The sequence below is a fragment of the Nerophis lumbriciformis genome, linkage group LG37, assembly GCF_033978685.3.
Source record: "Nerophis lumbriciformis linkage group LG37, RoL_Nlum_v2.1, whole genome shotgun sequence".
NCBI classification, from domain to species: domain Eukaryota; kingdom Metazoa; phylum Chordata; class Actinopteri; order Syngnathiformes; family Syngnathidae; genus Nerophis; species Nerophis lumbriciformis.
The window spans coordinates 10,903,965-10,976,053 of NC_084584.2; the positions used below are offsets into that span (position 1 = coordinate 10,903,965).

The following is a 72,089-nucleotide window of genomic DNA, read 5'->3' on the forward strand; positions in this document are numbered from 1 at the left end:
TTGAAAATATTTGCGAAATATTGAGGAAATTCCACGGAAATATTTGTGAAATATTGTAGATATTGCACATAAATATCACGTAAACATTTGGGAAATATTAAAGGAATTGCGCGTAATCATCAAAAAGACATTTGAAAAATATTGAAGAAATTGCATGTAAATATCAAGGAAACATTTGGGAAATATTGGAGAAAAATTTGGGAAATATTGAAGAAATTGCACCTAATTATCAAGGAAACATTTGGGAAATATTGTAGATATTACACATAAATATCAAGTAAACATTCGGGAAATATTTTTAAAAATTGCACGTGATTATCAAGGAAACATTTGTGAAATATTAGAGAAATATTTGGGAAATATTGAGAAAATTGCATGAAATAATCAAGTAAACATTTGGGAAATATTTTTAAAATTTGCACGTAATTATCAAGGAAACATTTGGGAAATATTGAGGAAATTGCATGAAATAATCAAGGAAACATTTGGGAAATATTGTAGATATTACACATAAATATCAAGTAAACATTTGGGAAATATTTTTAAAATTTGCACGTAATTATCAAGGAAACATTTGGGAAATATTGAGGAAATTGCATGAAATAATCAAGGAAACATTTGGGAAATATTGGAGAAACATTTGAGAAATATTATGGAAATTGCCACTAATTATCAAGGAAACATTTGGGAAATATTGTAGAAATACCGAGGAACATTTTGAAAATATTTGTGAAATATTGAGGGGTAAACAAAAATATAAAGAAAACATTTGTGAAATATTGGAGAAACATTTGTGAAATATTGAGGAAATTGCACAGAAAAATCAAGGACTCATTTGAGAAATATTAAACAAGTTATACAGGAATATATTGTGGAAATTGCACTAAATATTGAGAAAGTTGCATGGAAATATCAATTAAATATTTAAGAAATATTGAGGAAATTGCACAGAAAAATCAAGGGATCATTTGAGAAATATTAAACAAATTATACAGAAATATATTGTGGAAATTGCACTAAATGTTGAGAAAGTTGCATGGAAATATCAATTAAATATTTAAGAAATATTGAGGAAATTGCACAGAAATATCAAGGAAACATTTGGAAATATTAAGGAGATTGCATGAAAAAAATCAGGGAATCACTTAAAATTATTTAGGTAACTGCATGTAAATATCAAGTAAACATTTATAAAAAGATATTTTAAAAACTTGCACAGAAATATGAAGGAAACATTTGAGAAAAATTTAAGAATTTGAAACAGTTGGAAAATATTTGAGAAACACTTGGGAAACATCGAGGAAATTGCACATAAATATTAAGTAAACATTTGGGAAATATTAAGGAAATTGCACAGAAAAATAAAGGACTCATTTGAGAAATATTTAACAAGTTATACAGGAATATATTGTGGAAATTGGACTAAATATTGAGAAAGTTGCATGGAAATATCAATTAAATATTTAAGAAATATTGAGGAAATTGCACAGAAAAATCAAGGGATCATTTGAGAAATATTAAATAAATTATACAGAAATATATTGTGGAAATTGCACTAAATATTGAGAAAGTTGCATGGAAATATCAATTAAATATTTAAGAAATATTGAGGAAATTGCACAGAAATATCAAGGAAACATTTGGAAATATTAAGGAGATTGCATGAAAAAAATCAGGGAATCACTTAGAATTATTTAGGTAACTGCATGTAAATATCAAGTAAACATTTATAAAAAATATTTTTTAAAACTTGCACAGAAATATGAAGGAAACATTTGAGAAAAATTGAAGAATTTGAAACAGTTGGAAAAATATTTGAGAAACACTTGGGAAACATCGAGGAAATTGCACATAAATATTAAGTAAACATTTGGGAAATATTGAGGAAATTGCACAGAAAAACCAAGGACTCATTTGAGAAATATTAAACAAGTTATACAGGAATATATTGTGGAAATTGCACTAAATATTGAGAAAGTTGCATGGAAATATCAATTAAATATTTAAGAAATATTGAGGAAATTGCGCAGAAAAATCAAGGGATCATTTGAGAAATACTAAACAAATTATACAGAAATATATTGTGGAAATTGCACTAAATATTGAGAAAGTTGCATGGAAATATCAATTAAATATTTAAGAAATATTGAGGAAATTGCACAGAAATATCAAGGAAACATTTGGAAATATTAAGGAGATTGCATGAAAAAAATCAGGGAATCACTTAGAATTATTTAGGTAACTGCATGTAAATATCAAGTAAACATTTATAAAAAATATTTTAAAAACTTGCACAGAAATATGAAGGAAACATTTGAGAAAAATTGAAGAATTTGAAACAGTTGGAAAAATATTTGAGAAACACTTGGGAAACATCGAGGAAATTGCACATAAATATTAAGTAAACATTTGGGAAATATTGAGGAAATTGCACAGAAAAACCAAGGACTCATTTGAGAAATATTAAACAAGTTATACAGGAATATATTGTGGAAATCGCACTAAATATTGAGAAAGTTGCATGGAAATATCAATTAAATATTTAAGAAATATTGAGGAAATTGCGCAGAAAAATCAAGGGATCATTTGAGAAATATTAAACAAATTATACAGAAATATATTGTTGAAATTGCACTAAATATTGAGAAAGTTGCATGGAAATATCAATTAAATATTTAAGAAATATTGAGGAAATTGCACAGAAATATCAAGGAAACATTTGGAAATATTAAGGAGATTGCATGAAAAAAATCAGAGAATCACTTAGAATTATTTAGGTAACTGCATGTAAATATCAAGTAAACATTTATAAAAAATATTTTAAAAACTTGCACAGAAATATGAAGGAAACATTTGAGAAAAATTGAAGAATTTGAAACAGTTGGAAAATATTTGAGAAACACTTGGGAAACATCGAGGAAATTGCACATAAATATTAAGTAAACATTTGGGAAATATTGAGGAAATTGCACAGAAAAACCAGGGACTCATTTGAGAAATATTAAACAAGTTATACAGGAATATATTGTGGAAATTGCACTAAATATTGAGAAAGTTGCATGGAAATATCAATTAAATATTTAAGAAATATTGAGGAAATTGCACAGAAAAATCAAGGGATCATTTGAGAAATATTAAACAAATTATACCGAAATATATTGTGGAAATTGAACTAAATATTGAGAAAGTTGCATGGAAATATCAATTAAATATCTAAGAAATATTGAGGAAATTGCACAGAAATATCAAGGAAACATTTGGAAATATTAAGGAGATTGCATGAAAAAAATCAGAGAATCACTTAGAATTATTTAGGTAACTGCATGTAAATATCAAGTAAACATTTATAAAAAATATTTTAAAAACTTGCACAGAAATATGAAGGAAACATTTGAGAAAAATTGAAGAATTTGAAACAGTTGGAAAATATTTGAGAAACACTTGGGAAACATCGAGGAAATTGCACATAAATATTAAGTAAACATTTGGGAAATATTGAGGAAATTGCACAGAAAAACCAGGGACTCATTTGAGAAATATTAAACAAGTTATACAGGAATATATTGTGGAAATTGCACTAAATATTGAGAAAGTTGCATGGAAATATCAATTAAATATTTAAGAAATATTGAGGAAATTGCACAGAAAAATCAAGGGATCATTTGAGAAATATTAAACAAATTATACCGAAATATATTGTGGAAATTTAACTAAATATTGAGAAAGTTGCATGGAAATATCAATTAAATATCTAAGAAATATTGAAGACATTGTACAGAAATATCAAGGAAACATTTGGAAATATTAAGGAGATTGCATGAAAAAAAATCAGGGAATCACTTAAATATCAAGTAAACATTTATAAAAAAATATTTTAAAAACTTGCACAGAAATATGAAGGAAACATTTGAGAAAAATTGAAGAATTTGAAACAGTTGGGAAATATTTGAGAAACACTTGGGAAACATCGAGGAAATTGCACATAAATATTAAGTAAACATTTGGGAAATATTGAGGAAATTGCACAGAAAAATCAAGGACTCATTTGAGAAATATTAAACAAGTTATACAGGAATATATTGTGAAAATTGCACTAAGAATTGAGAAAGTTGCATGGAAATATCAATTAAATATTTAAGAAATATTGAGGAAATTGCACAGAAAAATCAAGGGATCATTTGACAAATATTAAACAAATCATACCGAAATATATTGTGGAAATTGCACTAAATATTGAGAAAGTTGCATGGAAATATCAATTAAATATTTAAGAAATATTGAGGAAATTGCACATAAATATCAAGGAAACATTTGGAAATATTAAGGAGATTGCATGAAAAAAATCAGGGAATCACTTAAATATCAAGTAAACATTTATAAAAAAATATTTTAAAAACTTGCACAGAAATATGAAGGAAACATTTGAGAAAAATTGAAGAATTTGAAACAGTTGGAAAATATTTGAGAAACACTTGGGAAACATCGAGGAAATTGCACATAAATATTAAGTAAACATTGGGGAAATATTGAAGAAACTTTTAGGTAAAAAGAAATTGAGGAAAACATTTAGGGAATATTGTGGAAATTGCAGGAAAATGTTGAGCAAGCAGTGCTACGCTCCTAGTTAACTTAGCTAAGTAACTAAGCTAGTTAGCTCACGTTTTTTGATGATTTATTCCTTTAGTTCGAGGAATATCAGCCACTTCTTCTCAGTACTGTCCTTCACACTCACTTTCTTCACAAACGTGCTTGGAAAAACAAAGTTATGTCCAAATTGCCCATCTTTAGCTATAGGCTAACGTTAGCCGATGATCATACAGTATACACTACTTTGTCACAGCGCCATCTAGTGGTGTGGATGACCGTAACCTATTTTAAAAACAATTGTCAAAGCGCCATCTAGTGGTGTGGAGGACTGCAACCTAAATAAAAACAATTAGCCGAAGATTGTTTCGCATTGAGGAAACACAAGTTATGAAATAAAAATACGTATTGTGGAAACATAATAGAAGTCATTGATTTACAAAAAAACAAACATTTAAATGATTTTGGAGTAACTATCATAATTACTCGTTTATTCATCAGCATTGACACATTCTTATTTTACAAAATATGCACAAATCAAAAATAGAGAAATAGCAATAAAGTTCACCAAGCCCAGATGATGTTTATTGCACCAAGCAGACACAAAAACACGTCACACTATTTGTATTGTGGTTGCAATATTATTGCTTCAACATGTCCGAAAAGGAGAAGGAAGAAGTACAATAGAGTTCATTTAAACCTATCCTTTTCACAGGAATTACTGACACATGTGTCCACTTCCTGTGTTCAAAATATAACATAAATGTTCATTTGCAAACAGTACAGAGGTATAAGGGTGTGACTCTTTGGGCACCTAACCATTCCATTCACAATCGATTCTGTATTCAAAACGATTCTCAATTCAATATTCAATATTTTTTTAAATAAGATTGGATGCCAGTTATATGATCAACAACAACAACAAAATTTAGTTATTAGGGTGATCAATATTCTGTGATTTTTGTCAATAAAATAATATTTAATAAACAAGAAAAAAAACTCAGTTATTAGGGTGATTAATATTCTATGTGATTTTTATAAATAAAGTAACATTTAATAAAAAAGAAAAAAAGAAAAACTTAGGGATTTGAGTGATTAATATTCTGTGTAATTTTAGTAAATAAAATAACATTTAATAAAAAAGAAAAAACTAAAACTTTGTTGTTAGAGTGATTAATATGCTGCGTGATTTTTGTAAATAAAATACAATTTAAGAAACAAAACAAAAACCAAAAAAATCAGTTATTAGAGTGAACCATAGTCTGTGTGATTTGTGTAAATAAAAAACTATTTCATAAAAAATAAAAAATTCAATTTAGTTATTAGGGTGATTTATATTATGTGTTGTTTTTCTAAATAAAGTAACATTTCATAAATTTAAAAAAAACTTAGGGATTTGAGTGATTAATATTCTGTGTGATTTTCGTAAATAAAATAACATTTAATAAAAAAAAACAGAAAAAAACTTATTTGTTAGAGTAATTAATATTAACATTACTCTTAACTAAAAGAAAACTTTTTTTTTTTTTTTAAATGATACCCAAACATTTAATGAAGTGGCTGGAAAGAACAGATTTAAAATAATAATACAAATAAAATTACTTTTTTTTATTATTAATCAATAATTGTTAAAAATAAGAACCGCGATTAATTCGGAAATCACTTTTTTTAACATCCCTACTTAAAAAGCTTTTTTTTTTTTACATTTTTATTAAAAAAATTTTTTTTTTTTTTTTTATAAATTGATTTTTGAAAATTATGAATCGGTTTTGATTCGGGGGAAAAGAATCGGGATTCGGATGTGAATTGATTTTTTTTGTGCACTCTTCATAGATGTATAAGTACATATGTTAGAGTGCAGCTAATGTAATCCTTGGCCTATGTGATGGCAATCTTCTTTTTTCTTTTCTTTTTTTTATAAATATACATTATAAAAATATATATGACATATTTTTATTATATTTAACAAGGCGACCGGCTTATCTGAGGCCACGTTTCCCTTTCAGACAATGCTTTTTTTTAATAAATAAATCGCCTATTTCCTAATTGATGTTCATGTGCTTCATCAGTGAACCGTGTGGTACGCGGGCTCCATCTAGTGGCACGCCAAAGAATCACCTGATTAAAGTACAGTGTTTTATGTTCCTATATTCAAACAGTGTTACTTTTTAAACCAGTGTTTTTCAACCAGTCTGGTGTGCCGTTGGAGATGATCTAATTTCACCTATTTGGGTTAAAATTATGTTTTGCAAACCAGTAATTAAATGATGTGTTGTTGAGTGTCGATGCTGTCTAGAGCTCGGCAGAGTAACCGTGTAATACTCTTCCATATCAGTAGGTGGCAGCCGGTAGCTAATTGCTTTGTAGATGTCGGGAACGACGACAATGATTTGCAGGTAAAAAGGTGTCAAATGCTTAAACCAAAAATAAACAAAAGGTGAGTGCCCCTAAGAAAAGGGAAGGCTATGCAGAACGAAACTAAAACAGAACTGGCTACAAAGTAAACAAAAACAGAATGCTGGACGACAGCAAAGACTTACTGTGGAGCAAAGACGGCGTCCACAAAGTACATCCGAACATGACATGACAATCAACAATGTCCCCACAAAGAAGGATAAAAACACTCTAAATCTTCTTGATTGCTAAAACAAAGTATCGCTCAAAGGAAGACATGAAACTGTTAAAGGAAAATACCAAAATAAGAGAAAAAGCCGCCAAAATAGGAGCGCAAGACAAGAAGTACAACACTACACACAGGAAAACAGCAAAAAAACTCCAAATAAGTCATGACAGTACACCTACTTTGAGACAAGAGCTGTATTGATGCATGCTTGGTTATGCTTTAAAGTCATATCCAACAATTGCGACAACAACTTTTTACTGTCAACTGAGTTTTTTTTTTTTTAATAATTTCTGCTGGTGGTGTGCCTCCGCATTTTTCAACGCAAAAAATGTGCCTTGGCTCAAAAAAGGTTGAAAAACACTGCTTTAAACTATCTGTAATGTTACAGTGGCCAAAAATATGAAATACACTTGGTTTTAATGCATACTTGGGCCTACTGTATTTCAATATTGGCCATTATGGTGGTACTTGAATAAAAAAAAACATGTGCTCTTGAATACACATTTTATTGTTGGTGAATCAAAAACATACCTGAGAAAGATGAAGCATATTAAGCAAGAAGCGTACGCAACAGAATGTTATGTCGTCTCCAACAGTGGAATATTCTGCTGGCACTTTGTCCCTCCCAGCTTAGGCAAAATGTATCATTTATTCATAAAACTTCTTTTTTGTAGACTTCACATTGTAAAAAAATAACACGTATTCAAGTGCTGAGGCTTGTGATTCCTTTGGTCCCCGCTATCTGCCACCTTGTTAAAAAAGATGATGATCCCCACCTTCCACCACACATTGTGTCATTAACATGAACCCTCCCTCTGATGGACATGTGCAACATTTTTAGGGGGCGAGCAACAACAACAACAACAACAACAACAAAAGAAAAGTCCATCCGTCAGCCATCTGCTATTGTGGACCTCCAGAGACCAGGCGGGCCTTCTTCCCCAGGACCTGCGGCGCAGCCTGGGGGCGAGAGTCCCACAAGTGACCGCAGCCAAGAACGTATCCTGGTACATGTGAAGCGTCCACCAATCAGGGAACTAAGCTCAATGTCTTCTCGTCAGCGCAGACGAAGCGTTAGCGAGATAAAAAGTCATTTAAAAAAAAGCATACAAACAGTTCTTTAAATAGTGAATGCCACCTTAACTACAGTAGTACCTTCTTTTTTTTGTTCTTACTACTGCAAAGTAATTTACAGTGGGGCCAAAGAAAGTTGTGAGTGCCAGCACAACACTAAAATTCAAGAAAGAACTGGCAGCAAGGTACAAAGGCTGCCCCTTCCTCGCCAGCAAGTGTTCATTTATACATTTCCTTCATGATATTTTATGTGTAAAACTCAAATTATTCTTTATAAAATGTGTTTCATTCATATCTTGCTTTGGTTTTCATGCAATTCTGTGGTCGGACCTTTTAAAAGGCACCGCTCGTGCTCTGCATTGTTTCATTCTGCTGGATTAATACGTCACTACAATCGACCGACAATTAAAATTGTGTTGTTTTTTTAAAGGAATATGTAAACTAATTTTTTTATGTATGATTTTTGTAAATGAAAATAAAATAAAAATGGAAAAACAAAAAAACTGAATTACTTGATTATATTTCTGTTTGATTTTGATTTTTTTTTAAATTATAAACAACAAAAACTTAGATATTAGAGTGATTTTGTAAGTAGAATTAAAAAAGGATAAAAACAAACAAAAACTTTAGTTATTTCAGTGATTAATATTGTGTGATTTTTCTGAGTAAAATAAGATGTAATAAAAAACAAAAACTTAATTATTAGGGTGATTAATATTATGTGGGATTTTTGTAAACAAAAGAAACTTTAACAAACAAGAAAAAACACAAACTTAGTGATTCAAGTGATTTTTCTAAATATAATCAAATTTATTTAAAAAAGAAAAAAAACAAACGGAAGCTTAATTATTAGTGATTAATATTATGTTATTTTGTAAAAAAAAAAAACTAATAAGAAAATAAAAACAAAACCTTATTTATTAACATCATGTTACGTGGGATTTGTTTCTAAATAAAATACAATTTAATAAAGAAACAAACAAAAAACTTAGTTATCAGAATGTTTATCTTCGGTGTGATTTTTGTAAATAAAAAAAAATGTAATAAAAAAGAAAAACACAAATGTAGTTGTTGGAGTAATTAATATTATGTGATTTTTGTGAATAAAATACAATTAAATAAACAAGAAAAAAAAACAAAATATGTAATAAAAAATAAAAACACAAATGTAGTTATTAGAGTAATTAATATTATGTAATTTTTGTAAATAAAATACAATTAAATCAACAACAAAAAAATGTAGTTATTAGAATGATCAATATTCTGTGATTTTTGTCAATAAAATAACATTTAATAAACAAGAAATAAACAAAAAAACCTCAGTTATTAAGGTGATTAATAGTATATGTGATTTTTCTAAATAAAGTAACATTTAATAAAAAATAAAAAACTTAAATGTAGTTATTAGGATGATTTATATTCTGTTATTTTCGTAAAGTAACATAAAAAGAAAAAACAAAAACTTAGGGATTTGAGTGATTAATATTCTGTGTAATTTTAGTAAATCAAATAACATTTAATAAAAAAGAAAAAACAAAAACTTAGTTGTTAGAGTGATTAATATGCTGCGTGATTTTTGTAAATAAAATACAATTTAAGCAACCAAACAAAGACAAAAAAACCTAATTTATTAAAAAAGAAAAAACAAAAACTTAGTTATTAGGGTGGTTTATAGTATGTGTTATTTTTCTAAATAAAGTAACATTTAATGAAAAAAATAAAAAAATATACTTAGGAATTTGAGTGATTAATATTCTGTGTGATTTCTGTAAATAAAATAATATTTAATAAAAAAATAAAAACTTAGTTGTTAGAGTGATTAATATTCGCGTGATTTTTGTAAATAAAATAAAATGTAATAAAAAAGAAAAACACAAATGTAGTTATTAGAGTAATTAATATTAAGTGATTTTGTAAATAAAATACAATTAAATAAACCAGAAAACATTTTTTAGTTATTAGGGTGATTCATATTCAATGTGATTTTTGTAAATAAAATGACATTTAATAAAAAAGGAAAAAACAAAAACTTAGGGATTTGAGTGATTAATATTCTGCGTGATTTTTGTAAATAAAATAACATTTGATAGACAAGAAAAAAACAAAAAAACTCAAGTTATTAGAGTGATTCATATTCATATTCATATGTGATTTGTGTAAATAAAAAACAATTTAATAAAACTTAATAAAAAAACTTAAATTTAGTTAATAGGGTGATTTATATTCTTTGTTATTTTCGTAAATAAAGTAAAATTTAATTTAAAAAAAAGAAAAACTTAGTGATTTGAGTGATTAATATTCTGTGTGATTTTTGTAAACAAAATAACATTTAATAAACAAGAACAAAAAAAACAACTAAGTTATTAGCGGGACTCATATTCATATGTGATTTGTGTAAATAAAAAGCAATTTAATAAAAAACTTAAAATTTAGTTAATAGGGTGATTTATATTCTTTGTTATTTTCGTAAATAAAGTGAAATATGATAAAAAAAAGAAAAAAGAAAAACTTTGGGATTTGAGTGATTAATATTCTGTGTGATTTTTGTAAATAAAATAACATTAAATAAACAAGAAAAAAACAAAAAAATCTGTTATCAAAGTGATTCTTATTCATATTCATATGTGATTTGTGTAAATAAAAAACAATGTAATAAAAAACTTAAATTTAGTTAATAGAGTGAATTATATTCTTTGTGATTTTTGTAAATAAAGTAAAATTTAATAAAAAAAAGAAAAAAGAAAAACATAGGGATTTGAGTGATTAATATTCTGTGTGATTTTTGTAAATAAAATAACATTTAATAAACAAGAAAAAAACAAAAAAACTCAGTTATTAGAGTGATTCATGTTCATATGTGATTTGTGTAAATAAAAAACAATTTAATAAAATTTAATTAAAAAAACTTGAATTTAGTTAACAGGGTGATTTATATTCTTTGTTATTTTTGTAAATAAAGAAAAATTTAATGAAAAAAAAAGAAAAAAGAAAAACTTAAGGATTTGAGTGATTAATATTCTGTGTGATTTTTGTAAATAAAATAACATTTAATAAACAAGAACAAAACAAAAAAACTAAATTATTAGCGGGACTCATATTCATATGTGATTTGTGTAAATAAAATACTATTTAATAAAACTTAGTAAAAAACGTTCATAAAAAACTTAAATTTAGTTAATATAGGGTGATTTATATTTTTTGTTATTTTCGTAAATAAAGTAATATTTAATTAAAAAAAAGAAAAAAGAAAAACTTAGGGATTTGAGTGATTATTATTCTGTGTGATTTTTGTAAATAAAATAACATTTCATAAAAAAATAAAAAACTTAGTTGTTAGAGTGATTAATATTCTGCGTGATTTTTGTAAATAAAATAAAATAATTAAAGAAAACAAGAAAAAAAAGTTTTGCGCCTCACAGTCAATATCACATGTTCTTTTTTCTTAAAGTGACGCACACATGGCGTCGTTTGACCCATCACTAGCCAAATGGGGGTAGTACCGCAGTAGACAGACTTGTAAAAGAAAAAGCGTTCCTAATGAGCAGAATCCCCACCTGAAGGAGCAATGCAGGCTCCATGGAGGAGCAGCAGCGCCCTCTGCAGGCCAAGCATGGAGTGTTTGTCCAGATGGAGGCACAATGAAAGAGGAGGCTGTTCTTCATCTGGCATCTTTTTTCAGGATCTATAAAATCCCTGAGGCTGCAAGGCAGTGAGCAACAATAAAAGTAGGCAAAGTTCTGTTACGCTCCCTCCTGGAAGAACCACTTCTGGTCATTGGTGTTGAAGCAGGGCCGCAGGGCCGGGAGCTTGTCCACCACTTGCACGCACATCTGGCTGACCTCGTGGAACAAGCTGCCATCCTGCAAGATAGGCGGCGTCAGAGTCTTGCCTCACGTGGGAGACGTGCGCTTACCTCTCTGAGCTGGAACTTGTGCTGGGCCATGCCGGGCTTCCTGCACTCTTGGACCGTCAGGTAGGTGCTGACCACATCGCACTCCACGCAGCCGGCGGGCACCTGGGCGTTGAATTGGAGCTCTCCTTGGCTGGTGAACTCGAAGAACTGGAAGTAGACAGGCAAAATCTAGGACCCCATGCACAAGACCCTTAAAGGGCCCCCCATCCCACCCTGAAGCCAAACATCAGACACACACATGCACTAAAAACTAATAATTTGCTTTAAACCAGCTTGTAAAAAAACTCGATTCGGTCTTTGACTTATTAAAGATGGGTTAACAAATAAATAAATATTTGGTTTTGTTCAAAGAATATTTTGGGTGCCAACTCATTGAAAATTCTCGCAGCCTGCCATGTGTGCTGTGAACATAGCATAAAAAAAACTGCTTGAAATGATCAAAAGGAGCTAAAATGTTAGGGTGCTAAATTTACCATGCTTATGTTAAAATAAGATAGGAAAAGTAAAACAATAAATAAAAAAAAGGCACCAAGTATCAAAAGCCCTGATATTTAGGTTTAAATGAAATGATAATAAAATAGATTAGAAAAATTATAACAAAAACAAACAAACAAAAATTAGTGTTAGCATAAAATGTTAGCATGCTCACGTTAGCTTGTTACAATGGCAACAGTTGGCATACTTGCAAGATGGAGACATCTCCCCAAAACCCAGCATTTTAGGTTGAAATGATCAAAAGGAGCTAAAGTGCTAGCCTTAAACGTTAGGGTGCTAAAGTTACCATGCTAATGTTAACATAAGATAGGGCAAAAAAATAAAAATAAAAAAGGCGCCAAGTTTTAAAAGCCCTGATATTTAGGTTTAAATGAAATGATAATAAAATAGATTCAAAAAATTATAACAAAAACAAACAAAAATTTGCGAAAATTTTAGCCTGAAACATTAGCATGCTTACATTAGCTTGTTACAATGGCAACAGTTGGCATACTTGCAAGATGGAGACATCTCCCCAAAACCCATCATTTTAGGTTGAAATGATCAAAAGGAGCTAAAGTGCTAGCCTTAAACGTTGGGGTGCTAAATTTACCATGCTAATGTTAAAATAAGGTAGGAAAAGTAAAAAAAAAAGAAAAAAGGCGGCAAGTATCAAAAGCCCTGATATTTATGTATAGATGTAATGATAATAAAATAAAATAAAAAATCATAACAAAAACAAACAAACAAAAAATTTGTGTTAGCATAAAATGTTAGCATGCTCACATTAGCTTGTTACAAAGGCAACAGTTGGCATACTTGCAAGATGGAGACATCTCCCAAAACCCATCATTTTAGGTTGAAATGATCAAAAGGAGCTAAAGTGCTAGCCCTTAAATGTTAGGGTGCTAAAGTTACCATGCTAATGTAAAAATAAGATAGGAAAAGTTAAAAAATGAAATGATGAAATGATAATAAAATAAATAAAAACATTATAACAAAAACAAACGAAAAAATTGTTAAAATTTTAGCATAACACGTTAGCATGCTCACGTTAGCTTGTTACAATGGCAACAGTTGGCATACTTGCAAGATGGAGACATCTCCCCAAAACCCAGCATTTTAGGTTGAAATGATCAAAAGAAGCTAAAATGCTAGCCTTAAACGTTAGGGTGCTAAAGCTACCATGCTAATGTTAACATCCATCCATCCATCCATTTTCTACCGCTTATTCCCTTTGGGGTCGCGGGGGGCGCTGGAGCCTATCTCAGCTACAATCGGGCGGAAGGCGGGGTACACCCTGGACAAGTCGCCACCTCATCACAGGGCCAACACAGATAGACAGACAACATTCACACTCACAAGATAGAAAAAGTAAAAAAAAAAAAAAAAGGGCGCCAAGTATCAAAAGCCCTGATATTTAGGTTTGGATGAAATTATAATAAAATTTAAAAAAGAATCTTAACAAAAACAAACAAAAAAATTTGTTAAAATGTTAGCATGAAACATTAGCATGCACATGTTAGCTTGTTACAATGGCAACAGCTGGCATACTTGCAAGATGGAGGCATCTCCCAAAACCCAGCATTTTAGGTTGAAATGATCAAAATGAGCTGAAGTGCTCGCATAAAATGTTAGGATGCTAAATTTACCATGCTAATGTTAACATAAGATAGGGCAAAAACAAAAACAAAAAAAACGGCGCCAAGTATCAAAAGCCCTGATATTTAGGTTTGAATGAAATGATGATAAAATAGATTTAAAAAAATATAACAAAAACAAACAAACAAACAAACAAAAAATTTGTGTTAGCATAAAATGTTAGCATGCTCACGTTAGCTTGTTACAAAGGCAACAGTTGGCATACTTGCAAGATGGAGACATCTCCCCAAAACCCAACATTTTAGGTTGAAATGATCAAAAGGAGCTAAAGTGCTAGCCTTAAATGTTAGGGTGCTAAATTTACCATGCTAATGTTAACATAAGATAGGAAAAGTTTTACATAAATTAAAAAAGGCGCCAAGTATCAAAAGCCCTGATATTTAGGTTTAAATGAAATGATAATAAAATAGATAAAATACAATTATAACAAAAACAAACAAAAATTTGTGAAAATATTAGCTTGAAACATTAGCATGCTCACGTTAGCTTGTTACAATGGCAACAGTTGGCATACTTGCAAGATGGAGACATCTCCCCAAAACCCAGCATTTTAAGTTGAAATGATCAAAAGAAGCTAAAGTGCTAGCCTTAAACGTTAAGGTGCTAAAGTTAGCATGCTAGTGTTAAAATAAGATAGGAAAAGTTTAAAAAATGTTTTAAAAAAGGCGCCATGTATCAAAAGCCCTAATATTTAGGTTTAAATGAAATGATAATAAAATAGATTTAAAAAATGATAACAAAAACAAACAAAACATTTGCAAAAATGTTAGCCTGAAACATTAGCATGCTCACATTAGCTTGTTACAATGGCAACAGTTGGCATACTTGCAAGATGGAGACATCTCCCAAAACCCAGCATTTTAGATTGAAATGATCAAAAGGAGCTAAAGCGCTAGCATAAAACGTTAGGATGCTAAATTTACCATGCTAATCTTAACATAAGATAAGGGAGAAAACAAAGAAAAGGCACCAAGTATCAAAAGCTCTGATATTTAGGTTCAGATGAAATGATAATAAAATAAATAAAAACATTATAACGAAAACAAACAAAAAATGTGCGAAAATGTTAGCATAAAATGTTAGCATGCTCACGTTAGCTTGTTACAAAGGCAACAGTTGGCATACTTGCAAGATGGAGACATCTCCCCAAAACCCATCATTTTAGGTTGAAATTATCAAAAGGAGCTAAAGAGCTAGCCTTAAACGTTAGGGTGCTAAAGTTAGCATGCTAATGTTAAAATAAGATAGGAAAAGTTTAAAAAATGTTTTAAAAAAGGCGCCATGTATCAAAAGCCCTGATAGTTAGGTTTAAATGAAATGATAATAAAATAGATTAAAAAAATGATAACAAAAACAAACAAAAAATTTTCAAAAATGTTAGCATGAAACATTAGCATGCTCACGTTAGCTTGTTAAAATGGCAACAGTTGGCATACTTGCAAGATGGAGACATCTCCCAAAACCCAGCATTTTAGGTTGAAATGATCAAAATGAGCTGAAGTGCTCGCATAAAATGTTAGGATGCTAAATTTACCATGCTAATGTAAAAATAAGATAGGAAAAGTAAAAAAAAAAAAAAGAAAAGGAACCAAGTATCAAAAGCTCTGATATTTAGGTTTAGATGAAATGATAATAAAATAAAATAAAAAATCATAACAAAAACAAACAAACAAAAAATTTGTGTTAGCATAAAATGTTAGCATGCTCACGTTAGCTGGCAACAGTTGGCATACTTGCAAGATGGAGACATCTCCCAAAACCCATCATTTTAGGTTGAAATTATCAAAAGGAGCTAAAGTGCTAGCCTTAAACGTTGGGGTGCTAAATTTACCATGCTAATGTTAACATAAGATAGGAAAAGAAAAAAAAAAGAAGAAAAAAAAAAAGCGGCAAGTATCAAAAGCCCTGATATTTAGGTTTAAATGAAATGATAATAAAATAGATCAAAAAAATTATAACAAAAACAAACAAAAAATTTGCGAACATTTTAGCCTGAAACATTAGCATGCTCACGTTAGCTTGTTACAATGGCAACAGTTGGCATACTTGAAAGATGGAGACATCTCCCAAAACCCAGCATTTTAGATTGAAATGATCAAAAGGAGCTAAAGTGCTAGCATAAAACGTTAGGATTCTAAACTTACCATGCTAATGTTAACATAAGATAGGGGAGAAAACAAAGAAAAGGCGCCAAGTATCAAAAGCTCTGATATTTAGGTTCAGATGAAATGATAATAAAATAAATAAAAACATTATAACGAAAACAAACAAAAAATGTGCGAAAATGTTAGCATCAAGTGTTAGCATGCTCACGTTAGCTTGTTACAAAGGCAACAGTTGGCATACTTGCAAGATGGAGACATCTCCCCAAAACCCATCATTTTAGGTTGAAATGATCAAAAGCAGCTAAAGTGCTAGCCTTAAACGTTAGGGTGCTAAAGTTACCATGCTAATGTAAAATAAGATAGGAAAAGTTTAAAAAATGTTTTAAAAAAGGGGCCATGTATCAAAAACCCTGATATTTAGGTTTAAATGAAATGATAATAAAATAGATTTTAAAAATGATAACAAAAACAAACAAAAAATTTGCAAAAATGTTAGCATAAAACATTAGCATGCTCACGTTAGCTTGTTAAAATGGCAACAGTTGGCATAATTGCAAGATGGAGACATCTCCCAAAACCCAGCATTTTAGGTTGAAATGATCAAAATGAGCTGAAGTGCTCGCATAAAATGTTAGGATGCTAAATTTACCATGCTAATGTAAAAATAAGATAGGAAAAGTAAAAAAAAAATAAGAAAAGGAACCAAGTATCAAAAGCTCTGATATTTAGGTTTAGATGAAATGATAATAAAATAAAATAAAAAATCATAACAAAAAAAAACAAACAAAAAATTGGTGTTAGCATAAAATGTTAGCATGCTCACGTTAGCTGGCAACAGTTGGCATACTTGCAAGATAGAGACATCTCCCAAAACCCATCATTTTAGGTTGAAATGATCAAAAGGAGCTAAAGTGCTAGCCTTAAACGTTGGGGTGCTAAATTTACCATGCTAATGTTAACATAAAATAGGAAAAAAAAAAAAAAAAGCGGCAAGTATCAAAAGCCCTGATATTTAGGTGTAAATGAAATGATAATAAAATAGATTCAAAAAATTATAACAAAAACAAACAAAAAATTAGCGAAAATTTTAGCCTGAAACATTAGCATGCTCACGTTAGCTTGTTACAATGGCAACAGCTGGCATACTTGCAAGATGGAGGCATCTCCCAAAACCCAGCATTTTAGGTTGAAATGATCAAAATGAGCTGAAGTGCTCGCATAAAATGTTAGGATGCTAAATTTACCATGCTAATGTAAAAATAAGATAGGAAAAGTAAAAAAAAAATAAGAAAAGGAACCAAGTATCAAAAGCTCTGATATTTAGGTTTAGATGAAATGATAATAAAATAAAATAAAAAATCATAACAAAAAAAAACAAACAAAAAATTGGTGTTAGCATAAAATGTTAGCATGCTCACGTTAGCTGGCAACAGTTGGCATACTTGCAAGATAGAGACATCTCCCAAAACCCATCATTTTAGGTTGAAATGATCAAAAGGAGCTAAAGTGCTAGCCTTAAACGTTGGGGTGCTAAATTTACCATGCTAATGTTAACATAAAATAGGAAAAAAAAAAAAAAAAAGCGGCAAGTATCAAAAGCCCTGATATTTAGGTCTAAATGAAATGATAATAAAATAGATTCAAAAAATTATAACAAAAACAAACAAAAAATTAGCGAAAATTTTAGCCTGAAACATTAGCATGCTCACGTTAGCTTGTTACAATGGCAACAGCTGGCATACTTGCAAGATGGAGGCATCTCCCAAAACCCAGCATTTTAGGTTGAAATGATCAAAATGAGCTGAAGTGCTCGCATAAAATGTTAGGATGCTAAATTTACCATGCTAATGTTAACATAAGATAGGGCAAAAAAAACAAAAAAAAAACAACGCCAAGTATCAAAAGCCCTGATATTTAGGTTTGAATGAAATGATGATAAAATAGATTTTAAAAAATATAACAAAAACAAACAAAAAATTTGTGTAAGCATAAAATGTTAGCATGCTCACGTTAGCTTGTTACAAAGGCAACAGTTGGCATACTTGCAAGATGGAGACATCTCCCCAAAACCCATCATTTTAGGTTGAAATTATCAAAAGGAGCTAAAGTGCTAGCCTTAAATGTTAGGGTGCTAAAGTTATCATGCTAATGTTAACATAAGATAGGAAAAGTTTTACATAAACTAAAAAAAGGCGCCAAGTATCAAAAGCCCTAATATTTAGGTTTAAATGAAATGATAATAAAATAGATTTAAAAAATGACAACAAAAACAAACAAAAATTTGCGAAAATATTAGCTTGAAACATTAGCATGCTCACATTAGCTTGTTACAAAGGCAACAGTTGGCATACTTGCAAGATGGAGACATCTCCCCAAAACCCAGCATTTTAGGTTGAAATGATCAAAAGGAGCTAAAGAGCTAGCCTTAAACGTTAGGGTGCTAAAGTTAGCATGCTAATGTTAACATAAGATAGGAAAAGTTTTACATAAACTAAAAAAAGGCGCCAAGTATCAAAAGCCCTAATATTTAGGTTTAAATGAAATGATAATAAAATAGATTTAAAAAATGACAACAAAAACAAACAAAAATTTGCGAAAATATTAGCTTGAAACATTAGCATGCTCACATTAGCTTGTTACAAAGGCAACAGTTGGCATACTTGCAAGATGGAGACATCTCCCCAAAACCCAACATTTTAGGTGGAAATGATCAAAAGGAGCTAAAAAGGCGGAAAGTATCAAAAGCCCTGATATTTTACAGTATCAAATATACTTGTTGAATAAAACCTGTGCCTTGTTTGTAATGCTTAGGCCTACTACGCTACTGTGGCTGGTCATTATGGTGCTGCTTGGAGAGACAAGTTTTCCCTGAGCTATTAGTTTGACAACCACGGATCTCAAAGTGGTTTTTCCGTCTTACTAAATCCAACCCGGAGTCCCCCCCGTTTGGTACCTGGTTCTGGCCCATGCCGTGGCACGGGTACATGGTGACCCTTTTGCCAAATGCGCAGCTGTCATCCAGAGGGTAGTCCAAGCAGTAGCTCTCCAGGGCCAAGTTCTTCAGCTGCAACAAGTCCCAACATGGAGGGTTATTATGGGGCGGCGCCACGGCAGCGTCCGACAGGCGGCCTCACCATTCCGAAGAAGCCCGGCCGGTCCTCCGGCACGTGGAGCTGCGGGAAGACGTTGTCCAGGTACCACTTGAAGTTCTTACAGCCCAGCTTCTCTCGGAGAACCAGTCGCTCAGACACGTCGCCGAAGGGCTCCTGGGAGCAGGAGAGCAAGGATTGTTTAGCACAACAGCACCACCTACAGTTGGAAATAAGGCTGCAGCTAACGATTATTTTTCTATCGATTAATCTATAGATTATTTTTTTCGATTAATCGGTTAATCTATAGATTATTTTTTTTCGATTAATCTATAGATTATTTTTCCTTTTACCGATTATTTTTTTATTCAAAATGAAGATGAAAAAATAAATGTAGGCCAGTTTTTTCAAAAGGCAGGACTTTTATTTACAAAAAAAAGAAAAGGTATGGCCACTCAGTCAACATTGACAACAACATGACAAAATATTCTGTAACAATGTAAACATTTAAAACTTTTAACATTTAACAAAATTAAAAGTAGCTTATTTGCTTTTTAATGTGCAAATATAAAATTAAACATCCAGTGCAAATCTTAATATTCTGCAATACTATAAGCATTTCAAAAGTAAAAGTATTGCTTATTTTGCTTTAAAATGTGCAAAAATAAAGATAAACATCCAATACAAAAAAGTGCAAAACGAAATGTTCTGTAACAGTGTAAACATTTCAACAAAAGTAAAAGTATTGCTTATTTTGCTTAATAACACAACAATGATAGTATGATTAAAGTGAAAGTTAATTGTTGGTTTGTACATAGTATATGTAACTGTTAATGTTGTAAAAGGTATTTGCACAAATAATTAACGTTAGCGTCTTTGTAAACACTGAACAGGCAGGCCAAACGCGCCTCTCAGAGCGAAACGGTGTTTTAGTTTATGAATTTACAACGCAGATACAAATGACACATTCATGTTTTTGTGTAATGATGACAACGTATACTCACGCGGACGATTGAATAGTTGACGGTGATGGCAAGAACGCTGTCGGGTGTTTTCTTTTCAAATGTTCGTTCATAGCCGTTGTGCTGCTATGATAGGCCATTTCCGCTCGACACAGTGTGCATACAACAACTGTCAAGTGTTTTGCTCTTTTCGCTGTGCTTATCCCACACTTGAAGGGATGTACCAATGCTGAATGTGGCTTCTGGATTTCACTCAAAAGACCAGACCGTAGTTACTTTTTCCTTTTATTTTCCTTTAGTTTGCAACCGTTTTTCCAACCAAGAAACAGCTTCTTTTTTCTTCTTTAGTCTTTTTAGCAGTCTTTAGCAGTGTTAGTAGACTTTAGCTGTCATTAGCTGTCTTTAGTAGCCTTTAGCTTCTTTAGTAGGATGAAAAACCTTTAAGGACAAAACACCACAAGATTAACATGCTGTAAAAAATCAATCAATTATCAATCCCATAATTTACAATTATTATTTAGGCTATCAAACTCTTAACCATTAAACAAGTGCAAGAAACATCTTTTCCCTTTCAGTTAAAACATATTTTAAATAAATTGTCTCAACATAAATTCACCAAGATACATATAAAATACATTTAATTCCAGAAACACAATAGATAAATGCAGCAGAAAACCCAATATGCAAATACATAAATACCTAACCAATTAACCACCTATTTAGATACATATTTAAAATCCATATTCAATATAAATATATTATTAATTTAGCAGTGAAACACTCAATCTTAAACGCTGTCTACTGGTAGAAAAATGCCCATTTTTCTATGCCCTCACCAGCAGCCAATGATCCAACACAGTTAAATCCAACACTTGAAGTTGAGCGACTTCACCCTCCTGATGAAGCAAACTGCTCCAACATTTATCAAACTAAGCAAAGAATATCAACCCTTCCTTACTAAACAACAGTTACACAAAACACCGTGTGTATTTAGCCTCCAGACTAAGCACGCTACATGCACACAACTCCCTCGCACCCCCCATATCACCAGCGCAACAGGCGCGCCACACCCACAAAGAGAAATAAAGTGCAATCTTACCGGCTGTCCGTTCAGCTTTTGGTTTTGGTACACTTTTGGCACAACTCTGGGTTATCTGTAATGAACTAAACCTTTTTCCACTGTGCGCTGGCGTCTTTTGTACTCCTTGATTTGACACAGCGGTCTAATTACCGGGCTTGCGCACCAGCAGATAAGACGGGAGCGCGCCGCGTTATACCTGCGCGTGAACGTAAACTGATCGGCTCTGATCATATAAGCCGACTGGCCGAATTATATACATTTCCTGGGGTTGCCTAGGTGAATAGGGATGCGCTCTAAGATAAAATATAATTTTATTAAGTGGGGTTTGACTGGTTGCTAAGCAGCCACGGTTGCGAGCTCGCGCGTCAGCTGACGAGACAGCTGTCCGCCGCTACAACATTATTAGGCCGTTTATTGAAATACTCCCACACTTTTGACGACTTTTGGCGTGCTTTTTTTCCCCTCGCTCGCATCGTCTGCTTTGCGCTCCGCCATGACGGTAGTGTGACGTAAATATGCGACGCGTCGACGTAACCGATGACGTCGACGCGTCGTTTCAGCCTTAGTTGGAAAGTAGCACTGCAAGTCCAATGTGTTGGCTCCACACAGAACAGACTCGGGGTGTCCAAAAAGTGTGTTTTTGCCATAAAAAAACAAAGGGGACAAAAAACAGACACAAAAAAAAACGTGAAAAATAATAAAAATGTATAATTATGTTGAAAGAAAAAAAAAGAAAAGTGTGACTTATTTTTAACACTTTTATGATCACTAAAATTTTATTGGGATTTTTTTTTTAAAAACTGTCATTGCTCAAAAAACAAAAGTTATAAAATCAGTGTTGATATGAATTATTTAAATATTCAAGGCTTCAATTACTTTACATCAAATATTCTACTTTGTAATATTTTGGGGGAAATTATTGCATATTTTGTGTTTTTGCCATAAAAAAAACAACGTTTTCAGTGACAAAAGGGACAAAAAACAGACACAAAACAAACGTGAAAAATAATAAAAATGTATAATTGTTACGTTGAAAGAAAAAAAGGAAAAGTGTGACTTATTTTTAACATTTTTATTGGGATTTTTTTTTTAACTGTCATTGCTTAAAAAAACAAAAGTTATAAAATCAGTGTTGATATGAGTTATTGACATAATTAAGGCTACAATTACTTTACATCAAATATTCTACTTTGTAATATTTTTGGGGGGAAATTATTGTATATTTTGTGTTTTTGCCATAAAAAAAAACAACGTTTTCTGTGACAAAAGGGACAAAAAACAGACACAAAAAAACATGAAAAATAATAAAAATTTATAATTGCTATCTTGAAAGAAAAAAAAGGAAAAGTGTGACTTATTTTCAACACTTTTTTGATCCCTAAAATGTTATTGGGATTTTTTTTAAACCGTCATTGCTCAAAAAACAAAAGTTATAAAATCAATGTTGATATGAATTATTTAAATATTCAAGGCTTCAATTACTTTACATCAAATATTCTACTTTGTAATATTTTGGGGGAAATTATTGCATATTTTGTGTTTTTTGCCATAAAAAAAACAAAGTTTTCAGTGACAAAAGGGACAAAAAACAGACACAAAACAAACGTGAAAAATAATAAAAATGTATAATTGTTACGTTGAAAGAAAAAAAGGAAAAGTGTGACTTATTTTTAACACTTTTATTGGGATTTTTTTTTAAACTGTCATTGCTTAAAAAAACAAAAGTTATAAAATCAGTGTTGATATGAGTTATTGACATAATTAAGGCTACAATTACTTTACATCAAATATTCTACTTTGTAATATTTTTTGGGGGAAATTATTGTATATTTTGTGTTTTTGCCATAAAAAAAAACAAAGTTTTCTGTGACAAAAGGGACAAAAAACAGACACAAAAAAACATGAAAAATAATAAAAATTTATAATTGTTATCTTGAAAGAAAAAAAAGGAAAAGTGTGACTTATTTTCAACACTTTTTTGATCCCTAAAATGTTATTGGGATTTTTTTTAAACTGTCATTGCTCAAAAAATAATAATGAATCAGAATCAATGTTATGAATGATTGACTTATTCAAGCCTTCAATTACTTTACATCAAATATTCCATTTTGCTATATTATTGCATATTTTGTGTTTTTGCCATAAAAAAAAAACAAAGTTTTCTATGACAAAAGGGACAAATACAGACACCCAAAAAACTGTGAAAAATAATACAAATTTATAATTGTTATGTTGAAAGAAAAAAAAGAAAAGTGTGACTTATTTTTAACACTTTTATGATCCCCAACATTTTATTGGGATTTTTTTTAAACTGTCATTGCTCAACAAATAATAGTTATAAAATCAGTGTTAATATGAATTATTGACATATTCAAGGCTACAATTACTTAACATCAAATATTCTACTTTGTAACATTTTTTTGGGAAAATATTGCATATTTTGTGTTTTTGCCATAAAAAAGTATTTTTTGACAAAAAGGACAAAGAACAAACATTTTTAAAAAAACGTGAAAAGTAATAAAAATTTATAATTGTTATGTTGAAAGTAAAAAAAGAAAAGTGTGACTTATTTTTAACACTTTTATGATCCCTAAAATTTTATTGGGATTTTTTAAAACTGTCATTGCTCAACAAATAATAGTTATAAAATCAGTGTTGATATGAATTATTGACATATTCAAGACTTCAATTACTTTACATCAAATATTACAGTTTGTAATATTTTGGGGGGAAATTATTGCATATTTTGTGTTTTTGCCATTAAAAAAAACTAAGTTTTCTGTGTCAACTTCCACTTGAAAATATTTTTTGGGGAAAATATTGTGTATTTTGTGTGTTTGTCATTAAAAAACAAAGTTTTTATGACAAACAGGGAACAAAACAAAACAAACAAAAAAATTTTTTTAAACGTATAATTGACAGATGGATCTGAAGTTGCTCTAAAGATTTAAACATTAAAAGTAAAAAAAAAAAAATTTAATGTATAACTTCTTTTTAACACTTTTATGAGAGGGACCCTTTTGGATCCTTGACAATATATATTTATATATATATATATATATATATATGTGAGTGTGAATGTTGTCTGTCTATCTGTGTTGGCCCTGCGATGAGGTGGCGACTTGTCCAGGGTGTACCCCGCCTTCCGCCCGATTGTAGCTGAGATAGGCTCCAGCGCCCCCCGCGACCCCAAAAGGGAATAAGCGGTAGAAAATGGATGGATGGATGGATGGATATATATATATATATATATATATATATATATATATATATATATATATATATATATATATAAATATAATTTTTTTTTTTAAACGGTCATTGCTTAAAAAAAAAAATTCAAATATTCAAGGATCTAATTACTTCACATCAAATATTACACTTTGAAATATTTTTTGGGGAAAAAATTCATATTTTTTGTGTTTTGAACATGAAACTAAATATTAAAAGGTAAAAACTAAGGATAGATCTAGGGATGTAAGTGTTGAATGTAAAAAAAATATATATGTATATTTATATATTTATTTTTATTTTTATTTTTTTTAACACTTTTATAAATGGGGGCCTTTTTGGATCCCTGAGATTTTTATTGGGAATTTTTTTTTTAAACTGTCATTGTTAAAAGTACCTTGAAGGTAGAAAAGCGCTATACAAGTACAACCCATTGTTCAAAAATAATAATGAATCAAAATAAATGTTAATTTAAAGTTAAAGTTAAAGTACCAATGATTGTTATGAATTATTGACTTATTCAAGGCTCCAATACCTTAGAAGTAAAAAAACAAAAACATTTATTGAATTGGAAAATGAAAACTGTTTATATTTTTCAGTGTGCGGCCCTCAGGGGGAACTTTGTAGAGTGAAGGAGCAAACAGGACCAGTGAGAAGAAGTAGGAGTACATAACAACAAGGAATGTGTCAGAGGCAGACTGACCAGTCTGAGAGGAACATTTCATTATTGTGATGTGCTGACATGATAATTACTTCTTGCACTCACTCTACCTTTGGAACTACAATAGGTATGTATGCATGTGTCCATACCACCACTCTCCTCTTGGGGCACATGAAACCCCCCTGAAGGGTAATAGTGATGGTGGAAACTTTACACTAGACTTCAGGCAACGTGGATCCTGTGCCTCTCCTGTCTTCCTCCAGACTCTGGGACCTCGATTTCCAAAGGAAATGCAAACCAAACCAACCCAAACCATCAGTGATGGTTTGGGGTGCCATGTCATCTGCTGGTGTCGGTCCACTCTGTTTCCTGAGATCCAGGGTCAACGCAGCCGTCTACCAGCAAGTTTTAGAGCACTTCATGCTTCCTGCTGCTGACCTGCTCTATGGAGATGGAGATTTCAAGTTCCAACAGGACTTGGCGCCTGCACACAGCGCAAAATCTACCCGTGCCTGGTTTACGGACCATGGTATTTCTGTTCTAAATTGGCCCGCCAACTCCCCTGACCTTAGCCCCATAGAAAATCTGTGGGGTATTGTGAAAAGGAAGATGCAGAATGCCAGACCCAAAAACGCAGAAGAGTTGAAGGCCACTATCAGAGCAACCTGGGCTCTCATAACACCTGAGCAGTGCCAGAAACTCATCGACTCCATGCCACGCCGCATTAACGCAGTAATTGAGGCAAAAGGAGCTCCAACCAAGTATTGAGTATTGTACATGCTCATATTTTTCATTTTCATACTTTTCAGTTGGCCAACATTTCTAAAAATCCCTTTTTTGTATTAGCCTTAAGTAATATTCTAATTTTGTGACACACGGAATTTTGGATTTTCATTTGTTGCCACTTCAAATCATCAAAATTAAATGAAATAAACATTTGAATGCATCAGTCTGTGTGCAATGAATAAATACAATGTACAAGTTACACCTTTTGAATGCAATTACTGAAATAAATCAAGTTTTTCAAAATATTCTAATTTACTGGCTTTTACCTTTAAAAGGGGGATAAAGTGTGCAAGAAACCTCTCGAAAGCAGGATAGAGTGTGCAAGAAACCTCTCGAAAGTGGGATAAAGTGTGCAAGGAACCCCCCTAAAAGTAGGATAAAGTGTGCATGAGACCCTTATAAAGTGGGATAAAGTGTGCAAGAAACCTCTTTAAGGTGGGATAAAGTGTGCATGAAACCCTCCTAAAGTGGGATAAAGTCTGCAAGAAACCTCTTTAAAGTGGGTAAAGTGTGCATGAAACCTCTTTAAAGTGGGATAATGTGTGCATGAAACCTCCTTAAAAGGGGGATAAAGTGTGCAAGAAACCTCTCGAAAGTGGGATGAAGTGTGCAAGAAACCTCTTGAAAGTGGGTAAACTGTCCATGAAACCTCTTTAAAGTGGGTAAAGTGTGCATGAAACCTCCTTAAAGGGGGATAAAGTGTGCAAGAAACCCTTCTAAAGTGGGATAAAGTGTGCAAGAAACCCTTCTAAAGTGGGATAAAGTGTGCAAGAAACCCTTCTAAAGTGGGATAAAGTGGGCAAGAAACCCTTCTAAAGTGAGATAAAGAGTGCATGAAACCTCCTTAAAGTGGGATTAAGTGTGCATGAAACCTCTTGAAAGTGGGATAAACTGTCCATGAAACCTCTTTAAAGTGGGTAAAGTGTGCATGAAACCTCCTTAAAGGGGGATGAAGTGTGCATGAAACCTCTTTAAAGTGGGATAAAGTGTGCATGAAACCTCTTTAAAGTGGGATAAAGGGTGCATGAAACCTCTTTAACGTGTGATAAAGTATGCATGAAACCTCTTTAAAGTGGGATAAAGTATGCAATAAACTTCCTTTAAGGGCGATAAAGTGTGCAAGAAACCCTCCAATAAGGTGGATACAGTGTGCCTGAAACTTCTTTAAAGTGGGATAAAGAGTGCATGAAACCTCCTTAAAGTTTGTTATTTATGTAGTTTGAGCATTTTCCTCATCAGGTGGTTTATTTTGTACATATGTAGCATCATCTACAAAAGGTACAAAGAACTGCGACATCTAGTGGACACATTTAGAACAGCAGGTTCTTTCATTCAAAAACTCATTTGTATAATTAGCAAACTCATCCCGCGGGACCGGATAAAACCGTACGTTTGACACCCCTGGTTTAAAGCTTTCTGCAATACGGCCGTCAGCGAAGAAAATTCCAGAAAGTAGCCGCACCGTTTTACAAGCCGCAGGATTCAAAGCGTTGGGGGAAAGTCTGGAATTGACGGTATATTCGTGTGTGGTGTTGAGACACGGAGGGTGTTCTCCTGGAGAGGAGGTGGGAAATGATCGCCACCTGACCCGAGGGCTTAATTACACAATGCCCCTCCCCCTCACGCCACAGGCGGGTGACACCTGTTGGCACACCTTGGCCGCCCCTGCTCATGTATCGCCAGAGTGCGCGGGGATGGTTGGCGGACTCACCACTTTGGCGCGGGGGTTGCGGTTGTAGTAGATCATTTTATGCTCGTCCATCCACACTTCGGCGGCCCGCACGCTGTTGGCCAGGGCTTGGGTGCGCGGGTACGGCGCCTTCTTGGGGAAGACGTGGCCCACGTGGGAGCACGGGTGGATCTCCAGGCTTCCGCCGCACTGCCAGATCTGCAGGTGCAAGAGAACCGGTTAACCAAGCCTCACTTCGCCGACGCCTGAAACCCGACGCACGTTTGTCCAGAACCTGAGACACGGGAAGGCACGCCCGCCTTTGAAATGCTGCTCAGCTAATTGGAGACTCAAAATTGCGTGGGAGCGTGCCGCCAGACGAGAGTTGCATCAGCGTCGCAATTACAGCTTTGAAATCCATTTAACCCAAAACATAAGCATTTCAGAAAGAAACATAATGAATATGGTATGACAAGCAACACAATGGAATGTAGTACAAACAAACAGTAGTTTTATAAAGTAAAGCAATACAGCATTTAATTGGAGAGAGCTGTCAAACACACCATCAGCAGCTTCTCCATATATTTTCCTGGACAGATATCATTTCCACGCACTTGGCTGGGCGTTATCGACGCATTCCGCTCCAGTGTGCGGAAAAACTAGCAGTGCCACGCTCCGTGTCCGCCCTGAGATGGGTCGGTCGCGAGTTCAAACCCCCGGCCGAGTCATACCAAAGACTATAAAAATGGGAGCCATTACCCCCCTGCTTGGCACTCAGCTGATTGGGCGAGGCATTGCTCTGCTGTATCGTCAAATTCGTAAGACCAGGAGCCCAAAGGCTGTTCGTCGCAATGGAAGGATTGGGTCAGGCTGTAGGATCACAGACTGGGGCGATTTCTGAACTGAATCGCAAGATGGATCACATCACGAAAAAGCAGGTTGAAAGGGAAAAATTGGATATGAGAGCCAGGATGGAGGAATAGAACAGACAAGCAATTGTAATGTCTGCTCGCGGAAAAACACAATCCTAATCTACGATTTGACTCCCTCGAATGGCCTTGATGCAACAACAGGAGCAGGCTGTCTGAAAACATCCCCCCGAGGACTCCTCAATGATGGACGCTTTTGACCTCCCTCCCTCCTCAACGACACCTGTAGTCGAACTTTTGCTTGCATGCAGAACGGCCTATGGACACTACATCAACACACCACATCAATGAGCATATACAGACAAACCCCCCGTCTCCCACCCCACACCTTCACCACCGCTTGATTCCCCTTCGGGGTGATGGACGGCTGGCAGCGCTTCATAGCAGCAGTCGACCTCCAGGGCCCCAAACCCCCCCAATGATTGTCACACACACACTAGGTGTGGTGAAATGTGTCCTCTGCATTTGACCCATCACCCTTGATCACCACCTGGGAGGCAAGGGGAGCAGTGAGCAGCAGCGGTGGCCGCGCCCGGGAACCATTTTTGGTGATTTATCCCCCAATTCCAACCCTTGATGCTGAGTGCCAAGCAGGGAGATAATGGCTCCCATTTTTATAGTCTTTGGTATGACTCGGCCGGGGTTTGAACTCGCAACCTACCCATCTCAGGGCGGACACTCCAACCACTAGGCCACTGAGTAGAATTTTCTCCGCACTGTCCTAATGCGCGGGAAAAACAAAACGCCCTAGCTATAAGCTAATGCATCTCCCAAGAGTCAAAACACTCCTCTTACCCTGAAGGACATCTCCAAGTTCTCTCCTCCCCACACCTCCATTCCAGTGTCGTACGTCCCCAGGTAGTGGAAATACTTCTTGTCGATGGAGAGCAAACCCCCGGCCATAGTCGGAGACCTGAGGGCGTGGAAGAAATAGTGTGTAGGGTGAAGTGTGTAGTGTCAGTGTGTCTATTCCACCCATAAAAGCCAATAAATAAACATCCCAAAAGTGCCTCCAATACTCTATTTACATTTATAGTGAATATTAACAAGTATCAGTGATATTGTTATTATTAGTGCTGACGCAGACAGACTATTTATAGTGAATATTAACAAGTATCAGTGATATTGTTTTTATAAGTGCTAACGCAGACAGACTATTTATAGTGAATATTAACAAGTATCAGTGATATTGTTATTATAAGTGCTGACGCAGACAGACTATTTATAGTGAATATTAACAAGTATTAGTGATATTGTTATTATAAGTGCTAACGCAGACAGACTATTTATAGTGAATATTAACATGTATCAGTGATATTGTTATTATAAGTGATGACGAAGACAGACTATTTATAGTGAATATTAACAAGTATTAGTGATATTGTTATTATAAGGGCTAACACAGACAGACTATTTATAGTGAATATTAACAAGTATTAGTGATATTGTTATTATAATTCTAACGCAGACAGACTTTTTTTTGTGAATATTAACAAGTATCAGTGATATTGTTATTATAAGTGCTGACGCAGACAGACTATTTATAGTGAATATTAACAAGTATTAGTGATATTGTTATTATAAGTGCTAACGCAGACAGACTATTTATAGTGAATATTAACAAATATTAGTGATATTGTTAGTATAAGTTCTGACGCAGACAGACTATTTATAATGAATATTAACAAGTATCAGTGATATTGTTATTACAAGTGCTGATGCAGAGAGATTATTTATAGTGAATATTAACAAGTATTAGTGATATTGTTATTATAAGTGCTAACGCAGACAGACTATTTATAGTGAATATTAACAAGTATTAGTGATATTGTTATTATAAGTGCTGACGCAGACAGACTATAGTGAATATTAACAAATATTAGTGATATTGTTAGTATAAGTGCTGACGCAGACAGACTATTTATAGTGAATATTAACAAGTATCAGTGATATTGTTATTATAAGTGCTGACGCAGAGAGACTATTTATAGTGAATATTAACAAGTATTAGTGATATTGTTATTATAAGTGCTAACGCAGGCAGACTATTTATAGTGAATATTAACAAGTATTAGTGATATTGTTATTGTAAGTGCTGACGCAGACAGACTATTTATAGTGAATATTAACAAGTATCAGTGATATTGTTATTATAAGTGCTGACGCAGAGAGACTATTTATAGTGAATATTAACAAGTATTAGTGATATTGTTATTATAAGTGCTTAAGAAGACAGACTATAATGAATATTAACAAGTATTAGTGATATTGTTATTATAAGTGCTGACGCAGACAGACTATTTATAGTGAATATCAACAAGTATCAGTGATATTGTTATTATAAGTGCTGACGCAGAGAGGCTATTTATAGTGAATATTAACAAGTATTAGTGATATTGTTATTAAAAGTGCTTAAGAAGACAGACTATTTATAGTGAATATTAACAAGTATCAGTGATATTGTTATTATAAGTGCTGACGCAGAGAGATTATTTATAGTGAATATTAACAAGTATCAGTGATATTGTTATTATAAGTGCTTAAGCAGACAGACTATTTATAGTGAATATTAACAAGTATTAGTGATATTGCTATTATAAGTTCTGACGCAGACAGACTATTTATAGTGAATACTAACAAGTATTAGTGATATTGTTATTATAAGTGCTAACGCAGACAGACTATTTATAGTGAATATTAAGAAGTATCAGTGATATTGTTATTATAAGTGCTAACGCAGACAGACTATTTATAGCGGCGCCGTGATCACAAGCTACTACGTTTACATGACGCTTCCTTGCTTTATTCTAGATCACAAATCATGCCTCTCACCTGCATAGTAAAAGGACGAGTACCGGTAGGTATTTCGACAAGTTGGTACACTTTGACAGCCAATTTAGACACGGGAATGGCGAGAACGACGCGAAAAGAAGCTCGGTTCCACCCCCCCTTTTCTTGTCATTCGTCATCTAAATGGGAATATATGAACATCCTAGCAGTCGGCATCCTAATGACAGCAGACCTTGTACAGTAAGTGATGTTTTATTATGTTTGTTGGCTCTCATCAAGTCTGCAGTGAGTGATAATCAGTGATGATGTTGAAGGAAAAAAAGCCAACGTTGTGATGCATTTTTGAAATGAATATCAAAATATTAAATGTTATTATAAATGTTACTAACTTACGTATATATTACATCATGTATATAAAACCTTAATGGAGGTATTTGGATGTTTTTAGGCTCCATTGTAAGTATATAAAAAAAATACATCCGTCGTCGTGTCTCTCATAATGATTGTGAACGATGGGCAAAATTACAAAAAGAAAAGTGCAGTTCCTCTTTAAAAAAGATCCAAATACCTCCAGTGTAATACAATTTCAGTGTGTAAAAATTCAGTGTAAAAAGTTTCAGTGTAAAAAAAAATCAGTCTATAAAAATTTAGTGTAAAAAGATTCAGTGTATAAAAATTCAGTATAAAAAAATTTAGTGTAAAAAGATTCAGTGTGAAAAAATTCTGTGTAAAAAGATTCAGTGTATAAAAACTCAGTGTAAAAAAGCGTATAAAAAATTCAGTGTAAAAAAAAATCAGTCTATAAAAATTTAGTGTAAAAAGATTCAGTGTAAAAAAATTCAGTGTAAAAAGATTCAGTGTATAAAAATTCAGTATGAAAAAATTAAGTGTAAAAAAATTCTGTGTATAAAAATTCAGTGTAAAAAATTTCAGTGTATAAAAATTTAGTGTAAAAAGATTCAGTGTGAAAAAATTCTGTGTAAAAAGATTCAGTGTATAAAAACTCAGTGTAAAAAAGCGTATAAAAAATTCAGTGTAAAAAAAAATCAGTCTATAAAAATTTAGTGTAAAAAGATTCAGTGTACAAAAATTCAGTATAAAAAAAATCAGTGTATAAAAATTCAGTGTAAAAAGATTCAGTGTAAAAAAATTCAGTGTAAAAAGATTCAGTGTATAAAAATTCAGTGTATAAAAATTCAGTGTAAAAAGATTCAGTGTAAAAAAATTCAGTGTAAAAAGATTCAGTGTATAAAAATTCAGTATGAAAAAATTAAGTGTAAAAAAATTCTGTGTATAAAAATTCAGTGTAAAAAATTTCAGTGTATAAAAATTTAGTGTAAAAAGATTCAGTGTGAAAAAATTCTGTGTAAAAAGATTCAGTGTATAAAAACTCAGTGTAAAAAAGCGTATAAAAAATTCAGTGTAAAAAAAAATCAGTCTATAAAAATTTAGTGTAAAAAGATTCAGTGTATAAAAATTCAGTATAAAAAAATTCAGTGTAAAAAGATTCAGTGTGAAAAGATTCAGTGTTGCGCTGCAACTAACGATTAATTTGATAATCGATTAATCTGTCGATTATTACTTTGATTAATCGATTAATAATCGGATAAAAGAGACAAACTACATTTCTATCCTTTCCAGTATTTTATTGGGAAAAAAAAACCCCAGCATACTGGCACCATACTTATTTTGATTGTTTCTCAGCTGTTTGTACATGTTGCAGTTTATAAAGGTTTATTAAAAAAATAAAATTAAAATAAAAACATTGCCTCTGCGCATGCGCATAGCATAGATCCAACGAATCGATGACTAAATTAATCACCAACTATTTTTATAATCAATTTTAATCGATGTAATCGATTAGTGGTTGCAGCCCTAATTCAGTGTATAAAAATTCAGTGTAAAAAAAAATCAGTGTATGAAAAATGAAGTGTATAAAAATTCAGTGTAAAATAATTCAGTGTATAAAAATTCAGTATAAAAACTGAAGTGTATGAAAAATTAAGTGTATAAAAATTCAGTGTAAAAAAATTATGTGTATAAAAATTCAGTGCAAAAAGATTCAGTGTAAAAAAATGATGTGTAAAAAGATTCAGTGTATAAAAACTCAGTGTAAAAAAGTGTATAAAAAATTCAGTGTAAAAAGATTCAGTGTATAAAAATTCAGTATAAAAAAATTCAGTGTATAAAAATTCAGTACAAAAAAATTCAGTGTATAAAAATTCAGTGTAAAAAGATTCAGTGTAAAAAAATTCAGTGTAAAAAGATTCAGTGTATAAAAATTCAGTGTATAAAAATTCAGTGTAAAAAGATTCAGTGTAAAAAAATTCAGTGTAAAAAGATTCAGTGTATAAAAATTCAGTATGAAAAAATTAAGTGTAAAAAAATTCTGTGTATAAAAATTCAGTGTAAAAAATTTCAGTGTATAAAAATTTAGTGTAAAAAGATTCAGTGTGAAAAAATTCTGTGTAAAAAGATTCAGTGTATAAAAACTCAGTGTAAAAAAGCGTATAAAAAATTCAGTGTAAAAAAAAATCAGTCTATAAAAATTTAGTGTAAAAAGATTCAGTGTACAAAAATTCAGTATAAAAAAAATCAGTGTATAAAAATTCAGTGTAAAAAGATTCAGTGTAAAAAAATTCAGTGTAAAAAGATTCAGTGTATAAAAATTCAGTGTATAAAAATTCAGTGTAAAAAGATTCAGTGTAAAAAAATTCAGTGTAAAAAGATTCAGTGTATAAAAATTCAGTATGAAAAAATTAAGTGTAAAAAAATTCTGTGTATAAAAATTCAGTGTAAAAAATTTCAGTGTATAAAAATTTAGTGTAAAAAGATTCAGTGTGAAAAAATTCTGTGTAAAAAGATTCAGTGTATAAAAACTCAGTGTAAAAAAGCGTATAAAAAATTCAGTGTAAAAAAAAATCAGTCTATAAAAATTTAGTGTAAAAAGATTCAGTGTATAAAAATTCAGTATAAAAAAATTCAGTGTAAAAAGATTCAGTGTGAAAAGATTCAGTGTTGCGCTGCAACTAACGATTAATTTGATAATCGATTAATCTGTCGATTATTACTTTGATTAATCGATTAATAATCGGATAAAAGAGACAAACTACATTTCTATCCTTTCCAGTATTTTATTGGGAAAAAAAAACCCCAGCATACTGGCACCATACTTATTTTGATTGTTTCTCAGCTGTTTGTACATGTTGCAGTTTATAAAGGTTTATTAAAAAAATAAAATTAAAATAAAAACATTGCCTCTGCGCATGCGCATAGCATAGATCCAACGAATCGATGACTAAATTAATCACCAACTATTTTTATAATCAATTTTAATCGATGTAATCGATTAGTGGTTGCAGCCCTAATTCAGTGTATAAAAATTCAGTGTAAAAAAAAATCAGTGTATGAAAAATGAAGTGTATAAAAATTCAGTGTAAAATAATTCAGTGTATAAAAATTCAGTATAAAAACTGAAGTGTATGAAAAATTAAGTGTATAAAAATTCAGTGTAAAAAAATTATGTGTATAAAAATTCAGTGCAAAAAGATTCAGTGTAAAAAAATGATGTGTAAAAAGATTCAGTGTATAAAAACTCAGTGTAAAAAAGTGTATAAAAAATTCAGTGTAAAAAGATTCAGTGTATAAAAATTCAGTATAAAAAAATTCAGTGTATAAAAATTCAGTACAAAAAAATTCAGTGTATAAAAATTCAGTGTAAAAAGATTCAGTGTAAAAAAATTCAGTGTAAAAAGATTCAGTGTATAAAAATTCAGTGTATAAAAATTCAGTGTAAAAAGATTCAGTGTAAAAAAATTCAGTGTAAAAAGATTCAGTGTATAAAAATTCAGTATGAAAAAATTAAGTGTAAAAAAATTCTGTGTATAAAAATTCAGTGTAAAAAATTTCAGTGTATAAAAATTTAGTGTAAAAAGATTCAGTGTGAAAAAATTCTGTGTAAAAAGATTCAGTGTATAAAAACTCAGTGTAAAAAAGCGTATAAAAAATTCAGTGTAAAAAAAAATCAGTCTATAAAAATTTAGTGTAAAAAGATTCAGTGTACAAAAATTCAGTATAAAAAAAATCAGTGTATAAAAATTCAGTGTAAAAAGATTCAGTGTAAAAAAATTCAGTGTAAAAAGATTCAGTGTATAAAAATTCAGTGTATAAAAATTCAGTGTAAAAAGATTCAGTGTAAAAAAATTCAGTGTAAAAAGATTCAGTGTATAAAAATTCAGTATGAAAAAATTAAGTGTAAAAAAATTCTGTGTATAAAAATTCAGTGTAAAAAATTTCAGTGTATAAAAATTTAGTGTAAAAAGATTCAGTGTGAAAAAATTCTGTGTAAAAAGATTCAGTGTATAAAAACTCAGTGTAAAAAAGCGTATAAAAAATTCAGTGTAAAAAAAAATCAGTCTATAAAAATTTAGTGTAAAAAGATTCAGTGTATAAAAATTCAGTATAAAAAAATTCAGTGTATAAAAATTCAGTATAAAAAAAATCAGTGTATAAAAATTCTGTGTAAAAAGATTCAGTGTATAAAACTTCAGTATGAAAAAATTAAGTGTAAAAAAATTCTGTGTAAAAAAAAAAATCAGTGTAAAAAAATGTCAGTGTATAAAAATTCAGTGTATAATAATTTGGTGTAAAAAGATTCAGTGTAAAAAGATTCAGTGTATAAAAAATCAGCATAAAATGATTCAGTGTATAAAAATCCAGCATAAAAAATTAAGTGTAAAAAGATTCAGTGTATAAAAATTCAGTGTAAAAAAAAATCAGTGTAAAAAAATTCAGTGTATGATAATTTGGTGTAAAAAAATTCAGTGTATAATAATTTGGTGTAAAAAGATTCAATGTATAAAAATTCAGTGTAAAATAATTAAGTGTAAAAAATTCAGAGTAAAAAAATTCACAAAAAAATAAAGTTTTTTTTAACACTGATTTTATTTATACACTGAATTTTTAAACAAGGATTTTTTTCTAACTGAATTTTTATACACTGGACGTTTACACACAGATTTTTTATACACTGCCTTTTTTTTTCTCAATGAAAAATTGTCAGCATAATTTGATGTACAACAATTCAGTTCACAACGTTCAAACAAACTATTCAGTTACGTCAACTCAAGTGTCAAAAAAAGCTTTGGTAAAAAAAAAGACACAAATTAGTTTCCATAGCAACCGGACGTTAGCGAGTGAAAGCGGAGGTTTGATTTGAGCTGAGTGGAATAAAAGAGTAGCGAACGCACCTGATGACATCAGTAGGCGAAAGGCAGAGTAGTGAACGCACCTGATGACATCAGTAGGCGAAAGGCGGCGTGTCTTCTCAAACTGGGGGATGGCGTGCCAGGTGAAGACCATCCGCCAGTCAAAGCCCCCGATGCTGGGCTCACCTGGGTGGCCCAAGAACTCAAAGGTGTTCCAGTTGATGGAGTCGATGATGGGACACACCACGGCCGACGGCTTCTCTTTGATCCTGGCGGCGGGCGAAGGGCAGACTTTAAAAAAAAGCAACGAGACGGCCGAGGTCGGGTGGCCCCTCCCACCTTTGGAGGAGGGGCTCCAGCCAGCCCTGGTGACACTCGCAGTGGCAGTCCAGGAAGGTCAGCACATCGCCCGTGGTGAGGGCGGCTCCCAGCAGGCGGGCTCGCACCAGGCCCTGCCTCTGGGTGGCCCGCACCAGGCGCACCTTCCTCAGGCTCGACAGGTACTTCTCCAGCGGCGCCTTCAGGTGAGCTGCAGGCGGGGGGGAGGAGTCATTTAAAAAATATATTTATTTATTTTTTTACCCTCACAATTTTTACCCAAATGTGTGTAAACACTGTCATGAATGTGAATACATGAATTGGGGTTAGCACGGTGGCAACAACTGGCGCCCTGGTTGCCTGCTAGCGATTAGCACATTAGCTGTCAACTAGTAAATACAACAGGAGAGACTTGTATGTCCCCACAATGAGGAAATGACATGCTAGTTGTCAGTTAGCCCGCTTGTTGTCAGCTAGCGGTTAGCGCGTTAGTTATCAGCTAGCGGTTAGCGCTGTAGTTACCATGAATTGATTAACGTGGACCCCGACTTAAACAAGTTGAACAACTTATTGGGGTGTTACCATTTAGTGGTCAATTGTACTGTACTGTGCAATCTACTAATACAAGTCTCAATCAATCAATCAAAGCTTTAGTTGTATAGCCTAGTCTAGTTGTAAGCCAGCGATTAGCACTTTAGCTGCCTAGCTAGGGATTCACGCCCTGGTTGTCAGCTCGCGATTTATGCGTTAGTTGCCAGCGAGCAAAAAAATGCATTTGTTGCTAGCTAGCTATTAGCGTGCCAACCGCCAGCTAGCGATTAACGCACTAGTTGTCAACTAGCGATGAACCTTTCAGTTGGCAACTGGCGATTTGCCGTTTAGTTGTCAGCTAATGATTAGCGCACTAGTTTTCTAGCGTACTAGTTGTCACTTAGCGACAAACGCCGCGCTAGTTGTCAGCTAACGATTAACGCACTAGTTTTCTAGCGCACTAGTTGTCACCTAGCGACAAACGCCGCGCTAGTTGTCAGCTAACGATTAACGCACTATTTGTCACCTAGCTACTAGCGCTAGTTGTCAGCTAACGATTAATTCACTATTTGTCACCTATCTACTAGCGCTAGTTGTCAACTAACGATTAACGCACTATTTGTCAACTATCTACTAGCGCCGTGCTAGTTGTCAGCTAACGATTAACGCACTAGTTGTCACCTAGCGACAAACGCCGCGCTAGTTGTCAGCTATCGATTAACGCACTATTTGTCACCTAGCTACTAGCGCTAGTTGTCAGCTAACGATTAATTCACTATTTGTCACCTATCTACTAGCACTAGTTGTCAACTAACGATAAACGCACTATTTGTCACCTATCTACTAGCGCTAGTTGTTAACTAACGATTAACGCACTATTTGTCAACTATCTACTAGCGCCGTGCTAGTTGTCAGCTAACGATTAACGCACTAGTTGTCAACTAGCGCACCTATCTACTACCGCTAGTTGTTAACTAACGATTAACGCACTATTTGTCAACTATCTACTAGCGCCGTGCTAGTTGTCAGCAAACGATTAACGCACTAGTTGTCAACTAGCGCACCTATCTACTAGCGCTAGTTGTTAACTAACGATTAACGCACTATTTGTCAACTATCTACTAGCACCGTGCTAGTTGTCAGCAAACGATTAACGCACTAGTTGTCAACTAGCGCACCTATCTACTAGCGCTAGTTGTTAACTAACGATTAACGCACTATTTGTCAACTATCTACTAGCGCCGTGCTAGTTGTCAGCTAACGATCAACGCACTAGTTGTCACCTAGCGACGAACGCCGCGCTAGTTGTCAGCTATCGATTAACGCACTATTTGTCACCTAGCTACTAGCGCTAGTTGTCAGCTAACGATTAATTCACTATTTGTCACCTATCTACTAGCACTAGTTGTCAACTAACGATTAACGCACTATTTGTCACCTATCTACTAGCGCTAGTTGTTAACTAACGATTAACGCACTATTTGTCAACTATCTACTAGCGCCGTGCTAGTTGTCAGCTAACGATTAACGCACTAGTTGTCACCTAGCGACGAACGCCGCGCTAGTTGTCAGCTATCGATTAACGCACTATTTGTCACCTGGCTACTAGCGCCGTGCTAGTTTTCAGCTAACGATTAAAGCGCTGGTTGTCAGTGATTAGCACACTATTTGTCACCTAGCTACTAGCGCTAGTTGTCAGTGCGTTAATCGTTAGCTGACAACTAGCGCTAGTAGCTAGGTGACAAATAGTGCGCTAATCGCTGACAACCAGTGCGTTAATCGTTAGCTGACAACTAGCGCTAGTAGCTAGGTGACAAATAGTGCGCTAATCGCTGACAACCAGCGCGTTAATCGTTAGCTGACAACTAGCGCGGCGCTAGTAGCTAGGTGACAAATAGTGCGTTAATCGTTAGCTATTTGTCACCTAGCTACTAGCGCTAGTTGTCAGCGAACGATTAACGCACTATTTGTCACCTAGCTACTAGCGCTAGTTGTCTGCTAACGATTAACGCACTATTTGTCACCTAGCTACTAGCGCTAGTTGTCAGCTAACGATTAACGCACTATTTGTCACCTAGCTACTAGTGCTAGTTGTCAGCTAACGATTAACGCACTATTTGTCACCTAGCTACTAACGATAGTTGTCAGCTAACGATTAACGCACTATTTGTCACCTAGCTACTAGCGCTAGTTGTCAGCCAGCGATTAACGCACTATTTGTCACCTAGCTACGAGCGATAGTTGTCAGGTAACGATTAACGCACTATTTGTCACCTAGCTACTAGCGCCGCGCTAGTTGTCAGCTAACGATTAACGCACTATTTGTCACCTAGCTACTAGCGCCGCGCTAGTTGTCAGCTAACGATTAACGCACTATTTGTCACCTAGCTACTAGCGCCGCGCTAGTTGTCAGCTAACGATTAACGCACTATTTGTCACCTAGCTACTAGCGCCGCGCTAGTTGTCAGCTAACGATTAACGCACTATTTGTCACCTAGTTACGAGTGCTAGTTGTCAGCTAACGATTAACGCACTGGTTGTCAGCGATTAGCACACTATTTGTCACCTAGCTACTAGCGCTAGTTGTCAGTGCATTAATCGTTAGCTGACAACTAGCGCTAGTAGCTAGGTGACAAACAGTGCGCTAATCGCTGACAACCAGCGCGTTAATCGTTAGCTGACAACTAGCGCGGCGCTAGTAGCTAGGTGACAAATAGTGCGTTAATCGTTAGCTATTTGTCACCTAGCTACTAGCGCTAGTTGTCAGCGAACGATTAACGCACTATTTGTCACCTAGCTACTAGCGCTAGTTGTCTGCTAACGATTAACGCACTATTTGTCACCTAGCTACTAGTGCTAGTTGTCAGCTAACGATTAACGCACTATTTGTCACCTAGCTACTAACGATAGTTGTCAGCTAACGATTAACGCACTATTTGTCACCTAGCTACTAGTGATAGTTGTCAGCCAGCGATTAACGCACTATTTGTCACCTAGCTACTAGCGCCGCGCTAGTTGTCAGCTGACGATTAACGCACTATTTGTCACCTAGCTACGAGTGCTACTTGTCAGCTAACGATTAACGCACTATTTGTCACCTAGCTACTAGCGCCGCGCTAATTGTCAGGTAACGATTAACGCACTATTTGTCACCTAGCTACTAGCGCCGTGCTAGTTGTCAGCTAACGATTAGCACGCTGGTTGTCAGCGATTAGAGCTCCAGGTCTCAGCAAGCAATTAGCGCACTAGTTGCCAGCTAGCTATAATGCATTTTTTGCCAGCTAGCTCTTAGCATGCATCACTGTATACGGGTGCTGGTACAGGACTACAGGAGTGTTATTTGAAATCTAAAAGAGGTATAAAAATGTTTTAGAAATTTTTTTTTTTTACAAGGTTGTTAAAAAAAATTGTTCAAAAAATGTTTGATATTTATAAAAAAGAATGAATTTTTCGTGGAAATGAATTTCCGGTGCTGTGGTGTGTTGGCGCGTCACCTCTGTCGCTGTAGTCGTCCACCAGCACCAGCTCCTTGAGCAGGATGTCCGGAGACGTCTCCAGGACGCTGTGGACGGTCCTGATCAGCGTGGACCAGGCCTCGTTGTAGAAGGCGATGACCACCGAGGTGGTGGGCAGGGACGTGTAGTCGTAGTGCAGGTCCAGGCAGCTGCAGAGGGGAGGACCACACATTCATTAACAAGTCTCACAAAACACAAAAACATACGCACAACTTTTACAACTTGGAACGCTTTTTCTTTGGGCCTGCTCTCTTTCCTGTGAGCCTCTCTGGCCAGGCGTGGAACGCCAAAGTTAAAGTCAAACCTCAGGAAATAAAATTGTTAGCGTGCCTGTTGCTCTCCGAGTGCCACGCCTACTTTGTCCCCTCTCCCGGAAGTCAACAAATGGCACAAAATTACATTCCCCTCTTACTTACATCAATATGACACATTTGCATCAACCTAAATTCACTGCACGATTATTAGATATTAAATTGAATGTATTTATATTTTATTTCAATATTAAAAATCAACTAGAAGAGGCAATTCCTGAAGGAATATCGTGTGAATGCTCCAATGCTGAAGATGAAGTGAAATACTGACATAATGTAGTATGAATGGAAGAATAGTTGGAATGTTGAAGAGTTTGAGTTCCCAGGAAAACCGGAATTTGATTTGGAACTTGAGAAAGTTGTTAGTTTGAATGTCCAGGACGAGTGGAATGTGTCGATGTTGGAATGGTTTGAATCGGTTGAAAAATGTGCGAATTGTGCAACTTGGAAAAATGTCCCATTCATTTCAATGGGGACTTCCTGGAAATTTGGGAAGTTTGGGAAAAGTGGGATTTTTAAAAAAATGATTAGGAGCCTAAATGAGCTGAATTGGTTGATGTTGGAATCGTTTAAATCGGTCAAGAAATGTTGGATTAGTAACAGTTTTTGATTGAGAAATTCCTGGAATTTTGGAAAAACTGGTAATGTGTCTAGTTCCTTAACCAACTGGATTTTTGTCCTGAATATGAGGAGTGTTTTGACGGTGGATCGGTTGAAATGGGTTGAAAAATGTGAAAGGAGTAGTCGAACTTAAGGTTGGAAATAGGTTACCAAAAAACGAGAATTCCTGGAAATGTGTTGAATGTGTAAACATGGCCATTTGAATGGCTAGGATGAGTGGAATGTGTTGATGTCGGAATGGTTTGAATAGGTTGAAAAATGTGGGAATTGTACATCTTGGAAAAATGTCCCATTCATTTAAATGGGGACTTCCTGGAAATTTGGGAAGTTTGGGAAAAGTGGGATTTTTAAAAAAATGATTAGGAGCCTGAATGAGCTGAATTGGTTGATGTTGGAATCGTTTAAATCGGTCAAGAAATGTTGGATTAGTAACAGTTTTTGATTGAGAAATTCCTGGAATTTTGGAAAAACTGGTAATGTGTCTAGTTCCTTAACCAACTGGATTTTTGTCCTGAATATGAGGAGTGTTTTGACGGTGGATCGGTTGAAATGGGTTGAAAAATGTGAAAGGAGTAGTCGAACTTAAGGTTGGAAATAGGTTACCAAAAAAACGAGAATTCCTGGAAATGTGTTGAATGTGTAAACATGGCAATTTGAATGGCTAGGATGAGTGGAATGTGTTGATGTCGGAATGGTTTGAATAGGTTGAAAAATGTGGGAATTGTACATCTTGGAAAAATGTCCCATTCATTTCAATGGGGACTTCCTGGAAATTTGGGAAGTTTGGGAAAAGCAGGATTTTTTTGAAAATGATTAGGAGCCTGAATGAGCTGAATTGGTTGATGTTGGAATCGTTTAAATCGGTCAAGAAATGTTGGATTAGTAACAGTTTTTAATTGAGAAATTCCTGGAATTTTGGGAAAACTGGTAATGTGTCTAGTTCCTTAACCAATTTGATTTTTGTCCTGAAAATGAGGAGTGTTTTGACGGTGGATCGGTTGAAATGGGTTGAAAAATGTGAAAGGAGTAGTCGAACTTAAGGGTGGAAATAGGTTACCAAAAAACGAGAATTCCTGGAAATGTGTTGAATGTGTAAACATGGCAATTTGAATGGCTAGGATGAGTGGAATGTGTTGATGTCGGAATGGTTTGAATAGGTTGAAAAATGTGGGAATTGTACATCTTGGAAAAATGTCCCATTCATTTAAATGGGGACTTCCTGGAAATTTGGGAAGTTTGGGAAAAGTGGGATTTTTAAAAAAATGATTAGGAGCCTGAATGAGCTGAATTGGTTGATGTTGGAATCGTTTAAATCGGTCAAGAAATGTTGGATTAGTAACAGTTTTTGATTGAGAAATTCCTGGAATTTTGGAAAAACTGGTAATGTGTCTAGTTCCTTAACCAACTGGATTTTTGTCCTGAATATGAGGAGTGTTTTGACGGTGGATCGGTTGAAATGGGTTGACAAATGTGAAAGGAGTAGTCGAACTTAAGGTTGGAAATAGGTTACCAAAAAACGAGAATTCCTGGAAATGTGTTGAATGTGTAAACATGGCAATTTGAATGGCTAGGATGAGTGGAATGTGTTGATGTCGGAATGGTTTGAATAGGTTGAAAAATGTGGGAATTGTACATCTTGGAAAAATGTCCCATTCATTTCAATGGGGACTTCCTGGAAATTTGGGAAGTTTGGGAAAAGCGGGATTTTTTGGAAAATGATTAGGAGCCTGAATGAGCTGAATTAGTTGATGTTGGAATCGTTTAAATCGGTCAAGAAATGTTGGATTAGTAACAGTTTTTAATTGAGAAATTCCTGGAATTTTGGGAAAACTGGTAATGTGTCTAGTTCCTTAACCAACTTGATTTTTGTCCTGAAAATGAGGAGTGTTTTGACGGTGGATCGGTTGAAATGGGTTGAAAAATGTGAAAGGAGTAGTCGAACTTAAGGGTGGAAATAGGTTACCAAAAAACGAGAATTCCTGGAAATGTGTTGAATGTGTAAACATGGCAATTTGAATGGCTAGGATGAGTGGAATGTGTTGATGTCGGAATGGTGTGAATAGGTTGAAAAATGTGGGAATTGTACATCTTGGAAAAATGTCCCATTCATTTCAATGGGGACTTCCTGGAAATTTGGGAAGTTTGGGAAAAGTGGGATTTTTAAAAAAATGATTAGGAGCCTGAATGAGCTGAATTGGTTGATGTTGGAATCGTTTAAATCGGTCAAGAAATGTTGGATTAGTAACAGTTTTTGATTGAGAAATTCCTGGAATTTTGGGAAAACTGGTAATGTGTCTAGTTCCTTAACCAACTTGATTTTTGTCCTGAATATGAGGAGTGTTTTGACGGTGGATCGGTTGAAATGGGTTGACAAATGTGAAAGGAGTAGTCGAACTTAAGGGTGGAAATAGGTTACCAAAAAACGAGAATTCCTGGAAATGTGTTGAATGTGTAAACATGGCAATTTGAATGGCTAGGATGAGTGGAATGTGTTGATGTCGGAATGGTTTGAATAGGTTGAAAAATGTGGGAATTGTACATCTTGGAAAAATGTCCCATTCATTTAAATGGGGACTTCCTGGAAATTTGGGAAGTTTGGGAAAAGTGGGATTTTTAAAAAAAATGATTAAGAGCCTGAATGAGCTGAATTGGTTGATGTTGGAATCGTTTAAATCGGTCAAGAAATGTTGGATTAGTAACAGTTTTTGATTGAGAAATTCCTGGAATTTTGGGAAAACTGGTAATGTGTCTAGTTCCTTAACCAACTTGATTTTTGTCCTGAATATGAGGAGTGTTTTGACGGTGGATCGGTTGAAATGGGTTGACAAATGTGAAAGGAGTAGTCGAACTTAAGGGTGGAAATAGGTTACCAAAAAACGAGAATTCCTGGAAATGTGTTGAATGTGTAAACATGGCAATTTGAATGGCTAGGATGAGTGGAATGTGTTGATGTCGGAATGGTGTGAATAGGTTGAAAAATGTGGGAATTGTACATCTTGGAAAAATGGCCCATTCATTTCAATGGGGACTTCCTGGAAATTTGGGAAGTTTGGGAAAAGTGGGATTTTTAAAAAAATGATTAGGAGCCTGAATGAGCTGAATTGGTTGATGTTGGAATCGTTTAAATCGGTCAAGAAATGTTGGATTAGTAACAGTTTTTGATTGAGAAATTCCTGGAATTTTGGGAAAACTGGTAATGTGTCTAGTTCCTTAACCAACTTGATTTTTGTCCTGAATATGAGGAGTGTTTTGACGGTGGATCGGTTGAAATGGGTTGAAAAATGTGAAAGGAGTAGTCGAACTTAAGGGTGGAAATAGGTTACCAAAAAAACGAGAATTCCTGGAAATGTGTTGAATGTGTAAACATGGCAATTTGAATGGCTAGGATGAGTGGAATGTGTTGATGTCGGAATGGTTTGAATAGGTTGAAAAATGTGGGAATTGTACATCTTGGAAAAATGTCCCATTCATTTCAATGGGGACTTCCTGGAAATTTGGGAAGTTTGGGAAAAGCAGGATTTTTTTGAAAATGATTAGGAGCCTGAATGAGCTGAATTGGTTGATGTTGGAATCGTTTAAATCGGTCAAGAAATGTTGGATTAGTAACAGTTTTTAATTGAGAAATTCCTGGAATTTTGGGAAAACTGGTAATGTGTCTAGTTCCTTAACCAATTTGATTTTTGTCCTGAAAATGAGGAGTGTTTTGACGGTGGATCGGTTGAAATGGGTTGAAAAATGTGAAAGGAGTAGTCGAACTTAAGGGTGGAAATAGGTTACCAAAAAACGAGAATTCCTGGAAATGTGTTGAATGTGTAAACATGGCAATTTGAATGGCTAGGATGAGTGGAATGTGTTGATGTCGGAATGGTTTGAATAGGTTGAAAAATGTGGGAATTGTACATCTTGGAAAAATGTCCCATTCATTTAAATGGGGACTTCCTGGAAATTTGGGAAGTTTGGGAAAAGTGGGATTTTTAAAAAAATGATTAAGAGCCTGAATGAGCTGAATTGGTTGATGTTGGAATCGTTTAAATCGGTCAAGAAATGTTGGATTAGTAACAGTTTTTGATTGAGAAATTCCTGGAATTTTGGAAAAACTGGTAATGTGTCTAGTTCCTTAACCAACTGGATTTGTGTCCTGAATATGAGGAGTGTTTTGACGGTGGATCGGTTGAAATGGGTTGAAAAATGTGAAAGGAGTAGTCGAACTTAAGGTTGGAAATAGGTTACCAAAAAACGAGAATTCCTGGAAATGTGTTGAATGTGTAAACATGGCAATTTGAATGGCTAGGATGAGAGGAATGTGTTGATGTCGGAATGGTTTGAATAGGTTGAAAAATGTGGGAATTGTACATCTTGGAAAAATGTCCCATTCATTTCAATGGGGACTTCCTGGAAATTTGGGAAGTTTGGGAAAAGCGGGATTTTTTTGAAAATGATTAGGAGCCTGAATGAGCTGAATTGGTTGATGTTGGAATCGTTTAAATCGGTCAAGAAATGTTGGATTAGTAACAGTTTTTAATTGAGAAATTCCTGGAATTTTGGGAAAACTGGTAATGTGTCTAGTTCCTTAACCAACTTGATTTTTGTCCTGAAAATGAGGAGTGTTTTGACTGTGGATCGGTTGAAATGGGTTGAAAAATGTGAAAGGAGTAGTCGAACTTAAGGGTGGAAATAGGTTACCAAAAAACGAGAATTCCAGGAAATGTGTTGAATGTGTAAACATGGCAATTTGAATGGCTAGGATGAGTGGAATGTGTTGATGTCGGAATGGTGTGAATAGGTTGAAAAATGTGGGAATTGTACATCTTGGAAAAATGGCCCATTCATTTCAATGGGGACTTCCTGGAAATTTGGGAAGTTTGGGAAAAGTGGGATTTTTTAAAAAATGATTAGGAGCCTGAATGAGCTGAATTGGTTGATGTTGGAATCGTTTAAATCGGTCAAGAAATGTTGGATTAGTAACAGTTTTTAATTGAGAAATTCCTGGAATTTTGGGAAAACTGGTAATGTGTCTAGTTCCTTAACCAATTTGATTTTTGTCCTGAAAATGAGGAGTGTTTTGACGGTGGATCGGTTGAAATGGGTTGAAAAATGTGAAAGGAGTAGTCGAACTTAAGGGTGGAAATAGGTTACCAAAAAACGAGAATTCCTGGAAATGTGTTGAATGTGTAAACATGGCAATTTGAATGGCTAGGATGAGTGGAATGTGTTGATGTCGGAATGGTTTGAATAGGTTGAAAAATGTGGGAATTGTACATCTTGGAAAAATGTCCCATTCATTTAAATGGGGACTTCCTGGAAATTTGGGAAGTTTGGGAAAAGTGGGATTTTTAAAAAAATGATTAAGAGCCTGAATGAGCTGAATTGGTTGATGTTGGAATCGTTTAAATCGGTCAAGAAATGTTGGATTAGTAACAGTTTTTGATTGAGAAATTCCTGGAATTTTGGAAAAACTGGTAATGTGTCTAGTTCCTTAACCAACTGGATTTGTGTCCTGAATATGAGGAGTGTTTTGACGGTGGATCGGTTGAAATGGGTTGAAAAATGTGAAAGGAGTAGTCGAACTTAAGGTTGGAAATAGGTTACCAAAAAACGAGAATTCCTGGAAATGTGTTGAATGTGTAAACATGGCAATTTGAATGGCTAGGATGAGTGGAATGTGTTGATGTCGGAATGGTTTGAATAGGTTGAAAAATGTGGGAATTGTACATCTTGGAAAAATGTCCCATTCATTTCAATGGGGACTTCCTGGAAATTTGGGAAGTTTGGGAAAAGCGGGATTTTTTTGAAAATGATTAGGAGCCTGAATGAGCTGAATTGGTTGATGTTGGAATCGTTTAAATCGGTCAAGAAATGTTGGATTAGTAACAGTTTTTAATTGAGAAATTCCTGGAATTTTGGGAAAACTGGTAATGTGTCTAGTTCCTTAACCAACTTGATTTTTGTCCTGAAAATGAGGAGTGTTTTGACTGTGGATCGGTTGAAATGGGTTGAAAAATGTGAAAGGAGTAGTCGAACTTAAGGGTGGAAATAGGTTACCAAAAAACGAGAATTCCTGGAAATGTGTTGAATGTGTAAACATGGCAATTTGAATGGCTAGGATGAGTGGAATGTGTTGATGTCGGAATGGTGTGAATAGGTTGAAAAATGTGGGAATTGTACATCTTGGAAAAATGGCCCATTCATTTCAATGGGGACTTCCTGGAAATTTGGGAAGTTTGGGAAAAGTGGGATTTTTTTAAAAATGATTAGGAGCCTGAATGAGCTGAATTGGTTGATGTTGGAATCGTTTAAATCGGTCAAGAAATGTTGGATTAGTAACAGTTTTTGATTGAGAAATTCCTGGAATTTTGGGAAAACTGGTAATGTGTCTAGTTCCTTAACCAACTTGATTTTTGTCCTGAATATGAGGAGTGTTTTGACGGTGGATCGGTTGAAATGGGTTGACAAATGTGAAAGGAGTAGTCGAACTTAAGGGTGGAAATAGGTTACCAAAAAACGAGAATTCCTGGAAATGTGTTGAATGTGTAAACATGGCAATTTGAATGGCTAGGATGAGTGGAATGTGTTGATGTCGGAATGGTTTGAATAGGTTGAAAAATGTGGGAATTGTACATCTTGGAAAAATGTCCCATTCATTTCAATGGGGACTTCCTGGAAATTTGGGAAGTTTGGGAAAAGTGGGATTTTTAAAAAAAATGATTAGGAGCCTGAATGAGCTGAATTGGTTGATGTTGGAATCGTTTAAATCGGTCAAGAAATGTTGGATTAGTAACAGTTTTTGATTGAGAAATTCCTGGAATTTTGGGAAAACTGGTAATGTGTCTAGTTCCTTAACCAACTTGATTTTTGTCCTGAATATGAGGAGTGTTTTGACGGTGGATCGGTTGAAATGGGTTGAAAAATGTGAAAGGAGTAGTCGAACTTAAGGGTGGAAATAGGTTACCAAAAAACAGGAATTCCTGGAAATGTGTTGAATGTGTAAAAATGGTAGTTTGAATGTCCAGGATGAGTGGAATGTGTTGGTGTCGGAATGGTTTGAATAGGTTAAAAAATTTGCGGAAATGTGGAAATGGTGGAAGTTTGAAAAATGGCCATACATTTTAAATTGGGAAAATGCAAAAAAAAAAAGGGAATTATGTGAAATCCGAGAATTTTTACTTAGAATTGTTGAAGTAGAGAACACAATTCCTGAACAGGCTGAATAGTTTGAAGTTGGAACGGATTGAATCTGATGAAGAATGTGGGAATTGTGGAACTTTGAAGAATGTCCCATTCATTTCAATGGGAATTTCAGAAAAAATTGTGAATTTCGGGAAAAGCGGGAATTTTTGGGAAAATGGTAAAAAACTTGAATGTTCAGAATGAGTTGAAATTGTTGGTGTTGGAATTTTTCAAATTGGTAGAGAAATGTTGAAGTAGTAACATGTTGAATTGAGAAATGGTATGACGGAATTCCTGGAATTTTGGGAAAAACGGGAATTTTTGTGAAAATGGTAAAAAACTTGAATGTTCAGAATGAGTTGAAATTTGGGTGTTGGAATTTTTCAAATTGGTAGAGAAATGTTGAAGTAGTAACATGTTGAATTGAGAAATGGTATTGTGGAATTCCTGGAATTTCGGGAAAATCTGTAATTTTTGTGAAAATGGTAAAAAAAAACCTTGAATGTTCAGAATGAGTTGAAATAGTTGGTGTTGGAATTTTTCAAATTGGTGGAGAAATTTTGGAGTACTAACAGGAATTCTGGAAAATCCTGGAATTTTTTTGAACTTGGAAAAGAGGAAGTTTGAATTTCTAGGATGGCGGAATATGTTGAAGGTGGAATAGGTTGAATAAGTTGAAAAATGTGGAAATGGTGGAAGTTTAAAATATGGCCAATTCATTTTGAATTGGGAAAATGCAACAAAAAAAAAAGGGTAATTATGTGATATCCGGAAATATTTTCTTAGAATTGTTGAAGTAGAGTACACAATTCCTGAACAGGCGGAATATTTTGAAATTGGAATGGATTGAATCAGATGAAGAATGTGGGAATTGTGGGAGTTTGAAGAATGTCCCATTCATTCCAATGGGAATTTCAGAAAAAATTGGGAATTTCGGGAAATTTTTGAGAAAATGGTAAAAAAAACTTGAATGTTCAGAATGAGTTGAAATGGTTGGTGTTGGTGTTGGAATTTTTCAAATTGGTGGAGAAATGTTGAAGTAGTAACATGTTGAATTGAGAAACGGTATTATGGAATTCCTGGAATTTCGGGAATTTTTCCAGTTCAAAAAACAAAATCGTTTTTTGTGCTGATCAAGAGGAATGATTTGACGGTGGAACGGGTGAAATGCGTAGAAAAATGTGGAAGGAGTAGTCGCCAGAAATAAGGGTGGAAATAGGGCTTTGGAAAAGCAGGAATTCTGGAATTTTTTTGAACTTGGAAAAGGGGAAGTTTACATTTCCAGGATGGCGGAATATGTTGAAGGTGGAATGGTTTGAATAGGATGAAAAATGGGAATATTAGAAAATGGCCAATTCATTTTGAATGTGAAAAATGTCCCGGAAAACCTGGAATTCTGGGAATTTTTTGGATTTGTCAATGGAAAGCCCGCGATTCCCGAATAGGCTGAACAGTTTGAAACGGTTTGAATAGGTTGAAAAATGTGGAAATGGAAGTTTGAAAAATGGTCAATTCATTTTGAATGGGAAAAATGTCCCAGAAAACCTGAAATTCTGGGAACATTGGGAATTTTCGCAATTTGTGAAAGGAAAGCCTGTGGTTCCCGAATAGGTGGAACAGTTTGAAACGGTTTGAATCGGTTGAAAAATGTGGAAATGGAAGTTTGAAAAATGGCCAATTCATTTTGAATAGGAAAAATGTCCTCGAAAACCTGGAATTCTGGGAAATTTGGGAATTTTTGGAATTTGTCAATGGAAAGCCTGCGATTCCCGAATAGGCTGAATAGTTTGAAACGGTTTGAATACGTTGACAAATGTGGATATGGAAGTTTGAAAAATGGCCAATTCATTTTGAATGGGAAAAATGTCCCAGAAAACCTGGAATTCTGGGAAATTTGGGAATTTTCGGAATTTGTCAAGGGAAAGCCTGTGATTCCCGAATAGGCTGAACAGTTTGAAACGGTTTGAATCGGTTGAAAAATGTGGAAATGGAAGTTTGAAAAATGGCCAATTCATTTTGAATGGGAAAAATGTCCTCGGAAACCTGGAATTCTGGGAAATTTGGGAATTTTCAGAATTTGTCAAGGGAAAGACCGCAATTCCCGAATAGGCTGAATAGTTTGAAACGGTTGAAAAATGTGGAAATGGAAGTTTGAAAAATGGCCAATTCATTTTGAATGGGAAAAATGTCCCAGAAAACCTGAAATTCTGGGAAATTTGGGAATTTTCGGAATTTGTCAATGGAAAGCCCGCGATTCCCGAATAGGCTGAACAGTTTGAATCGGTTGAAAAATGTGGAAATGGAAGTTTGAAAAATGGCCAATTCATTTTGAATGGGAAAAATGTCCCAGAAAACCTGGAATTCTGAGAAATTTGGGAATTTTCGGAATTTGTCAAGGGAAAGCCCGCGATTCCCTAATAGGCTGAACAGTTTGAAACGGTTTGAATCGGTTGAAAAATGTGGAAATGTACGTTTGAAAAATGGCCAATTCATTTTGAATGGGAAAAATGTCCTCGAAAACCTGGAATTCTGGGAAATTTGGGAATTTTCGGAATTTGTCAAGGGAAATCCCGTGGTTCCCGAATAGATTGAACAGTTTGAAACGGTTTGAATCGGTTGAAAATGCGGAAATGGAAGTTTGAAAAATGGCCAATTCATTTTGAATGGGAAAAATGTCCTCAGAAACCTGGAATTCTGGGAAATTTGGGAATTTTCAGAATTTGTCAAGAGAAAGCCAGCAATTCCCGAATAGGCTGAATAGTTTGAAACGGTTTGAATCGGTTGAAAAATGTGGAAATGGAAGTTTGAAAAATGGCCAATTAATTTTAAATGGGAAAAATGTCCCAGAAAACCTGAAATTCTGGGAACATTGGGAATTTTCGCAATTTGTCAAGGGAAAGCCTGTGGTTCCCGAATAGGTTGAACAGTTTGAAACGGTTTGAATCGGTTGAAAAATGTGGAAATGGAAGTTTGAAAAATGGCCAATTCATTTTGAATGGGAAAAATGTCCCAGAAAACCTGGAATTCTGGGAAATTTGGGAATTTTCGGAATTTGTCAAGGGAAAGACCGCAATTCCCGAATAGGCTGAATAGTTTGAAACGGTTGAAAAATGTGGAAATGGAAGTTTGAAAAATGGCCAATTCATTTTGAATAGGAATAATGTCCTCGAAAACCTGAAATTCTGGGAAATTTGGGAATTTTTGGAATTTGTCAAGGAAAAGCTTGCAATTCCCGAATAGGCTGAACAGTTTGAAACGGTTTGAATCGGTTGAAAATGTGGAAATGGAAGTTTGAAAAATGGCCAATTAATTTTGAATGGGAAAAATGTCCCAGAAAACCTGGAATTCTGGGAAATTTGGGAATTTTCAGAATTTGTCATGGGAAAGCCCGCGATTCCCGAATAGGATGAATATTTTGAAACGGTTTGAATACGTTGAAAATGTGGAAATGGAAGTTTGAAAAACGGCCAATTAATTTTGAATAGGAATAATGTCCTCGAAAACCTGAAATTCTGGGAAATTTGGGAATTTTTGGAATTTGTCAAGGGAAAGCCCGCGAATCCCGAATAGGCTGAACAGTTTGAAACGGTTTGAATCGGTTGAAAAAATGTGGAAATGGAAGTTTGAAAAATGGCCAATTCATTTTGAATGGGAAAAATGTCCCAGAAAACCTGAAATTCTGGGAACATTGGGAATTTTCGCAATTTGTGAAGGGAAAGCCTGTGGTTCCCGAATAGGTTGAACAGTTTGAAACGGGTTGAATCGGTTGAAAAATGTGGAAATGGAAGTTTGAAAAATGGCCAATTCATTTTGAATAGGAAAAATGTCCCAGAAAACCTGGAATTCTGGGAAATTTGGGAATTTTCGGAATTTGTCAAGGGAAAGACCGCAATTCCCGAATAGGCTGAATAGTTTGAAACGGTTGAAAAATGTGGAAATGGAAGTTTGAAAAATGGCCAATTCATTTTGAATGGGAAAAATGTCCCAGAAAACCTGAAATTCTGGGAAATTTGGGAATTTTCGGAATTTGTCAAGGGAAAGCCCGCGATTCCCGAATAGGCTGAACAGTTTGAAATGGTTTGAATCGGGTGAAAAATGTGTAAGGTAGAGCGCGCCAAAATGTGTAGAAGAAGAAGAAGAATAAAAACCTTTAACAGCAGCTACATATAATACCGGAAACAAAAGAGGAAGAGTGTGACGTCACGACGGTTACTCACAGCGGGTTCCTCCTCTCTGGCAGATGGCGATGCACGGAGATCTTGTCGCTGACATAAATGTTGATCTGATGCTTGGCCAAGATCTCCTCCTCTTTCCGCTTCTCCTCCTCGTCCAGCTGCAGGAGGACAGCTGCGCCCATCTCCCCGGGGGCGCTGGGGTCCAGGGGGGGCTTTTCGTACACCGGCCTGCTCAGCTCTACCTCCCCCCCTCCTCCTTCTCCTCCTCCTCCTCCTCCTCCTCCACCTGTGTGGGCTTTCCGTTGCAGGTCGACGTTGGCGCCCGGAGAAAAGTCCCCGAAATAATAGAAGAGCGCCAACACGGCGGCAGCTGCCAGGAGCCCCTTGAAAGTGAGCCGGCTCTTTCTCCGACAGCGAGCCATCGCTTTGTCCCGTTCGTTCACGAAAGGCTCCGCTAACTTCTGCCACTTCTGGCCGCGCCGCCGCCAAACATGTCAGAGCAACAAGAGCGACAAGTCAAGAGTTCCTGTGCCAACAAGTGGGACACTCCTCTTTCCTCCTCCTCCTTCATTGGGCCAGGACGACAATAAATGGATTAAGAAGGCGGATTAATTATTGACCGGGATTAGTTACCTGGCGGTTACTTTAGCTAGCTTTAATTAAATCTAGGTCAAATCAAAACCGCCCAGCGCCTTTTCCTTTACCTTTACAGCGAGGTCAAGACGAAGACACGTTTGTTTACATTGGAATGTTATCGTTTGGAGTCCGCCCTGAACTTTTGAAGCCGCTGCCTTGTGAAGTTTGCTTGGAATGGACTTCGACAAGCTCGCGTCGAACTAGCTAAATCGTACTTCCGGTTTCGGGGTAGCCTAAAGACAGCGAACATTCGTCACACTGTTTTTTTTTTTTTTTTTTTTTTTTTCCCATTCAGCGTTATAACATCATTTAAAAAACTAATTTGTTTCAAGCATCCACGCCTTATACATTTTGGTTATTACATATATGACAATTTAGTCATACAATGTAGTTTTTTTTTTTTTTTCTTTTAGTTTTTTTTAATTATGAATTGATTAACGTGGACCCTGACTTAAACAAGTTGAAAAACTTATTGGGTGTTACCATTTAGTGGTCATTTGTATGGAATATGTACTGTGCAATCTACTAATAAGTTTCAATCAATCAATCAATTTTATTTTGAAGCATTGTTTTCCGCCTGCTTGATGAAGGCAAACTCGACTCCGAGCTTTACTTCCGTTTTCATAAAAAGACAACAAACCATCGTCACAGTTTGTTTTTTTTCTCATTCAGCGTTATAACATCATTTAAAAGGCTAATTTGTTTCAAGCGTCCACGCTTTATACATTTTGGTTATTATATATATGACAATTTAGTCATACAATGTAGTTTTTGTTAATTTTTTTTTTTTTTTTTTTTTTTTTACTATGAATTGATTAACGTGGACCCCGACTTAAACAAGTTGAAAAACTTATTGGGGTGTTACCATTTAGTGGTCAATTGTACGGAATATCAGAAGAATCAGAATCAGCTTTATTGTCATTACGCAAGGTAACGAGATTGAGGCCATTCCATACCGTGCGATGTCTGCATGCTAGAAAAACAATGTGCAAATATATAAAAATATAAAAAATGTAGAAGTGCAATGAATATGGTGTGAAATGAATATATACATGAAAAAAACAAAAACAAAAACAGGGTGGTTGGTGGAATGGGTTATTGCACCGAAGAGAAGGCAGTTATGAGGGACAATGGGGCAGTCCGTTCAGGATGGTTATGGCCCTGGGGAAGAAGCTGTTCTTTAGCCTGTTTGTTTTGGTTTTAATGCACCTGTAGCGCTTCCCAGAGGGCAGCAGAATATGAATATGTACTGTACTGTGCAATCTACTAATAAAAGTTTCAATCAATCAATCAATTTTATTTTGAAGCATTCTTTTCCGCCTGCTTGATGAAGGCAAACTTACTTCCGTTTTCATAAAAAGACACACTGTTTTTTTTTTGTTTTGTTTTTTCTCATTCAGCGTTATAACATAATTTAAAAGACTAATTTGTTTCAAGCGTCCACGCTTTATACATTTTGGTTATTACGTATATGACAATTTAGTCATACAATGTAGTGTAACCTATTTTTATGGGCTTTGATTGATTGATTGATTGAGACTTGTATTAGTAGATTGCACAGTACAGTACATATTCCGTACAATTGACCACTAAATGGTAACACCCCAATGAGTTTTTCAACTTGTTTAAGTCGAGGTCCACGCTTTCCTCTTTGTGGTGTTAAGTTCCTGTTATAAGCTGTTATACAGTATATGCCTTGAGCTCTTATTTTGAAGGTGCTAAGAGCGGAAAGGATGACACGTTATAGTGGAGCGGAGGTTTTGAATTAAGAAAGAAAAGAAAATGGTCCTCGTGTAAAACTGGAGCCTCCGTGTTTTTTTTTGTGTGTTTTTTAACTGCCTGTGTTGTTTTTGCACTTATCCTGTTATTGTGTTGAAACGAGGACGTTTCTTTCTGAAGGAGGGGAGATATGTAACCTATTTTTATGGGCTTTCCTCTTTGTGATGTTAAGTTCCTGTTATACGCTGCTATACAGTATATGCATTGAGCTCTTATTTTGAAGGTGCTAAGAGTGGAAGTGATGACACGTTATACTGGAGCGGAGGTTTTGAAAAAAAGAAAATAAAATGGTCCTCGTGTACAACTGGAGCCTCCGTATTTGTTATTTTGTAGTTTTATACAGTACAGGCGACATTTATAAACCCTCGGTTACAGTAGTTTTATTTTGAAGCATTGTTTTCCGCCTGCTTGATGAAAGCAAACTCTATTCCGAGCCTTACTTCCGTTTTTATAAAAAGACAACAAACCATCGTCACATTGTTTTTTATTTTTGCTCATGCTGCGTTATAGCATAATTTAAAAAGACTAATCTATTTCAAGCGTCCACGCTTTGTGGATTCTGGTTATTACGGTCATACGATAGACGTTTATTTTGAAGCATGTGTAGTAAAGCAAACTGTCTTCCGCCTGCCTGATGAGAACAAACTCGACTCCGAGTCGTACTTCCGGTTCCATAGAACGACAACAAACATTCGTCCCACTGTTTTTTTTTTTTTAAATTTTTGCTCATTCGGCGTTATAACATAATTTAAAAGACTAATATGTTTCATAGCGTCCACGTTTTATGGATTTTAGTTATTACATATACGACCCTTAGTCGTACGATAGACGTTTATTTTGAAGCATGCGCAGTAGTAGAGCAAACAGTGTTCCGCCTGCTTGATGAGGGCAAACTCCACTCCAAGCCTTACTTCCGGGTTCACAAAAAGACATCGAATATTCGTCACAATGATTGTTTTGTAGTCATTTATCGTCGTAACAGAATCACTTAAAACCTATAGGATTATTAAGTTGGACTTTTACTTTGAAGCAGGTGCAGTTTGATGAGGGCTCGCTCGACCTCAAGCCGTATTTCCGGTTTCATTAAAAACCAAATAAAGGCAACAAACATTTGTCAAAATGTTGTTGTTCCTTTTGTTGCTCATTCGTCGCCATAACAACATCTAAAAGACAATTGGGAAACTGTTTAAGTATCCATCTTTATGAAGTCTGTTGACTACTTCTGTGACTATTACATTCAGGCATACGTAGGACTTTTATTTTGAAGCACTTGCAGTAGAGCCGGTTGTTTTCCGTCTGCCTGAAATAAACAAAACTTGTTTTAATATGAATTGTATGCTATTAAATATTGTAATTGATTGTTGACATGTATTGTCAGTCATTTACACGAAAAAGTCTTTGAAATACAACACGCTCTTATCTCCAATCAACATTTTTCAAAGGCATAATTAGACACGACTTGATTTTCCAGTTGTGCTCATGCAACTTTTGAACAAAGTGCAATGCGTGGTTCCACCTCTGGGGGGCGTTCATTGACTGGAATACGAGCAACAACGTCAGCACAATTAATATTCATTTTTGGGTCATAATTATTTTTTTTAAGTTATATTCTTATTTCAATGTGATGCATCAAATGTTGCACATTTGCTCATTACGACATGTCCGGAAAAGAGTAGGAAGAATCAGAGTTTATTTCATCCTACCCTTTCTCTATAGCAATTATTAACACATATGTTCACTTCCTGTTAGGAAATGCAAATTATGAGATAAAAAAAAAAAAAAATTTAAATTATAAGATAAAGTCATAATAATGAGATAAAAGTTTTGATGAGATAAAAAGTCATAATTATGAGATAAAAAAGTCGAAAATGTTAGCTAAAAATTCATAATGAGATAAACGTTTTGATTATGAGCTAAAAAAGTCATAATTATGAGATAATAAAGTCGAAATTCATAATAATGAGATACAAGTTTTGATTGGGAGCTAAAAGAAAGTCATAATTATGAGATAAGAAAGTCGAAAATAAGAGATAAAAAGTCAATTATGAGATAGTCACATTTTTCATAAATTCATAACGCGATAAAAGTTTTGATTATGAGCTAAAAAAGTCATAATTATAGAATAAGAAAGTCATAATTATGAGTTAAGAAAGTCACATTTTTTTCATAAAAATTCATATTACGGTAGATAAAAGTTTTGATTATGAGCTAAAAAAGTATACATAACAGTAATACGCGGCAGTACTACATAACAGTACTATATAACAGTAATACACAGCAGTACTACATAGCAGTTCTGTCATTAATGCGTGATGTTGAAGTCCAAACATGAGAAGAAGCGAGTGCAGTCATGATTTGTATTTAAGATGTTCCTTGAAATCCAACAGTTCTTGCTGTGTGTCAGTAGTCTGACCAGTCCAGTCCAGTCCAGTCCAGACCAAGTCTACATGGCCACTTCCAGCAGAGACCAGAGTCAAGTTCTTAGGATGCAACCACGTGCTTCCCCTTCCTTTTGGCCCTTATCTCTGTCAGAAGAGCACCTTTCACAACAGGTGCTCTTACTTCAAGATGCACCTGTGCGAACCTAAGGACATTGTCTACGTCTACATCTACACCTACATCTACATCTCCACCTACACCTACATCTACACCTACGTCTACATCTACACCTATGTCTACGTCTACATCTACACCTACGTCTACGCCTACATCTACGCCTACATCTACACCTACGTCCATCTACACCTACATCTACATCTACATCTACATCTACATCTACACCTATATCTACATCTACACCTACGTCTACATCTACACCTATACCTATATCTTCGTCTACATCTACATCTATACCTACATCTACACCTACGTCTACACTTACATCTACACCTATACCTATAACTACATCTACACCTACGTCTACATCTACACCTATACCTATATCTACGTCTAAATCTACATCTACATCTATACCTATATCTACATCTACACCTACATCTACACCTATATCTACATCTACACCTACGTCTACACCTACATCTATACCTACGTCTACACCTACGTCTACACCTACGTCTACATCTACACCTATGTCTACGTCTACATCTACACCTACGTCTACGCCTACATCTACGCCTACATCTACACCTACGTCCATCTACACCTACATCTACATCTCCACCTACACCTACATCTACACCTACGTCTACATCTACACCTATGTCTACGTCTACATCTACACCTACACCTACGTCTACGCCTACATCTACCCCTACATCTACACCTACGTCCATCTACACCTACATCTACACCTACATCTACGTCTATATCTACATCTACACCTACGTCTACATCTACACCTATACCTATATCTTCGTCTACATCTACATCTATACCTACATCTACACCTACGTCTACACTTACATCTACACCTATACCTATAACTACATCTACACCTACGTCTACATCTACACCTATACCTATATCTACGTCTAAATCTACATCTACATCTATACCTATATCTACATCTACACCTACATCTACACCTATATCTACATCTACACCTACGTCTACACCTACATCTATACCTACGTCTACACCTACGTCTACACCTACGTCTACACCTACGTCTACATCTACACCTATGTCTACGTCTACATCTACACCTACACCTACGTCTACGCCTACATCTACGCCTACATCTACACCTACGTCCATCTACACCTACATCTACACCTACGTCTACATCTACACCTATGTCTACGTCTACATCTACACCTACATCTACGCCTACATCTACACCTACGTCCATCTACACCTACATCTACACCTACATCTACATCTATATCTACATCTACACCTACGTCTACATCTACACCTATACCTATATCTTCGTCTACATCTACATCTATACCTACATCTACACCTACGTCTACACTTACATCTACACCTATACCTATAACTACATCTACACCTACGTCTACATCTACACCTATACCTATATCTACGTCTAAATCTACATCTACATCTATACCTATATCTACATCTACACCTACATCTACACCTATATCTACATCTACACCTACGTCTACACCTACATCTATACCTACGTCTACACCTACACCTATGTCTACATCTACATCTACACCTACATCTACGCCTACATCTACATCTACATCTACACCTAAATCTACACCTACGTCTACACCTATATCTACGTCTACATCTACACCTACACCTATATCTACATCTACACCTATACCTACACCTACGTCTACACCTACATCTACACCTACGTCTACATCTACACCTACATCTACACCTATACCTATATCTACACCTACACCTACGTCTACACCTATACCTATATCTACATCTACACCTGTATCTTCGTCTACATCTACATCTACACCTATACCTACATCTACACCTACGTCTACACTTATACCTATATCTACACCTATATCTACATCTACACCTATATCTACATCTACACCTACGTCTACACCTACATCTACATCTACGTCTACATCTACACCTACATCTACGCCTACATCTACACCTATATCTACATCTACACCTAAATCTACATCTACACCTACGTCTACACCTATATCTACGTCTACATCTATATCTACATCTATACCTATACCTACATCTACACCTACATCTACACCTATACCTATATCTACATCTACACCTATACCTATATCTACATCTACACCTACGTCTACACCATCTACACCTATACCTATATCTACATCTACACCTACGTCTACACCTATATCTACATCTACACCTATACCTATACCTACGTCTACATCTACATCTATACCTATATCTACATCTACACCTACGTCTACATCTACACCTACACCTACACCTACGTCTACACCTATGTCTACATCTACATCTACACCTACATCTACGCCTACGTCTACACCTACATCTACGCCTACACCTATATCTACATCTACACCTATATCTACATCTACGTCTACATCTACACCTACGTCTACACCTATACCGATATCTACATCTACACCTACATCTACGCCTACATCTACACCTACGTCCATCTACACCTACATCTACACCTACATCTACATCTATATCTACATCTACACCTACGTCTACATCTACACCTATACCTATATCTTCGTCTACATCTACATCTATACCTACATCTACACCTACGTCTACACTTACATCTACACCTATACCTATAACTACATCTACACCTACGTCTACATCTACACCTATACCTATATCTACGTCTAAATCTACATCTACATCTATACCTATATCTACATCTACACCTACATCTACACCTATATCTACATCTACACCTACGTCTACACCTACATCTATACCTACGTCTACACCTACACCTATGTCTACATCTACATCTACACCTACATCTACGCCTACATCTACATCTATATCTACATCTACACCTAAATCTACACCTACGTCTACACCTATATCTACGTCTACATCTACACCTACACCTATATCTACATCTACACCTATACCTACACCTACGTCTACACCTACATCTACACCTACGTCTACATCTACACCTACATCTACACCTATACCTATATCTACACCTACACCTACGTCTACACCTATACCTATATCTACATCTACACCTGTATCTTCGTCTACATCTACATCTACACCTATACCTACATCTACACCTACGTCTACACTTATACCTATATCTACACCTATATCTACATCTACACCTATATCTACATCTACACCTACGTCTACACCTACATCTACATCTACGTCTACATCTACACCTACATCTACGCCTACATCTACACCTATATCTACATCTACACCTAAATCTACATCTACACCTACACCTACGTCTACACCTATATCTACGTCTACATCTATATCTACATCTATACCTATACCTACATCTACACCTACATCTACACCTATATCTACATCTACACCTATACCTATATCTACATCTACACCTACGTCTACACCATCTACACCTATACCTATATCTACATCTACACCTACGTCTACACCTATATCTACATCTACACCTATACCTATACCTACGTCTACATCTACATCTATACCTATATCTACATCTACACCTACGTCTACATCTACACCTACACCTACACCTACGTCTACACCTATGTCTACATCTACATCTACACCTACATCTACGCCTACGTCTACACCTACATCTACGCCTACACCTATATCTACATCTACACCTATATCTACATCTATGTCTACATCTACACCTACGTCTACACCTATACCGATATCTACATCTACACCTACACCTATATCTACATCTACACCTATATCTACATCTACACCTACGTCTACACCTATACCGATATCTACATCTACACCTATATCTACATCTACACCTACGTCTACACCTATACCGATATCTACATCTACACCTATACCTATTCTACATCTACGTCTACATCTACATCTACACCTATATCTACATCTACACCTATACCTATATCTACGTCTACATCTACATCTATACCTATATCTACATCTACACCTACGTCTACATCTACACCTACATCTACATCTAAACCTACATCTACATCTACGCCTACATCTACATCGGGGGACACCCTAACTTATATATTTGTATTTTTTATTTTAAAGATAAAAACATTCTCCATGTCAAACTTTACATTACACCTCTTTTGGAACTCTTTCTAGACAATATTGCTGTTCAATATCATTTGTCTTTGACAGAATCTTGAATGATGTAGTTGGAGTTGACATCCACTACAAAGCCCAAAAGCAGTGAAGTTGTCACGTTGTGTAAATGGTAAATAAAAAGAGAATACAACAAATCCTTTTGAACTTATATTCAATTGAATAGACTGCAAAGACAACATATTTCATGTTCACACTGAGAAACTTTATTTTTTTTTGCAAATAATAATTAACTTAGAATTTCATGGCTGCAACACGTCCCAAAGTAGTTGGGAAAGGGCATGTTCACCACTGTGTTACATGGCCTTTCCCTTTAACAACACTCAGTAAAGGTTTGGGAACTGAGGAGACACATTTTTGAAGTGGAATTATTTCCCATTCTTGCTTGATGTACAGCTTAAGTTGTTCAACAGTCCGGGGGTCTCCGTTGTGCTATTTTAGGCTTCATAATGCGCCACACATTTTCAGGTCTGGACTACAGGCAGGCCAGTCTAGTACCCGCACTCTTTTACTATGAAGCCACGTTGCTGCAACACGTGGCTTGGCATTGTCTTGCTGAAATAAGCAGGGGCGTCCATGGTAATGTTGCTTGGATGGCAACATATGTTGCTCCAAAACCTGTATGTACCTTTCAGCCTTAATGACGCCTTCACAGATGTGTAAGTTACTCATGTCTTGGGCACTAATACACCCCCATACCATCACACATGCTGGCTTTTACACTTTGCGCCTAGAACAATCCGGATGGTTCTTTTCCTCTTTGGTCCGGAGGACACGACGTCGACAGTTTCCAAAAACAATTTGAAATGTGGACTCGTCAAACCACAGAACACTTTTCCACTTTGCATCAGTCCATCTTAGATGAGCTCAGGCCCAGCGAAGCCGACGGCGTTTCTGGGTGTTGTTGATAAACCGGTTTCGCCTTACATAGGAGAGTTTTAACTTGCACTTACAGATGTAGCGACCAACTGTAGTTACTGACAGTGGGTTTCTGAAGTGTTCCTGAGTCCATGTGGTGATATCCTTTACACACTGATGTCGCTTGTTGATGCAGTACAGCCTGAGGGATCGAAGGTCACGGGCTTAGCTGCTTACGTGCAGTGATTTCTCCAGATTCTCTGAACCCTTTGATGATTTTACGGACCGTAGATGGTGAAATCCCTCAATTCCTTGCAATCGCTGGTTGAGAAAGGTCTTTCTTAAACTGTTCAACAATTTGCTCACGCATTTGTTGACAAAGTGGTGACCCTCGCCCCATCCTTGTTTGTGAATGACTGAGCATTTCATGGAATCTACTTTTATACCCAATCATGGCACCCACCTGTTCCCAATTAGCCTGCACACCTGTGGGATGTTCCAAATAAGTGTTTGATGAGCATTCCTCAACTTTATCAGTATTTATTGCCACCTTTCCCAACTTCTTTGTCACGTGTTGCTGGCATCAAATTGTAAAGTTAATGATTATTTGCAAAGAATTTTTTTTTATCAGTTTGAACATCAAATATGTTGTCTTTATAGCATATTCAACTGAATATGGGTTGAAAATGATTTGCAAATCATTGTATTCCGTTTATGTTTACATCTAACACAATTTCCCAACTCATATGGAAACAGGGTTTGTAGTATTTTTGCAAATATTAGCTCATTTGGAATTTGATGCCTGCAACATGTTTCAAAAAAGCTGGCACAAGTGGCAAAAAAGAGTGAGGAAGTTGAGGAATGCTCATCAAACACTTATTTGGAACATCCCACAGGTGAACAGGCTAATTGGGAACAGGTGGGTGCCATGATTGGGTATAAAAGCAGCTTCCATGAAATGCTCAGTCATTCACAAACAAGGATGGGGCAAGGGTCACTCTTTTGTCAACAAATGCGTGAACAAATTGTTTAAGAACAACATTTCTCAACCAGCTATTGCAAGGAATTTAGGGATTTCACCATCTACGCTCCGTAATATCATCAAAAGGTTCAGAGAATCTGGAGAAATCACTGCACGTAAGCAGCTAACCCCGTGACCTTCGATCCCTCAGGCTGTACTGCATCAACAAGAGACATCAGTGTGTAAAGGATATCACCACATGGGCTCAGGAACACTTCAGAAACCCACTGTCAGTAACTACAGTTGGTCACTACATCTGTAAGTGCAAGTTAAAACTCTCCTATGCAAGGCGAAAACCGTTTATCAACAACACCCAGAAACGCCGTCGGCTTCGCTGCGCCTGAGTTCATCTAAGATGGACTGATGCAAAGTGGAAAAGTGTTCTGTGGTCTGACGAGTCCACATTTCAAATTGTTTTTGGAAACTGTGGACGTCGTGTCCTCCGGGCCAAAGAGGAAAAGAACCATCCGGATTGTTTTAGGTGCAAAGTGTAAAAGCCAGCATGTGTGATGGTATGGGGGTGTATTAGTGCCCAAGACATGGGTAACTTACACATCTGTGAAGGCACCATTAATGCTGAAAGGTACATACAGGTTTTGGAGCAACATATATTGCCATCCAAGCAACGTTCTCATGGACGCCCCTGCTTATTTCAGCAAGACAATGCCAAGCCACGTGCTACATTTACGTGGCTTCATAGTAAAAGAGTGCGGGTACTAGACTGGCCTGCCTGTAGTCCAGACATTGAAAATGTGTGGTGCAATATGAAGGCTAAAATATGAGAAGGGAGACTGTTGAACAACTTAAGCTGTACATCAAGCAAGAATGGGAAATAATTCCACTTCAAAAATGTGTCTCCTCAGTTCCCAAACCTTTACTGAGTGTTGTTAAAAGGAAAGGCCATGTAACACAGTGGTGAACATGCCCCTCTGATAACTTTTTTGTAATGTGTTGCTGCCATTAAATTCTAAGGTCATGATTATTTGCAAAAAATAACAAAGTTTTCCAGTGTGAACATGAAATATCTTGTCTTTGCAGTCTATTCAATTGAATATAAGTTGAAAAGGATTTGTTGTATTCTCTTTTTATTTACCATTTACACAACGTGACAACTTCACTGCTTTTGGGCTTTGTAGTTGGAGTTGACATCCAGTACATTACATGTAGACAATGAAGTACATTACACCACTGAATTTATTAACACATATTTTCCACTGAACTTTTTTAACACTGAATTTTTCTGTACTGATTTTTTTCCACTTAATTTTTAAAAAAACTGATTTTTTCCACTACATTTATTTTCAACACTGATTTTTTTTCAAATAATTTATTTTTTGATTGATTTTTTCCACTGAATTTTTTTAACACTGAATTGTTTTCCACTGAACTTTTTTTAATCAGATTTTTTCTATATTGATTTTTTAGACTGATTTTTACACTTTTCAACACTGATTTCTTTCCACTACATTTTTTCGACATTGATTTTTTTCCACTGAATGTTTTTAAACCACATTTTTTTGCACAATTATTTTTTCCCATTACATTTTTTTTCAACACTGATTTTATTCTATTGAATTATATCAACACTATTTTTTTTCCACTGAACTTTGTTCAAATTGATTTTTTCCACAGATTTTTTTTAACACAAAAGTTTTCCACTAAATTTTTATCACTGATTTTTTCTGTACCGGTACTCATTTTTTAGAATGATTTTTTTTCCCACTGAATTTCTTGTATACACTGATTTTTTTGCACTGAATTCTTCTGTACTGATTTTTTTAGACTGTTTTTTTTTCTACTTAAATTTTTCCACTACATTTTTCTTCAACACTGATTTATTTTTCCACTTCATTTTTTTTCCACAACATTTTTTAACACTGAAATGTTTTCCACTAAACTTTAACACCAAATTTTTCTGTACTGAATTTTTTTAGACAGATTTTTTTTACAGTTTTTTCCAATGAAATAGTTTCTACTGAATTTTTTTACGATGATTTTTTCACACTGAATTTTTACACATTGAGTTTTTAAACACACATTTTTATTTAATGAAATTGTCAGCTTGAGTTGATTCAGTTCACAAAATTCAAAGGCAAAAAATGACATTCTGTGAAAAAAAAAAGCTTTTTATAATAAAGACATCAACTAACCTCCATTGTTAATTCATAAATTAATAACTTAATAAAACAACTTTTATTACTTCTTTGTTTTTACTAAGATAAATCTTTTTTGTATGTAAAATGTCCATTATTGAATGACTAGAAGCTTTATTAGAAAATGATCCAAGCCCCTTCCTGCTCTGTCACTGATAAGAATATAATGGCATGCAGGTCTTAAAAGGCTTTAACCCTCCGCTTTTATTATGATGCATTTGTTATTTTGTACTAAAAAAAATAAATTATCGAACTATTTCTTTCCCTTGAATGTGTTTTTGTACACAACATGCATCACATGAATTTCAAATTTGATTTAAAAAGTATAAAACGTTTCACATCGATTAAAAAAAAGAAAGTGTGACATTTCCACCCAGGACCCCTGGGCCCAGCTTACGAGCAAAGGACACTTTTTGGACACTTCCTTTGGTTTTCCTCTCACAGGATGTTAGGAAGCAGCTGCTTGGGGTCCCACAGAGTGCAGAGCTGCACCTTCCTGCCACCTTGTCGCTCGCAACAAACTTAGTGACAGATTGGAGGTAACAACCACGGGCCTCCTTTGTAAAAAAAAAAAAAAAAAAAAGTAAAAAGTGTGCGTGGATTCCACCGTAAAACCTTGCGTAAAAAACGTGATTTATCAAAGCATGCTGCGCACATTTCCTAGCACTCTTCTCCTTCCTGGGGTCCTCCCACAACCAGCCATACATGGGCATGCTAATTACCTCATGAATATGCAGATTGGCTAAAGCACAGGTGTCAAACACGGGGGTCAGATCTGGCCCGCTACATGGTGGTTCGCTACATCATTAATGTGGCCTGCTACATCGATTAAAGCGGTATGCTGAATTATTTTTAATGTGGCCCGCCACATTGATTAATGTAGTTCGCCAAATCGTTTAAGGGGGCCTGCTACATTGATTGAGGTGGTATGCTGCATCAATTAATGTGGCCTGCTGCATCAATTAAAGTGGCCTGCCGCATCAATTAAGGAGGTTAGCTACATCAATTAATGTGGCCTGCTATATTGATTAAGGTGATATGCTGCATCGTTTATCGTGGCCCGCTACATCAATTAACGTGGTTTGCCACATCGTTTAAGATGTCCCGTCGCATCAATTAATGTGGTTAGCTACATCGTTTAATGTGGCCTGCAACATCATTAATGTGGCCTGCTACATCGATTAAAGCAGTATGATGAATTATTTTTAACGTGGCCCGCCACATTGATTTATGTAGTTCGCCAAATCGTTTAAGGGGGCCTGCTACATTGATTGAGGTGGTATGCTGCATCAATTAAGGAGGTTAGCTACATCATTAATGTGGCCTGCTACATTGATTTAAGCGGTATGATGAATTATTTTTAACGTGGCCCGCCACATTGATTAATGTAGTTCGCCAAATCGTTTAAGGGGGCCTGCTACATTTATTGAGGTGGTATGCTGCATCAATTAAGGAGGTTAGCTACATCAATTAATGTGGCCTGCTACATTGATTAAGGTGATATGCTGCATTGTTTATTGTGGCCCGCTACATCAATTAATGTGGTTTGCCACATCGTTTAAGATGTCCCGTCGCATCAATTAATGTGGTTAGCTACATCGTTTAATGTGGCCTGCTACACTGATTAAGGTGGTATGCTGCATTGTTTAACGTGGCCCGCCACATCGATTAAGGTGGTTCGCCAAAGAATTAATGTGGTTCGCCAAATTGTTTAAGGGGGCCTGCTACATCGATTAATGTGGTATGCTGCGTCATTAAACGTGTCCCGCTACATCTGTGGCCCACTACATCAATTCATGTGGTTTGCCACGTCGTTTAAGGTGTCCCGCCGCATCGATTAAGGTATTAAGGTGGTTAGCCGTATCAATTAATGCGGTTAGCCGCATCAATTAAGGTGGTTCACCACATTGTTTAAGGTGGCCTGCCACGTTGATTAAGGTGATATGTTGCATCGTTTAACTTGGCCCACCACATCAATTAGGGTGGTTCGATACATCAATTAAGATTGTTAGCCACATTGTTTAATGTGGCCCACCATTTGAATTAATGTGGTTTTCTACATTGTTTAAGGGTGCCTGCTACTTTGATTAATGTGGTATGCTGCATCGTTTAAATGTGGACCGCTACATCAAGTAAGGCGGTTAGCCACTTAGTTTAATGTCCACCACGTCAATTAAGGTGATTTTCTGCGTCGTTTAACGTAGCCCACCACAACATTTAAGGTCGCCTGCTGCGTTCTGTAAGGTGGTCAGCCTAATAATCTAATTGTGTCCCGCCACAACGTTTACGGTGGTTTAATGTGGTTCGCCACATTCTTTAATGTGGCCTGCTACATCAATCAAGGTGATATGTTGCATCATTTAATGTGGCCCACCACATCAATTAGGGTGGTTCGATACATCAAATAAGATTGTTAGCCACATTGTTTAATGTGGCCCACCACGTGAATTAAGGTTGTTCGCCACATTGTTTAAGGGGGCCTGCTACATCGATTAAGGTGGTATCCTGCATCGTTTTAATGTGGACCGCTACATGTGCTTCGCCACGTCGTTTAAGGTGTCCCACCACATCAATTAAGGCGGTTCGCTACATCAAGTAAGACGGTTAGCCACATCGTTTAATGTGGACCACCACGTCAATTAAGGTGGTTTTCTGCGTCGTTTAACGTAGTCCACCATAACATTTAAGGTGGCCTGCTACGTCATGTAAGGTGGACAGCCAAATCTAATTGTGGCCCGCCACAACATTTACGGTGGTTTAAGGTGGTTCGCCACATTCTTTAATGTGGCCTGCTACATCAATTAAGGTGATATGTTGCATCGTTTAATGTGGCCCACCACATCAATTAAGGTGGTCCGCTATGTCAATTAACACGGTTCGCTACACCAATTAAGGCGGTTCACTACATCAATTAAGGCGGTTAGCCACATCGTTTATGTGGCCCACTACATCGATTAAGGTGATTCGCTGCATCGTTTAATGTGGCCCGCTACGTCCTTTAAGGTGGTTAGCCAAATAATTTAATTGTGGCCCGCCACAACGTTTACGGTGGTTTAAGGTGGTTCACCACATTGTTTAAGATGGCCTGCTACATCGATTAAGGTGATATGTTGCATCGTTTAATGTGGCCCACCACATCAATTAAGGTGGTTCGCTACATCGCCAGAGGACTGGGAAGATCCAGATGACTTGTTGGAACGCTGCAGACGTCCCACTTATCCTGTCTACGACCCGCTTGTGTCGACAACACCATTGTGTCGTCTTATTATTATTTTTGTATGCTGTCAATGACTGTACATGTGTGCTTACATGGATTATATCACTTTTCATATTGCCTGCTACATTGATTAATGTGGTATGCTGCATTGTTTAATGTGGCCCGCCACATCGATTAAGGTGGTTCGCCAATCGATTAAGGTGGTTCGCCAAATCGATTAAGGTGGTTCGCCAAATCGTTTAAGGTGGTTCGCCAAATCGTTTAAGGGGGCCTGCTATATCGATTAATGTGGTATGCTGCGTCGTTAAATGTGGCCCGCTACATCTGTGGCCCACTACATCAATTAATGTGGTTTGCCACGTCGTTTAAGGTGTCCCGCAGCATCAATTAAGATGTTTAGCCACATCGTTTAATGTGGCCCACCACGTCATTCAATGTGGTTCGCCACATTGTTTAAGGTGGCCTGCTACATCGATTAATGTGGTATGTTGCATCGTTTAATGTGGCCCACCACTTGAATTAATGGTTTGCCATGTCGTTTAAGATGTTCCGCCGTGTCAATTAAGGCGGTTCGCCACATCAATTAAGGCGGTTCGCCAAATCGTCTAAGGGGGCCTGCTATTTTGATTAATGTGGTATGCTGCGTCGTTAAATGTGGCCCGCTACATCTGTGGCCCACTACATCAATTAACGTGGTTTGCCACGTCGTTTAAGGTGTCCCGCCGCATCAATTAAGATGTTTAGCCACATCGTTTAATGTGGCCCACCACGTCATTTAATGTGGTTCGCCACATTGTTTAAGGTGGCCTGCTACATCGATTAATGTGGTATGTTGCATCGTTTAATGTGGCCCACCACTTCAATTAATGGTTTGCCATGTCGTTTAAGATGTCCCGCCGGGTCAATTAATGCGGTTCGCTACATCAATTAAGGCGGTTCGCCACATCAATTAAGGCGGTTCGCCACATTGTTTAAGGGGGCCTGCTACATCGATTAAGGTGGTATGCTGCATTGTTTTAATGTGGACCGCTACATCAATTAATGTGGTTCGCCACGTCGTTTAAGGTGTACAGCCGCATCGATTAAGGCGGTTCGCCACATCAATTAAGGCGGTTCGCTACATCATGGTTAGCCACATCCTTTAATGTGGCCCACCACGTCGATTAAGGTGAATTGCTGCATCATTTAATGTGGCGCATCACAACGTTTAAGGTGGCCCGCTACGTCCTGTACGGTGGTCAGGCAAATAATTTAATTGTGGCCTGCTACAAGGTTTACGGTGGTTTAAGGTGGTTCGCCACATTGTTTAATGTGGCCTGCTACATCGATTAAGGTGATATGTTGCTGCATTGTTTTAATGTGGACCGCTACATCAATTAATGTGGTTCGCCACGTCGTTTAAGGTGTACCGCCGCATCGATTAAGGCGGTTAGCTACATCAATTAAGGCGGTTCGCTACATCATGGTTAGCCACATCGTTTAAGGTGGCCCACCACATCGATTAAGGTGAATTGCTGCATCATTTAATGTGGCGCACCACAACATTTAAGGTGGCCCGCTACGTCCTGTACGGCGGTCAGGCAAATAATTTAATTGTGGCCTGCTACAAGGTTTACGGTGGTTTAAGGTGGTTCGCCACATTGTTTAATGTGGCCTGCTACATCGATTAAGGTGATATGTTGCTGCATTGTTTTAATGTGGACCGCTACATCAATTAATGTGGTTCGCCACGTCGTTTAAGGTGTACAGCCGCATCGATTAAGGCGGTTAGCTACATCAATTAATGCGGTTCGCTACATCATGGTTAGCCACATCGTTTAATGTGGCCCACCACATCGATTAAGGTGAATTGCTGCATCATTTAATGTGGCGCACCACAACATTTAAGGTGGCCCGCTACGTCCTGTACGGTGGTCAGGCAAATAATTTAATTTTGGCCTGCTTCAACGTTTACGGTGGTTCGCCACATTATTTAATGTGGCCTGCTACATCAATTAAGGCGGTTTGCTATATAAATTAAGGCGGTTCCCTACATCAATTAAGGGGGTTCGCTACATCAATTAATGCGGTTCGCCACATCGTTTATGTGGCCCACTACATCGATTAAGGTGATTTGCTGCATCGTTAATGTGGCCCACTACATCGATTAAGGTGATTTGCTGCATCGTTAACGTGGCCCACCACAACATTTAAGGTGCCCCGCTACGTCCTTTAAGGT

The 72,089-nt window shown here is 35.6% G+C and overlaps 2 protein-coding genes across 2 annotated transcripts in view; both read right to left on the minus strand.

Annotated features, from left to right (window-relative positions):
- Positions 1–11,118: 11,118 nt before the first annotated feature.
- On the minus strand, positions 11,119–54,391 carry galnt12 (UDP-N-acetyl-alpha-D-galactosamine:polypeptide N-acetylgalactosaminyltransferase 12). The gene is made up of 10 exons (XM_061930819.1): positions 53,521–54,391; positions 41,184–41,353; positions 37,180–37,369; positions 36,924–37,109; positions 29,639–29,756; positions 27,957–28,133; positions 19,570–19,701; positions 19,389–19,499; positions 12,195–12,341; positions 11,119–12,141 (listed from the first exon to the last, which is right to left on the minus strand). Exons 1-10 carry the CDS (start codon positions 53,898–53,900, stop codon positions 12,022–12,024), a joined length of 1,731 nt encoding a protein of 576 aa, XP_061786803.1. The 5' UTR covers positions 53,901–54,391; the 3' UTR covers positions 11,119–12,021.
- Positions 54,392–66,524: 12,133 nt separating this feature from the next.
- poc1bl (POC1 centriolar protein homolog B (Chlamydomonas), like) overlaps positions 66,525–72,089 on the minus strand; it is a 55,251-nt gene continuing 49,686 nt past the window's right edge. The window contains exon 12 of the mRNA XM_061931581.2: positions 66,525–67,211. The gene's annotated coding sequence lies outside the window, so the exon portion shown is untranslated. The remainder of the gene's footprint in view (positions 67,212–72,089) is intronic.

What these genes read in the sequence shown, in the direction of transcription:
- galnt12 (XM_061930819.1), bottom strand. Translation starts at nt 53,900, where the DNA reads ATGGCTCGCTGTCGGAGAAAGAGCCGGCTCACTTTCAAGGGGCTCCTG. An exon ending in TCGCCTACTGATGTCATCAG is followed by an intron (nt 29,757 to 36,923) that starts GTGCGTTCACTA and finishes CCACGCCCTCAG; the next exon opens with GTCTCCGACTATGGCCGGGG. An exon ending in ACGGCATGGGCCAGAACCAG is followed by an intron (nt 12,342 to 19,388) that starts GTACCAAACGGG and finishes GTCTACTTCCAG; the next exon opens with TTCTTCGAGTTCACCAGCCA.